At 33.6% G+C, this 72089-nt stretch overlaps 2 protein-coding genes and 1 long non-coding RNA gene across 4 annotated transcripts; 2 read left to right on the top strand and 1 right to left on the bottom strand.

Moving 5' to 3' along the window:
* The first annotated feature begins 31428 nt into the window (after positions 1-31428).
* LOC126702575 (probable LRR receptor-like serine/threonine-protein kinase At1g53430) lies at positions 31429-48473 on the top strand. The gene is made up of 24 exons (XM_050401320.1): positions 31429-31694; positions 34167-34347; positions 38900-38971; positions 39557-39625; positions 39736-39807; positions 39891-39962; positions 40627-40698; positions 40782-40853; positions 40962-41033; positions 41132-41203; positions 41307-41378; positions 42556-42624; positions 42763-42831; positions 43008-43070; positions 43237-43275; positions 43365-43414; positions 43529-43890; positions 44053-44251; positions 44329-44463; positions 46026-46144; positions 46275-46485; positions 46593-46830; positions 47485-47635; positions 47866-48473. The coding sequence occupies exons 1-24, from the start codon at positions 31568-31570 to the stop codon at positions 48298-48300; spliced, it is 3093 nt and encodes a 1030-aa protein (XP_050257277.1). The 5' UTR covers positions 31429-31567; the 3' UTR covers positions 48301-48473.
* A 3011-nt stretch (positions 48474-51484) lies between these two features.
* Positions 51485-54556, bottom strand: LOC126703282 (uncharacterized). Of its 2 annotated transcripts, none has more exons than XR_007647996.1 (3): positions 54317-54556; positions 53738-54114; positions 51485-52036 (listed from the first exon to the last, which is right to left on the bottom strand). It is a non-coding gene; the product is annotated as an uncharacterized LOC126703282 (long non-coding RNA). The 2 variants fall into 2 exon arrangements; XR_007647997.1 differs by having other exon boundaries at positions 53738-54060; positions 54317-54539.
* A 9428-nt stretch (positions 54557-63984) lies between these two features.
* Positions 63985-64549, top strand: LOC126704058 (uncharacterized). Its single transcript, XM_050403096.1, has 3 exons — positions 63985-64008; positions 64087-64230; positions 64319-64549. Exons 1-3 carry the CDS (start codon positions 63985-63987, stop codon positions 64547-64549), a joined length of 399 nt encoding a protein of 132 aa, XP_050259053.1.
* Positions 64550-72089: the final 7540 nt, after the last annotated feature.

The raw sequence follows: 72089 nt of genomic DNA, 5'->3' as shown, positions 1-72089 counted from the left end.
ACCTCACTAGATCATTGTCGTTTCGTTGTATTATGTTATATTCGTAAATTACTTGTCTATGGATGCGCTTACCAAGATCATAACTTTTGGTTTTACATCAATAGATTAATTGACTAATGCTTATGATTAATATTCAAATCCATACAAGGTGAGATATTTTATGATATGTGAAGTCAATTGGTCTAAGTGTTCAAAAAGATGATAAAACTAATTTTGCAACATCTCAAAGATGAGTTTTTGCAAAAGATCTCTGTCGGTCGGCTTGGTTGCGTTGGATATATTCCAGTCTAAGAAACCAACTCTCAAACTGAAAGGGTCAGTATTTGGAGACTTCAATCCGCTGCCAACTGTTGAAACCACTGAATTCCCAACGAATCGATTTGAACGGGTCTTTGGACAATCCTAGTCTACATATTGGTTTGCCAATATGAAAGATAGAAATAAATACCCCATTATCTTACATTTCATTCTGATACATGATACTAATTTAATGATGCATTGTATTATATTAATATTTATTCAATTTAAAAATGAATTAGCAAAACCTTCTTATTTATTTTAAGGTCAAACTTAAAAAAAAAAAAAAAAAAAAAAAAAAAAAAAATTAAGACTAGAAATAGACCATACTTTGTGTATGGTATTGTCTATGCATGGAAATTTAAAGTCTAATAGTTTAGGATTAGAAGCTTATATCTACGGACTTTGCTCAAAAAAAAGGGAAAAAAGAAAAAAGAAAAAAGAAAAAAAGAAAAAAAAAAGCTTATATCTACATGGTTGTGCTCTGCCTATAAAAAATTTGCTTAGAATTAACAGTTACCTCTTTTTTTTCTTTTTTCTTTTTTTCTTTTTTTTGATAACTAACAGTTACCTTTATTGATCTTATACTAAAGTTACTATTGCTAATTTTCAAATTATCAAACAATAGAATTTACACCCATGTTAATGATGGTAACTAATTGGTGCCCATTTAGGAACAACTTATTTAGCTTTTTTTTGAAAATTTTTTGCTAAAAGTATGTGAAAGTATATTTGCACTTTAAAAGATGAGAAAAAAAAATGAAGTTTTAAAAAAATGTATATAAATTTAATTGTATCCGTTTAGAAATAACTTATCTAGCTTTTTGTTCAAAGTACTATAGATAAAAGGTAAAAACTAAATAAAATAAGTAAGTAACTCACGTGAAATTCACAAATAGTATTAAAAAAAATTAGCAATAAATTGGCTTATAAGAGCATTCATAGCAGTAGAGCTAAATAGCTATATAGCTATTTTAGCTCCACCAAAACACCAAAAACCACCATCCAGCAGTGGAGCTATATCTATATTTTTTAGCTTAATTGCTATAGTGCACATCTATCTATAGATGTGCACTGTAACTGAAAGCTAAAAATATAATATATTTTTATTCCAACCGGCATTAAAATAATACCACTTGCTCCTTTTTTTTTTTTTTTCATTCTTTTATCACACCGTGCCTCTCTCTCTCTCATTCACTCTCATCTCATCTCTCTCAAGCTCACTCTCTCAACTCCAGTCTCTCAAGCTCACTCTATTTACTGCTGCTGGTCCGACCATCGTCAACGTCGCCGCCATTGAAGCTCGACGTCATCGACCCACCAGCCGCCGATCAGCCTCAGACCCACACCACCATCCGCCTCAGACCCACACCGCCTATCTACCTCAAACCCACTTCTCTTCCGACAATCCACTTCAAGTCAGTTGTCTCTGTCTTCTTCATGTGGATGCTTGGGGTTTTTGATTTAGGTATAACATCAAAGAATGGGTATAACATCAAAGAATGTGGGATTTTTTATATATGATATTTTATTGTTGTTCTGGATTATTGGTATTTGCCATGAATTTGAGGTCAGATTTCTTGTTAGGATGAATTGAAATTGGAATAGTGGGTCACAATTTCCACGAATTGGTAGGCTTTAGGAATACTGTATGCCTTTTTTTTCAAGGCGCATAGTAGGGGAAAAGAATGTTTGTTTGGTAATGTTTGATGTTTACACTTTATTTTCTTTTTGTGTTTAATTTGCTTGTTGGGTCCATGAGAGGTTAAAATGTTGATAACTTAGTTTAAGAGGAATGTTTGGAAAGTTTCCTTTGTCTCGCTCTCTTTAGAATGAATAACACCCTTTTTTTATGCTTTTTTTTTTTTTTTTTAATAATGGTTGTATATTTTATCATTAAAAACCATAATTATTTATGGAAAAGATCTTTATGTTTTCTTTATTAGAACAATTCTTATATGCTACTGCATTTCATATTCCTAAGATTCCTACAAGTTCCTATTGGAATGTTCATTGATCTTTCGTTGATTTACTTCTGTGAACATGGAATTTAATGCATCTTGGCATTAGGTGTGTTTTAATTGTTTACTATTTTTATGTTTCACACAATTGTGTGTTTTAGAAGTGTTGTGCTACATTTTTTGTTAGAATGATGGATTTATGAAATTGCATGTAGTATTTATGCATAATCATGTTCTATTGTTATAATTCTAAGTATTTTAAGTTTTGATATAAATGTTAGTTTGGGAATTTTCTGTGTGCAGGGGAGTTTACATTTTTTTTTTCTAATTTTATGGAGTCACTTAGAGACACGGAGTTACGTAGAGACCTACCATATTTCACGGGTATTATGAATGAGGATATAGAAATTGACTCACAATTTTTGGGAACATCTCAAAATACTCCGATGTTAGTTTTTGATTCTCCACCTCCACCTCAACCTCAAGTTGAAAATGCCTCTTCTACAAAAGGAAAAAGGGGCTCTAACTTTAGTGTAGAGGAAGATCAACTCCCAGTGTCAGCATGGCTCAATACTAGTGTTATGCCATAAACAGTAATGAACAAACACTAAATACATTTTGTCAAAAAGTTTGGGAATACTTCATGCAGTACAATACATCTGGTACCATAAGTACTATTATCTCCTTGCTAAGTCATTGGGAAACAATTAATGAAAAGACAAATAAGTTTGTCACGCATATGGCTAAAGTTAACGCACATCATTAAAGTGGTATAACTGAAGAAGATAAGGTATAAATTATATTGCTGTAAGGTTGAATTTATTCAACCATCTAATTGGCTTTATTCCGTGCCAAATTTGCTTGTAATTCAGCATTTAGTAACCCTGTATTTAGGTGGGTTTGTTGTAAGGGTAGTGAGTGAGATAGAGTGAAGTTTGCTCAAGAGTGTGCAAGAAAACAGAGACTCGCGGCTGGGACTCGCGGGTGGACTCGCAGCTGCAAGCCGTCAGAAGCTGCACACGTGCCAAGCATGCTGGAAGATGAACAGTCATGCTAGCTGGAGCACTACAGGACAAAACAGGACAACTGGCCATACGGTTAACTCGCGACTGGATCTCGCGACTTGGTCAAGCCGCGAGGTCAAGCCGCGAGCCACCCCTGTTTTGTAAAACCTGACGTTTCACATTCCTCTCCCACTCCAGTATAAATACCCCTTTAACCCACGATTGAAAGAGAGCTTCCAGAGAGAATTTTGAGAGAGAAACCCTAAAGAAAAACAAGATTGTTTCACCCACAATCTATACCTTAGAGTCTCTTCAAATTCCCCTACTCTCTTCCTCTCCATTGTCAAATCCTTGAGAGGCATTATACCAAACCTGGTTCTCACCATCATCTTCACTGTGAGACAGTTGTTTGGATTTCTGGGAAGCAGTTAGGAAGGAGCCAATCTTCATTGGTTGATGCTACGGTCTAGTAGCGGAATCCGGGAAGCTAGAAAAGAAAAAGGTTCGGCGCAACCTCGTTGGAGCAAGAAGCTTGGAGGGCTTAGGTGCATTGGGTAGATTAGGCTTGGAGGGTCTATTGCTGTCCTTGTATCCCAACTGTATTTTCTAGTGGATTGATTATCGTTTGGAGGGCGGCGGAGAGGTTTTTCGCCGAGGACTTCGGTTTCCTCTTCGATAACACATCGCATGTTGTCTTTGTGTTTGCATCTTCCTTCCTCTCTATCTTTGCCTTTACATTATCTGCTGTGGTTTTATTTTGTTATGGCTTAGATAGTTTATAACCAATTTCATATTATAGCATGTGTTAAGATTCCGCACACTAGTTGTTTGACATATTGCTTGAGTTGGTTAAGTTGTTTTTTTGGGGTCTAAACGTTCAAAGGTGTTTTGTACACGTTTTTGAACTTTCAATTGGTATCAGAGCGGGTACACTGCTGTTGGTTTCATTACCATTGTGTGATCCTTGAATCCCTTTTGAGATGGATAGGTCTCAATCCCTAAATGCACCTCCATATTTTGATGGTAGTAATTATGCTTTTTGGAAGGTTCGTATGAGAGCTTTTCTCTGTTCTATTGATGAATCCGTTTGGGATGCTGTTGAGATTGGTTGGACCAAACCTGAGGCAGCCAAATCCACATGGGATAAGGCAGCACTTGCTGCATCTAATGCTAACAGTAAAGCACTCAATGCTATTTTCTGTGGTGTGTCTCCAGATGAATTTCACAGGATTTCTCACATTACCATTGCCAAAGAAGCATGGGAGATTCTGGAAACAACTTATGAAGGCACGAAGAAAGTGAAAGACACCAAGTTACAAATGCTGACCACTCGGTTTGAAGAGCTTAAAATGAGTGAGGATGAGTCTTTTGACTCTTTCTATGGGAAACTAAATGAGGTGGTTGTCAGTAAGTTCAACTTGGGGGAGAAAACGGAGGACTCAAAGATTGTAAGGAAGATCCTTCGATCATTGCCGGAAAGTTTTCGTGCTAAAGTGACAGCCATTGAAGAGAGCAAGGATCTTGACGACATCAAAGTACAGGAGCTGGTTGGTTCTCTGCAGACTTATGAGATGTCGCTGCCCAATCAACGGAAGAGTAAATCCCTTGCTCTAAAGACTATTAATGAGAAGGTGGAAGATCAAGACTCATCGGGAGAAGATGTGGTTGACAGAGATGTAGCCTACCTTGTCAAAAATTTCAGAAAGTTTTTTAAATTCAAAAATAATGGCAAATTTGATGATAAAAGAAAATTCCAAAGTTCTGGAAGGGAGAAGAGGGATTTCAAAAAGAAAGATGGAAAAGAATCCCAACCCACACAAGGTGTCACTTGTTTTGAATGTAACGGGCATGGACACTTTAAGAAGGAATGTCCGAATTATTTGAAATCGAAAGGCAAGGTGTATGCCACGACCTTGAGTGACTCAGATTCGTCTGACTCAGAATCTGAAGAGAGCTGTGATGGAGAAGGGAACTATTCAGCTTTTATGACTATTGCTCATGTTGAGTCTTCGGATGAGTTGAATCTGCTTGTACGAGACCTTGGAGAACATAGTGATGATGAATCACTAGGGATTGTTGAAGAATCAGAAGATGAAGAAGAAGAAAGCACAGCAAATCTTCAAGAGAATTATAACTCACTCTTGGAGAAGTCGGGTGAGTACACAAGGGTGGCCAAGGCTGCCGTGAGAAAAATGAAGAAGGCTGAGGAGGACTACAAAAGTCTCCTAATTCGATATAGGGAGGCCAAATGTGAGATAGAAACACTGAATGGTGAGTTGTCCGAATCTTACACAAAAGTGAGATTTCTTGAGAATGAGGTTGTGCAAGCGAATGTTAAAATAGAGAGGGTCACCACCAAGAAGCTAGACGATGTTATATCATCTCAAAAGAGTTTTTCAGACAAATCCGGATTGGGATATACCGGAGGAAGTAGTTCATCTGGAAATGTCACTAAAGAAGTGAAGTTTGTAAAGGCCAAAGATCCAGTTGTAGCTAACCTTACTAGTGAGAAGCTCGAGGTGGAGGAGAAAAAGAATGTGGTGAATCAACGAATGCTGAATCCCTGTAATCAGTCTGTGGGCAGGTCTGAATCTCGTGCCAAGTCACGTCCACGACCACAAAGAGGTCCTAGAGGAACTTATGTGTGCCATTATTGCGGACTTCAAGGGCATACTCGACCAAATTGCCAAAAGCTGAGAGCAAAGAACAGTGCAACTCCTCAAAGGTCAGGAGGACCCAGAATTGATAGGAGAATTTGGGCAGGAGATCAATCTAGAGATCAGAATGGAGATCCCGGAATGATGAACGTAATGAAGATGATTGGTGCATTCACCAACTGCTTGGAAAGCTTCTCACGAAGGTTTGAAAGCCCTAACTCCCGTACCCAATCCTATAAGGAAATCACCCCAAACGCAAGTGACGTGTGGGTGAAAAAGGGTACTCATGCATAAGCATTACAACATGTCCATGCATTAATACTTCCTATGCTTTGTGACAATATTTGTTTGATTAGTTTACTGTTTTTGATGTTGGTTGTTTGCTTGTCTTCTTGTGAATATTTTTAATTTTGTTTTATCAATCTTTTTGTTTCTTGTGTCAAAAATCCAAAAATCACATAAAAATTAGAAAATCAAAAAGCTTGATTGACTTTGTTGAGTTTTGTCTTAAAACTTGTTTTGCCTTATACCTTTGTGCTAATGGCTTTGTGCATTTTCGAGCATTGCTTGTTTTCATGCACTCATATCACTGTGGGAAAAATCTTAAAATCTATGTGATTGTTGTAAATAGATCTTCAAACTTATCATGAATGATTAGTGAATGGTTATGTTGATCTTGAGACTTGCATAGACTTGTGTCTATATATCTTCCCACTTTTTATTTTTGTTTTGCTAAAAAGAGCTCACCAAATGTAAATCTCCAAATGAAAAGAGATATTGAGCTGCAAAAGCCTGTCGCACATTCTAGTATTTGACTAGGAAAAAGGGTAAGCGACCTTATATTAAAAGTGAATGTTCATTCAAAACGGCCAAAGGCCTGTTCTTCAAAGAGAAATGTTATATATCTCTCTCACAATGAGAGATGATTGCCTCAAAAGATCAAAAAGATCAAATGTTATGATTGAAAGTGGAGTCAAATGAAAAGCTCCAAGTTATGATTATCAAATTGTGTGGGAGGTCATATATACATATTTCTATAATTGAGATGGGTCACATGATCTAGTGCTAATTGTGTATGCCTTGGTTGAATTGATCATTGAAGTTTCACATTAGACGAAGGACTATCTCATTGTTGGTATCCACACACAACACACAAGTTTATGTTCAATAAATGCCATATTCATTTGTGTGATTGTACTTGATAAAATGTGTTTTCACATGCTCAATCTTTGTTAATTCAAGCACAAAAAGATTTTTGAGTGTTTTAGGTGTTTTTGGAAAGTATTTTGTTTGAAAAATCTGAAAATTTCAAAAATACTGTTTTTGCCCTGTTTTGGCGGCTCAGTCGCGGGTATGTCAAGTCGCGGGCCTCAGTCGCATCTTCACTGGTCATTTTTGGCGACTTGTTCGCGAGTGGAAGGTCCAGTCGCGAGGTTCACTCAGAGATTTTCGCGGCTCAGCTCGCGACTCACTCGCGGGTAGACCTTCCAGTCGCGAAAAACACTTAGAAAAATTTTTCAAAATTTTGTTCTTAAGTGCTTTGGCGGCTTGAGCTGGCGACTTTGTGGCGACTTAATCAAGTCGCGAAAATCGTGTGTTTTGCAGAAACAGGAGCAGTTTTTAAACTTTTTCAGTTTTCCCTCGAACTTTTGTGACTGTTCATCTTCTCTCTAAACTATCTCCCTCCCAAACACTCCGTGCTCCCATTTCCAATCTCCATTGTTGCATTCTTGTAGCTCAAAATCGTCAAGTTACAGGTATGGGTTTTCAATTTTACACTCTTTTCTACTTGATTTTGTGCTTTTCCCCTTTGATTTTTCACATATGATTGTGATTTTGAAATGGGTTTATGTTTCGGTTTCTGCTTCTTGTTCATGCTTAGCTTGTGGATGCTGTTGCTATAGTTTGTGTTGATGATAGTCATATCCTTATTGCTCTTCATCTTGTGCTTAGCTAAGTGTTTCTTTTATTTTAATCTGAACTTTGAGCTGTTAAGTTGTTTCTATTTGTTCATTTTGAGGTTGTGAGTTTTTACTGTGCTAAATTTTCATGTTTTATTGTGTTAATCTGTTGGGAGCTTCTGTTTGGCTCAAAATACTGTTTGTGTGTCATATCATTTTTCCATTATCTGTCTCAATGTCATTTATCTGCCTTTAGGATAGTTTCTCCATGTTGTTCATGTGTTTCCTATCCTAGGCTTGGTTTATCCATGTGATTGAACTAAGTAGCTTATTGTTTAAGTTTTCAAAGTTCATTTGTATGGTTGATATCTCTTTGTTAATTACATGGTACTGACTGGTTCTGCACATATATTGTTCTATGTTGTTGTGGCCTTTTCTGATTGTTCACAGATGGCTCCCTCACCTCAGAAGAAGAAATCTACTGCAAAGAAGGTTGACAAAAGATTAAAGATGGATTCTAAACTGCTTAGGTCAGTTCACCACTTTGAGAGATACAAGGATAACTTCTTGAATGCAGGAATCATTCAAGAAAGATTTGTAGATTTGGAGGACTTAAGACAAACCTTTATTCCCAGCTGTTTTGAAGGAAGAGGATGAGAAAAGCTTCTGAGTGGTTTTCCTGTTGTATGTGAACCCCTAATTAGGGAATTTTACTCAAATGCTGTGATAAAGGAGAATGAATTAAGTTGCTGGGTGAGGGGTAAAGAATTTGTCTTGGATGCTCATGTCATAGATGATGCATTAGGGCTTGAAGGATTAGATGATGAAGAATTTGTCAATTACAAGGATAGGAGTGTTTCTATTGAAACAGTTCAACAAAGGATAGGTGAACAGAGAGAAGGGAAATGTTTGAATACCACTGCCTTTCCAGTGGACATGAGGTGCCTTACAATAATCATGATGTTTAACCTCTATCCCATTAAGAAATTGACTACAATCAATTGTGCTAGAGCAGTTTTTCTGATGGATCTCAAAGAAAAGAATTTCATAGACATAAGTTCCCACATTTATGACACTATTGTGGATGAGACTAGAACAACCTCTACGCCTAAATTGATCTTTCCCAGTTTGCTAATGAGGATTTTTGGAAGGAAGGGTGTTCTAATCCCTCAAGACATCAGTCCCATGTCCACACCCTCTGCAATCAACAAGCTTACCTGCAAAATGATAAGTGTTAGGCTTCCAGGAGAAGAAGATGAAGGTGATGAAGGAGAGGCTGTCCCAATGGAGACTGAAGCAGAGGCAGCAGGGCTTGCATCAACCTCAACACCTAGGAGGAGTGGCAAAAGACACAGAGCTTTAACTTCTGCAGATACACCTCCAGATGCTTTCCAGATCATTCTGGACAGTCTTGATGGGATCAGGGCAGTCCAAACTGAGCACTCTGACAGGATGAGAGCCATGCAAGACCAGATTGATGTCTTGGCTGCTAAACTTGACAGCTTCACAACTCAGCATGACCAGTGACCCTTTGGCCATTCCAGTCAAAAAGGGGGAGAAATTATGTCATTGATGATGAAAAGCAGAAAAGCAAATCTTAAGGGGGAGTAATGTGTTGAGGGGGAGCTGTCATAGTTGTCAAATTCAGAAACTTTGTTTATATTTGCTTATTTTTTTGGGAATTTTGTGTATAGCTGTTTCTAACTCATTTCATATACTCTTGGTTTAAACTTTAATATATTTTGATGATGTTATTCAGGATGTTTTTGCTTTGTACCCATGTGCTTTTGTAAGCTTTTAGGGTTATTGTTTTATGCATAGTTTGTAGGCTTTATGGTATGTACCTTGCTTAGTGCAGCCTTTATGCTATGTTGAATTCAGTACTTTAATCTAAATGTTCTGCATTTTGGTTTATGTACTGTCACTCTTGTGCCCTTGTAGGATTGTTCCTAGATGCATATGCCTTGTGTGTTATGCATTGGTTGAGTGTTGAGCATACAAGTGTCTTGCCTTGTGCTTGTTAACTTGTATGTTCTTGTGTTCATTCCAAGTGTGAATGAGCACTGTGATCACTACCTTGTGGTGTTCACTTGGTTGATCAAGCCATGGTTTGTTTATTAACCCCATCTTTGCTTGATCACATATTGCCTGTTTCATATGCATTTATAATTTTCTGCTTACAATGATCATGGTGTATTGTTTTATTTCAGGAGTATTATGTTCATATGATTCAAGTGCTTCACAGCTTCTAGAGTTAGGTGTGAGTGAGTTTTGTTCAACTGTTCCCAACTCACATGTTAAGTCTAGAGTCTATTTTAGGGTTTTGTCACGGAATAGCCAAAGGGGGAGATTGTAAGGTTGAATTTATTCAACCATCTAATTGGCTTTATTCTGTGCCAAATTTGCTTGTAATTCAGCATTTAGTAACCCTGTATTTAGGTGGGTTTGTTGTAAGGGTAGTGAGTGAGATAGAGTGAAGTTTGCTCAAGAGTGTGCAAGAAAACAGAGACTCGCGGCTGGGACTCGCGGGTGGACTCGCGGGTGGACTCGCGGCTACAAGCCGCTAGAAGCTGCACACGTGCCAAGCATGCTGGAAGATGAACAGTCGTGCTAGCTGGAGCACTACAGGACAAAACAGGACAACTGGCCATACGGTTAACTCGCGACTGGATCTCGCGACTTGGTCAAGCCGCGAGGTCAAGCCGTGAGCCACCCCTGTTTTGTAAAACCTGACGTTTCACATTCCTCTCCCACTCCAGTATAAATACCCCTTTAACCCACGATTGAAAGAGAGCTTCCAGAGAGAATTTTGAGAGAGAAACCCTAAAGAAAAACAAGATTGTTTCACCCACAATCTATACCTTAGAGTCTCTTCAAATTCCCCTACTCTCTTCCTCTCTATTGTCAAATCCTTGAGAGGCATTATACCAAACCTGGTTCTCACCATCATCTTCACTGTGAGACAGTTGTTTGGATTTCTGGGAAGCAGTTAGGAAGGAGCCAATCTTCATTGGTTGATGCTACGGTCTAGTAGCGGAATCCGGGAAGCTAGAAAAGAAAAAGGTTCGGCGCAACCTCGTTGGAGTAAGAAGCTTGGAGGGCTTAGGTGCACTGGGTAGATTAGGCTTGGAGGGTCTATTGCTGTCCTTGTATCCCAACTGTATTTTCTAGTGGATTGATTACCGCTTGGAGGGCGGCGGAGAGGTTTTTCGCCGAGGACTTCGGTTTCCTCTTCGATAACACATCGCGTGTTGTCTTTGTGTTTGCATCTTCCTTCCTCTCTATCTTTGCCTTTACATTATCTGCTGTGGTTTTATTTTGTTATGGCTTAGATAGTTTATAACCAATTTCATATTATAGCATGTGTTAAGATTCCGCACACTAGTTGTTTGACATATTACTTGAGTTGGTTAAGTTGTTTTTTGGGGGTCTAAACGTTCAAAGGTGTTTTGTACACGTTTTTGAACTTTCAATTGCAATAGTGTTAATATACCCATTCACTAATAGTTTGAAGATATTAATCATGTTATATTTCTTTTAATTTGTTTAGCTTACCAATGCGAAAGCTTTGTATAAAGAGACGCACAAGAAATCATTTCTTCGTGATCATTGTTGGCTCATGTTAAAGGACGAACCAAAGTTTGCTGATCCTAATGGAGAATCGAGAGCATCCGTGCCTCAAACTCCAAAGTCAACATCTATTGGCGATGGGGATTGTGGGTCTGAACTTGGTGACACTTCCCATTTTGAGAGGCCAATTGGTAGGAAGGTTGAAAAGGTCATCCGAAAGAACAAAGCCACCGAAAAATATGTAGTGGAATATTTGACCAAGAAATTGAAATTTATTGAGGATGTAACTCGATTGGAAGAGGAAAAAATGTTTATTGAGAGGGAAGAACTTGCGATTGAGAAGGAAAGAAGTGAAGAAAAACTTGAAATTGAGAAGGAAAGAATCATGATTGAGAAGAAAAAAATTGATATGGAATATATGTTAGAGGAGGAGAGAATCGTGATGAAAGATACAAGTGGCTTGATCAGAGCACAAAAAGCTTTTTATGAACAACTCCAAGAGGAAATCATGGCAAAACGAAATTCACGTAATTAATGGGTTTGATTGCATTTTGGATGCAGCTTAGGTTTTTATGTATTTTGTAGTGGCTTATGTAGGCCTTTATGTATTTTGGTAGTAACTTATGTATTTTGTAGTGGCTTATGTCACTTGACTTTAATCTTAAACTAGATGTATGTGTTTGTGTTGTGACTACATTGTATGAATTGGTTATATTCATTTTGTAGTGGCTTTTGTCACTTGATTTTAATTTTAAACTAGATGTATGCGTTTGTGTTGTGACTACAATGTATGAATTGGTTATATTCATTTTGTAGTGGCTTGTGTCACTTGACTTTAATCTTAAACTAGATGTATGTGTTTGTATTGTGACTACATTGTATGAATTGGTTATATTCATTTTGTTGTGGCTTATGTCACTTGACTTTAATCTTGCATCTATAGTAATAATTGTTTTCCAATTGTCTTGAATCATCCATGAATCGCTCTTTGTTGTGCAAGTTGCTATTTAATGACTCAGATTAGGATGAGATAATCAAAGAACTTGTTATGAAAACATCACAACCTAAACGTTGTCACTCTATCCGACATAATCATTTGGTAGGCCATGAGAGGTTTTTTCTTGATTATTTTGCTCCTGCACTAATATATCCATCCGCTTTATTTCGTAGGAGATTTCAGATGAAGCATTCTCTTTTTCTCTGTATTCAATCAAAGGTAGAAGCTCATGACTCTTACTTTGTCCAAAAAAGAAATAGTGCCAACAAACTTGGTTTATCTTCATTACAAAAGATAACTGCTGCACTTAGAATGCTTGCGTATGAAGTATTGGGTGATTTGATAGATGAACATGTACGAATTGGAGAAACTACTTCATTAGAAAGTTTGAAAAAATTTGTTACTGCGGAAATTGATGTTTCCTCTGAGGAATACTTGAGAAAGCCAAACAATGAAGACATTGCTAGACTATTAGCTCATGGCAAACGTCGAGGTTTCCAAGTATGTTAAGTTCAATTGATTGCATGCATTGAAAGTGGAAAAATTGTCCATCTGCATGGACAGGTTAATATTGTGGCCATATTCGTGAGCCTATTATTATTTTAGAGGTAGTAGCATCGTATGATCTTTAGATATGACATGCATTTTTTGGGTTACTTGAGTCAAATAATGATATTAATGTGTTAGAGCGGTTTCATGTATTTAATGAATTTGCTAAAGGACGTACTCCTGCAGTACATTACTCAATCAATGGTCATGACTACACAATGAGATATTACCTTGTTGATGGTTATATCCAAAGTGGGCAACATTTGTGAAAGTAATCCCATCTCCTCAAGGACATAAGCGAAAATTATTTGTAGCAGCCCAAGAGGCGTGTAGGAAGGATGTTGAGCGTGCATCTGGAGTGCTTCAAGCACGTTTCGCAATTGTCCGTGGACCTACATGATTTTTCCATCTTAAAACACTCCAAAAGATCATGAAAGCGTGCGTAATTCTCCATAACATGATTGTTGAAGATGAGCGGGATGATAATGAAGTGGTAGACTTGGATTATGAACAAATTGATGGAGTGGATAATCCTCCTATGCAAGTGGTACGTGAACAAAGTGATGGATTTATGTCATACATTGAGAGGTATGGACGCATTAGAGACCGAGAAATTCATTTTCAACTCCAGGAGGACCTCATTGAACATTTATGGCCATTGCAAGGCTAGTCATAGGAACTTCCTTTTTTATATGTTGAGAATCATGAGTCATAGGAACTTGTGCGAGCGTGTGAGTTTTATTGTAATTTGGTTTGAGTTATGTATGTGAGTAATCTATGGACTACATTGTTCTAGCTATAATATGTGTTCTATTTTATATGTTTTCTTATAAAGTTTCTCCATTTCATAGTTCACATTGTTCCAAGATTGCTTTCGGACAATTGAGACGATAATAGGCTATCATAACGATTGAGAAATTTTTTTTAGTCAAAAGATAAATTTGTATATATATAATTTGGGGTTAAACCAAAATATTATTGTTACTCTAGTTTCTTATTTGCTATCATGATGATTGAGAAATTGTTTTAGTAAAAAAAATAAAAAATGTATAAGTATAATTTAGGGTAAAAAAAATCATGTGTTAACACTAGATGATTATTTGCTATCATGTGGTGGCGGCGGTGGAAGAGTTGGTGATGGCGGCGGTGGAAGAGTCGATGGTGGCGGCGGTAGTGATTGCGGTGGCAGTGGGAGAGTCGATGGCGGCGGCGGTAGTGGTAGCGGTAGCGGTTGCGAGTGATTGTGATTGTTGTTTATTGTAGTGAATATATTATTTTATTGTAGTAGATATATTATTTTATTGTGATGTTTATATTATTTTATTGTGTTGAAAGTTAAAATAGATCCACTGTTGCAGCATGTGTGTAGGTAAAATAGATAAATGAACTTTTGGTAGAGCTAAATAGCTAAATTTTTAGCTCCACTGCTGTGAATGCTCTAAGAGCATCTTAAACTAACACTGCTAAAGAGCAAAAAGTTAGCTTTCTTTTTTTTAGATTCAAAATGAAAAGAGAAGTTAGCTTATTAGCTAATCCAAAACTAATAAGCAAAAACCTAGCTTATTAGTTTTATTTTTCGAGTTAATAAATCAAAGATATACACTTGTCAGCCTAAAAATTATTGACTAAGTAAGATTTTAGCTTTTATTGAAGATGTTTTGTTGGGAAAAAGAAGTAGTACTGCTATGGGGCCATCTTGCTCTACCTTATAAGAGCATCTCCAACAAGCTCCTTAAAGTCATTTGTGGAGAGCAAACCCACAAAAAACATCCTCAAACAGCCGCTCTACCTCCAATAATTTTTTTAGAGTTGCCACAATAGCTCTCTTGACATAGAGAGCATTGTAGCAATTTCAAATGAATTTTTCTCCTTAAGAGCATCTCCAATAGTCTTTCTAAATTTTTGTACTATTTGGACAGTGAACTGTTTCTTTTACCTTTTAGCTACTTACTTTTTTTTTTTTTTTAAACGGAATATTCATTCATTCATTCATAAAATAAGAGAATCTTGGTATAAAACTTCCATAGCTGGCGGAGGTGAATTCTCCATCCAATACATATCATCAAAGATGTTCCTAGCGTGTTGTGCGAGAACATGTGCTACCCTATTCCCACCTCTCCTTGCACAGCAAATGTTGATCCAATGCAGATCGAGAATCAATTGATTATCATCCTCCACCACGTTCCCCAGCAATGACAGGTCAGCCATAGAAGAGGATATAGCTTTCATAACATTAACATTTATCCCCTTCCTCAACAAGTTCTAAAAATCCAGCAACAGTTGCAAACTCCATTGCTTTTCTGCAGGCCAGCATCTCGGCTTCCTCACTACTGCTCAAAGATGGAACTTTGGCAGACATGGCTGCCATCACCTCATCCTTATCATTTCGAATAATTGCTCCAAACCAAGAACTGTTACTCTCCGAGAAAATGGCCGCATTGAAGTTCAATTTGAAATTAGATTGAAGAGGCGGTTTCCATATATCACTGCTTGATTGCACAAAGGGAGCTGCATTCAACTGATACTCCAAGTATTCTGCAGCCCTCTTATTCAACCAATTTGGATCTTGAAACATTCCCCCATGTGGCATTCTGTGCCGTTGATTCTAGATGAACCAAGATTAGACCAAAAATAGTTCCAAATCCTGCAGCGAAAGTTGATTGAGCAAATACTCAATAGGCTGGATCATGTCAGATTATCCATGTGAGCACTTTTGCAGCTTCAATATGCTCCCATCCCACACATCCTGAGCAACATCACAATCCCACAAGACATGTATGACCGGTTCTGGAAAGCTAGTGCAGTTCACGCAAATATTGTCATCAACCACTCGTTGCTTAGTAAGGTTCAGACGTGTTGGCAGAATCTCATGGCATGCTCTCCATCCAAAGACCTTGATCTTGTTAGGAATTTGAAGTTTCCACAAAGCAGCCCATACTTGTTTTCCTACACAGCCACTGGAATTTTTAGTCCAACTTCACTCCTCAAAACTTGTGTAGCTACCCCGTATGCAGATTTTACAGAGAACAGTCCATTCTTATTGTGGAGTCAAATAATTGCATCAGGAACATATCTTTGGCTCAAGGGAATCCTACAAATCGCTTCAGCATCTTCTCTGTGAAACATGGACATGATAAAATCTCATCCCCACCAATGCAAATTCGGATCAATAAGATCTAAAACTAACAAATCCTCTGTTTCTTCATTAGTAAGATAGAAGATTTTGTGTGTTGGATGATTTGGGATCCATCTATCCCACTGAACTCTTATGGAAGAGTCATTTCCAACTCTCCAACAGCAACTAGATTTAAGAATAGGAAGTGTTGCCATTATACTTCTACAAACAAAGGAGCAATTTGATGACTCAACAGCCTGAAGAATAGGCTGTGGGAAATATCTAGCTTTATAACACTTATATAATAAGGAGTCATCTTCTTGTAACATTCTCCACCCTTGCATAGCTAGCTAGATTGAATGCTCTCAAGTCTCGAAACCTCATTCCACCCTCTTTCTTTGAAATCGATAATTTATCCCAACTTTTCCAATGGATTTTCCTTTCATTCCCAACTTGTCCCCACCAAAATCTTGCACACATTGCATCTAATTCATCACATAATTTAATTGGAAATTGAAACACACTCATTGTGTAAGTGGGGATGGATTATGCCACTGCCTTGATGAGAACCTCTTTCTTAGCCCTAGATAGCAGCATGCCTTTCCAACTTTGCAATTTCTTCCTTACTTTATCCTTTAGATAGGAAAAATGTAATAATAATAATAATAATAATAATAATAATAATAACAACTAGTCACTAACCCGTATGATACACAGGATAGTTAAATAAAAATTAAAAGTACTTATTTTGCTTAAAGGTTTATGACTTAACTTTAAAAAATGTATAACTTGAAAATGAATGAAAATAAGTAATTTTTTGTTCAATATAATGGTTTAGAAAATTTTTTTTTCTTTCATATCATTGGTTTCACATAAACACATCCTAAGATGGGCTATTCTATGGTGATGACTTCACATAATACTCAACTGCAATTAAATCTACTATCCACCACCAATCTAATCTACGTTATCTTGATAGTAGATCTACAAATTGCATTCCCATATCCTTAGAGCTTGCCACATCATTATTAATATCTATATATAATATAAAACTGAAATTTTTGACTTTTTAAGAGACTTACATTAGAATTAGGATTAAAAACATAATTATAATTTTTTTTAATTAGACCTCACTTTAGGTTTCAAAAAAAAAAAAAAAAAAAAGACTCATGTAAAAAAAAACTTTAGCATTAAGGAAAAAAGAGAAAGAGACTCATGTTAGGACTCTCTTACTATTTAGTTTTAAAAAAGACCACATGTTAGATTTTTATTTTTTATTTTTTATTTTTAAAAGGACTCACTTTAGGATTCAAAAAAAGAAAAAAGAAAGACTCACATATAAAAAAATTAAAAAAAAAAAAAACTTTAGGATTAAGGAAAAGAGAGGGAGTGACTCCTATTAGGACTCTCTCACTATTTAGTTTTAAAAATTAAAATTTTTTATAAATTAAAATGATGATGTGAAAAATTGTATTTTTTTTTTTTTAAAAAGGACTCACTTTAGGTTTCAAAAAAAGAAAAAAAGAAAAAAGAAAGACTCATGTAAAAAAAAAACCTTTAGGATTAAGGAAAAAAAAAAAAAGAGACTCATGTTAGGACTCTCTCACTATTTAGTTAAAAAAAAAGACCACAGGTTAGAATTTTTTTTTTTAAAAGAATGACTCACTTTAGGTTTCAAAAAAAGAAAAAGAAAAACGAAAGACTCATGCAAAAAAAAAAAAAAAAAAAAAAAAAGGATTAAGGAAAAGAGAGAGAGAGAGTCCTTTTAGGACTCTCTCACTATTTAGTTCTAAAAATTAAAAAAAAAAAATATATATATATATATATAAATTAAAATGATGATGTGGAAAATTGTTTTTTTTTTTTAAAAGGACTCACTTTAGGTTTCCAAAAAAAAGAAGAAGAAGAAGAAGAAGAAGAAGAAGAAGAAGAAAGACTCACCCCAAAAAAAAAAAAAGAGAGTCCTATTATTTAGTTTAAAAAAAATTTATAAATTTATAAATTAAAATGCTGATGTGGAAATTTTTTTTTAAATGACTCACTTTAGGTTTCAAAAAAAAGAAAAGAAAGACTCACGTAAAAATAAAAAAATAAAAAATAAAAAACTTTAGGATTAAGGAAAAAAGAGAGAGAAACTCCTGATAGGACTCTCTCACTATTTAGTTTAAAAAATTAAAATTTTTTATAAATTAAAATGATGATGTGAAAAATTATGAGAGATTCAGAGGTTTCGGTTTATATATATACTAGTCGCTAACCCGTGCGATGCACAGGAAAACTATTGGAAAATAATAAAGTATGCATATATTAAAAGACAATTTAAGTTCATGTATGCTTGCAAGGGATGCATACCTGAATAGTTCTTGCGGTAGAAATAGAAGCCTTATCTTTAAGATAAAGAACCAATGTAATGCTAGTGAGATCCACTATATGGCCAAACCTGTAATCCAAAACAAAGAAATGGCTAAATTTGAGACCAAAAGTTCATATTAAAAAAAAAAAAAAAAAGTTGAGACAAATCCCAATTCTTTCAAAAGCGATTTAAAATCTACTATTGAGTATATAGAATATTATTGAAGATGTGATCTCATAACTCATAGTGTTAGTAGCAATAAGCTCTTGATTATTTATTATCTATGAGTTTTATTGTTGAATTTTAATTGTTTAGTACTTGATAATTGATATCCAAACCTCAAGAATAAATAACAAAGAAGTAATTGAAACATACAATAGTCGCTAACCCGTGCTATGCACAGGAACCTACCTATTTGTGAGGTAAATTAAAATAATTTTATAAAATCTTAAATTGAGTAAGAAACTATACCATTGCATGATTTGCTTTTGTATGACTTCAATTTGTGTTACAATTTGATGAAGAAGCCATTGCTTGAACTTGCAATGGCTTACAAAAAATTTGTTTGTCAGACAGTTTCAAATACTGCAAAAAAATAACTCAAAAATTTAGATATTAAAACTTTTGAAAGACCAAAAAATATTAAAGAATTAGATGATTCACTGCTTAGAAATTATTGAAACAAAACAAAATATGTATGACTAAATAATGGAGAAATATAAGAGAAAGATGGATTACATTAAAAAGAATAATCCATGACTATAACTATTAAAAGGAATCAAAAGATTCAGAGTCTACACACACACACACAACAAAGAAATATAAGAGAAAGATGTGTTACCATCAAAAGAATAATTCAAATGTTAAAACTTTTAAAAGACTAAAAAATATTAAAGAATCATAAGATTTACTTCCTATAAATTTAAAAAAAAAAAAAAAAGTATATGATTACACAATAGAGAAATATAAAAGAAAAATTGATTACCTTCAAAAGAATAATACATGGTATAGTCATTGAAATCTGTTAAACATGTTCAAATATTGCAAAAACTAACACAAATTCAAATGTTAAAACTTCCAAAATGTCAAAAAAGATATATAATTAAAGAATAAGTTATTGAAACAATTCAAAAGAGAAATATAAGAAAAAGAAAAAAGTATATAAACCCATAAAACAATAAGTTTTAAATTTTAACGGGTCTAAACTTTAAACGATGAAAAACCATAAAATAATTTTTTTAAAACAAAGTAGAGGAGAAGAAAATAAAAGAAAAAGAGCTCATACCTATACTCAGCTTTAAAAAAAAAAATATATATATATATATATATATTGGGGTTTGCACTGCTTTTATAGTGTTCATGATTAATCTTGCAAATTTGGAGATAAATGATCAACTTTTGAGTTTGAATTTAAGTTTGACTCTCTCTCTCTCTCTCTTATGTATTTGTGTATAAAAGAATACACAAATTTGTATGATTCAAGGAAAAGATGTAGATTACAAAGAAAGTATCAAAATATTCTCACAAAACCCAAACTCTAAAAAGCTCTCTCACCAGAAGGAGAAACCTTCATTACATTACAAAACCAATGTTGAGGCACAAAACATGTGTTTGTGTGTGTGTGTATCCGTGGAGCATAATTATGGAATCCAAGTAGGACTTTTTTGATAAGCATCCAATTAGGACTTGGATTGCTTAAGTCGGCAAAAGTATTTTATATGGATTTCTAATCTATATATATATATATAAAACCGAAGTCGTGCGATGCACCATATAGTTAACAAATGTTAAATATTTTCACTTTATTCAATGTTACAATGAGTTAAAAAAAAAAAAAAAAAAAAAAAAAAAAAAATCAAAAGATCCAGAGTTAGAAATTAATGAAACAAAACAAAAAAAAAAAAAAAAAATATATATATATATATATATATAACCATACAATAGAAATATATAAAAGAAAGATGGGCTACCCTAAAAAGAAAGTTACATGGCTATACTCTATAGTTGTTGAAATCTGCCAAATAGTTTTAGATATTGCAAAAAATAATCCAAAAATTTAAAAGTTAAAACTTTTGAAAGGCCAAAAAATTTAAAGATTCATAAGCAAATCTAAATATCGCCCAAAAGAATGTATTAATTCTCAAAAAGATGCCAACACCAGCAAAAAAAGGACATAAACTTCAATTCGAAAAGGAATTTTAATTGGAAGAAATTTTGAATGATATGGGAGGAAAATATGGAAAAATAAATAAAAGCCATATGCTAACCTCCATGACTATCATAGACACCAAAGAAAGGTGAACTATCCAAATTTGGATAAGCTACATGCTATAAAAGAAAAGAAAACACAGTAAAATAACATAATCTATAGAAAATCATTGAGATTATGAGTCCACTCAATAGACCCATTGAAAAGGCGATCCAAAGAAGTCATTGAAAAATACAAAACAGATTTTGGCTGGTAGTGTTTACAAAATAGAAGCAAAACAAACAAAATATAAAAAATTTCAAACTCAAGCACTTAACAATTGATCACAGTTATTTAGAAATTAGAACACCCAAAGTCCTTTTCACATAATCACAAAAATCAATATCTTTGTGAAGAGAGGCCAACCCCATCACCATGAATCTAAAAAACACTAATTAAAAAGAGAAAATTACAAAGACATTGATTATCATTGTTGACTTATAAAAAAATAAAAATAAATAATAAAAAAAACATAAAAATTGATGCACGGGAAATTCAGCCACTAAGTAGTAATATATAAATCTCTTAAAAGCTAAACCTAAACCTGAACGTAAGGACTAAATGGTTGAGAAACATTGTTTAACTTACCAATTCATAAAATATATACCTTTGAACTTCTCTCCCCAATCAATTTTGTCAACATTCTGTGACCTTAATCATGCTTTGCAAATGTTCCATAAACCAAATACATCAGGAAAGCAAGAGAAGTCACATAAAACTGTGAATTTTAACAATGTTTCTCAACCGTTTAGTCCTTACGTTCAGGTTTAGGTTTTAAGAGATTTATATATTACTACTTAGTGGCTAAATTTCCCGCGCATCAGTTTTTATGTTTTTTTTTTTTTTTTTTTTTTAAATTTTTTTATATTATATTTAAAAATTGTGCTGCCATAGAAAATTGTGGAAGCTTCAAAAATTTTGGTTTTATATATATATATATAGATAAGAATGGGTTTTATCTTTAAAAAGAAAAGAAAAGAAGGAGACTAGGGTTGTTTACTTTGTGGAAAAAGACTACGAATAAAAGGAAATATAGTTACTTCCGTCATAGTTGTAAAAAGATGGACAAAGAAAGATATTCCTCTTCAGCGGCTTCCATTTCCATGAATTGGGATTGAATTTTACAAGTTTATTAAAGTTGTAAACGCAAAAGTACCAATACCACCTTTTCTATTACTACTTTTGATTTTTCCTTAGTACTTTTTCATAAATGCTTTTGATTTTTCCTTAGTCCAACTTTTCCACATATTTTTTTTGGCGAAAATACACTTTTGGTACTTACATTTTAGCCCGATTCTCATTTCGATCTCAATTTTGATTTTGTTACTATTCTAGTCCCTAAAAATAGAAAATTAATTCTATTTTGGTCTCTGCCGTCAACCCACTAACAGAAAACTGTTATGTGGCATACAAAAACCCAATTGGCACAGAAAATGTTGACGTGGCTATTAAAATAATATTTAAAAATACCACATCAACATCACATCAACATCCACGTCAGCATTTTATTTTAAAAAATTAATTTATCAATTTAAAAAAAAAATTAAGAAACACAAAAACAAAATTAAAGACGTAAAAACACATAAATTCAAATCATGTTGAAGAACATGAATAAACAAGAACTTAAACCCATATTACAAGAACACAAACCCAGATCACAAGAACATAGTATTCAAAGAATTTCTTTTCCAACATTTCTTATATACAAATTCAACTAAATACATAGAATTTCATCCCAAACATATCTTTAAAACTAGTAGATCAAAACCCAACCAAATCAACAACAAAACAACATATCACCGATCAGACCAACAAAATCCAACCTCTATGCTTCCATAAATTCCATCCAAAATCATCAAACCACAAACCACAAATCTCAACAAACCCCAGAGGTAGATCTAAATTTGAAATTAATTTAAAAAAAAAAAATCCAAAAACCCAAATATTGCTCATCATTTTCTTTGCATCAGGACCCCATGGCTTCCATGATCAAAACCTCAAATATAACCCACGAATGAGGTAGAAATGTGGCTTCCATGATCAAAATCTCAAATATCAAGAGCCCCACAGATGCTGATATGCTCATCGTTGGTCAAGGGAGAAGCCTTAGAGGTAGACCCACAACCCAAATCACCCTATCAATTGCCTATCTATGGCTGGGATCAGGCTTGAGAGAGGAAAAGAGCAAGGGTGAGGTAGAGAGAGGTTTGAGAGCCACTGCCTGAGGCTTCACCGTAAGGACCGACCACCACCTTAACTGATCTGGGCTTCACAACATTACAGCACACCCACCGATCTAGGCTTCACCACAACACAACACCACCAAATCCTTATTCCCATTGTTGCCGAACCGCTGCCACGACAACATGCTCAACTGATCTAAACCCGAAGTCACTGTTGCGATCTAAATGTTGGATATATTTCAACAATTTACTTTTTTGATTAACCAAAAGAACAACATACAGATCTAAATATAAGTAATAACATAAAAAAGCTTTGATAGCAAAACAATAAATAAATACTGTACATATATATAAAAAGAAATCTACAAATAATTAACAACTTACAGACCAAATGTGTGAAGGAGGAATGATTCAGATCAAGTCTTATGTTTGACACAATTTCCTTAAAGCAGATTTCGCCCCTCACATGATCTGTGGTGCTTTGAGACTCACGGACGTTTGCCTCCAGGATAAAATGATCTACATCACGGAGAAGAAGCACACAAGGTCCATGCTCTGTGAGCTACTATATGTCTTTTTCTCTCTCTTTGACTCAAATGAATGCACAAAATTTGTTTTCTTTGGGAAATTTTTTCTAGAAAAGTTAGTTTTCATGATTGAGAGACCACGAATTTATATACATTAGTGAACAGACACCTTGTTCAAAGAAAAACTGCTATGCACAGACTGACTGACTCAAAAAAAATATTATTATTATTTGGACAAGAGGTCCTAGTCCACATATGCCAAAGCCTAACCCAATTTCCGACCCATGAGCATATAAACTCATATATTATCTCTTTCCTTTTCTATGTGGTACTCAGGATTTTCATCACTTTAAATAACATTTTCAAGTGAACAAATTAAACGTAAATTTCTTATTCACTCAATACTATTTTTCCAACATCCCCCACATGAATGGAAATTGATAAAAACACAATGCAAATGTGAATGCGGACACAAAGAGAGTAGAAGAAAATTTACTGTATCGGGAGAGGTGGCTTTTGGCTTTGAACCTTCCTTTGTGAAAGACTATCGGATATATTAGCTAATCAATGAATACGATGTTTTTGAATTTTCAGCCGCTTGTGTATACCAAGACAATAGAATTCACACAACTCCTTTTCAAACATATTTCATTCTTATAGTTGTGTTCATTTCGGCCCTAGACATATTCTGGTAAATTCATGAAGTGCTTTAGAGAATTCAGCCTTAAAACTCTCATGGAAGCGGCCCACTTCACACTCATATAGGTGACTCTTATTAAGAGTATCCTGCTATATTTCACTTGGAATTCCAAGATATAAGAATCATTAAAATTAAAGCTTACCCTAAACATCGCTTACAGACATCACTATTTCATCATAGGAATTGGTGAGAGATTTTATCTCCATAGTGATAAAAACTAGTCTCCACGATTCAATTATCCATTTGAATCTAGATCTTGGGATCTCCAATCAGTTAGGTTGGGTTGTCATCTCGAAAACTTTTAGGTTATAGGTTTTGTGAGAGTGCCTTTTTCGGGATACTCAAGCCTAAGGATCCCGGGCCTGAGTGAAAAGGAAGGATTTGGTGGATCGGGCCTTGACTCACCGCAGCTAACGAGCTGTTTAAGAATCAAGTGAATGCAGAGAATACTTCTGACAATATACAGAAAAATGACAAACAAGGATATCGAAGAGTGCCAAAAATTAACAACGTAAGTTCAGAAGGAAAGAAAAACAGGATTAGCAAGACGATAAAAAAAAAAAAGAAGTGCTGTGGGGATCCTGGGAATTATGAAACAGTATTTTATTAATACATTATCTGTTTGATTACAGAAAGCTCACTAGGACGTGATACAAGGTCCAATCAAGCTCAAAAATTGCAGTCTTGAATGGCTATTTCAGCCTTCAAAACTTGCAAAGTTTGATTCTCATTGAATCCGAGTATGTGCAATATTGGCCTTTACAGGATATCGGGAAGCAGTATTTGTTTTTCCCTTAGTATTTTCTTTTTGCACAGATTTTTCTGATAGTTTTTCCTAGAGAATTTCTTCTTTCTTGCGTTTCTTTCTTTTTTTTCTCGCTGCCTTCTTCACAACCCATCCCCTCCTTTTATAATGGAGTTTTCTGGGCGTCCCGGGGAACCGTTGGTTCCCCTGTTTTGTTCTTTTGCAAACAGAGCATGTTCTATCCCCATCGTCTCGGTAAGTCCCTTTTCCGTTTTCTCTCATTCTTTCCTTCGAAAGCTTCTGGTTGGCCATCCTCTTTGGGACGTGCTGAGGTATGCCCTTCTCGGCATCCCCACTTCTGGCGCCTTCTACTTTTCCGTTTCTTTCCTATTTGGGCGGAATCCTGTTCTGCCTTTTTAAAAATCGTTTTGTTATCATTCTTCTTCCCTGTCTTGGTTCCCCGAGGCCTCTTCTGTCTGTGCCATGAGAGGTCGCTTGCGTTCTTTTGTTTTCTTGTTTTCTTTTTTTTCTGTCTTCTTTCTATCGATCTGTCCCAGTCTTCCTTTTTATTTGTGCTTGAAGGGATCTGCGCTTATTGAGGATCCTTGCTTCTTTATACTTTGCCGTGGTCTCTTTTTTGGATGCTCTTCTTTCTTTTCTGGGCTTCAGGATCCTCTGGGCCTTCCTTTTATTCCCCCATGGGTCATCCGTATCTATTGCTTTGGGCTTAGCCTGAATTTTTCCTTTTGGGCTTGACTTGTTCTTCTGTTTTGGGCTTATTTTATTATGACCTTTTTTTAGACCTCAACAGGTTTTAACCCAATTCCCCTCGATGAGCAGTTTACTTACTCTCCACTCAAACATCTGATTACGAATCCGTTTTATAATTTGGAACTACTTCCATTAGAGAGCAATTGTCGCGTGGTAATATGTCTCTGACGAATATGTCAAGACCTACCATAATTCTGTGTACTACCAAAATACTTAATTGGTAATTACATATTTAGAAATAAGTAGCATATTTCTCATGTTATTATTTTGTATCTCAATCAAAAACCTTTTTTTTTTTTTTTTTGAAGAGACATACTGCCTTATATTTCATTAAGTGAAAGTGGAATCCACGTACAAAGCCTCAACTGCTGGTGGAGGGGAGTCCTCCATCCAAATAATCTCATTAGATACATTTTTTGCATGCCGAGCTAATGCATGGGCTGCTGTATTTGCACTTCTTCGAATAAATTGAACTTGTGACCAATGAAGGTTCTTTAACAGACAAGACACGTCCTGAAAGATGTGGCCAACCCGAGACGATGAGTTCTTTTCCAACTTCAGTGCAGTCATGACCGGCAGGTTATCACCTTCAACCACCAACTCCGAGAATCCACACTCTATAGCAAACTCAACGGCGCGACGACAAGCGAGAATCTCAGCTTCCTCGCTACATGTCACCGGCGGCCCTTTGGCTGAGTTTTGGTCCTACCGCATTCCTTTTTAAGAAGACACTCCTACCTTTAAAGAATTATAAAAAGATATTTGACCTTTCCATAATTCATAGTGTCTTGCATATTTTCTTTGACGCAACTAGTTTGAGAATATAATTTTAACAAATGAACTCTTCCTTTCACACGTGAGAATGTCTTTCCCCACATCTGAAACCCCTTTTTACAAATTATATTCAACTTCATTTTGTGTGAAAAAAACTTTTAAAGCCTCACCTTCGACAAGTACACATGGCTTACTTAGACACGTTAAATGATCTGACAAGTCTAGCATGTCAACTTAGACATCTAGGCCAATTAAGTAATTTTCTTTTTCTTTTCCATCGGTAATGTGCCAACACAACTTCTCCAAAAAGCAGTCAAAAAGAAAGGTGCAAAGAATCATACGCACAGTTAAAGAGAAGCTGAAATTAATAATCCATAAACTAATTCTATATTATATAACATTAAAAACATATAGGCCTCCTGAGGTATTATATATACCAAAAAAAAAAAAAAACTTTTACAATACAAACGTACATAAACTACAAGCTATATATATAAAAGTCACCTCTATATCACACAACTACAGTATCACACCACTACAGTATCAAGCTTAAATTATTATAAACCAAATCCGCACTTGCAATAATACAGAATCACTCAATATTAATTTTGAATAGCCCATTACTCATATAACCCTTTTCCACGTACATGCCATTCTTTGTGAGTACAAACTTATCAGATTCAATGACCAGTTTGAAACCATTTTTACTCAACAGTGTGCAAGAAATAAGATTTTTAAGAATATCTGGCACATATAGCACATCATTCAAAGTAAGTTCCTTGCCTGAAATCATCTTCAATATTACCTTTCCTTTTCTTAAAACCTTGGAGGTTGAGGAATTATCCATGAATATTTCTTCTCCATTGTCCACGGGATAGTATGAAGAAAACAAATTCTGATCTAAATATATATGGTGAGTAGACCCAGTATCCATCCACCATTCCTTGGTATCTTCTCCTACCAAGTTCACTTCAGAAATCACTGCAGAAAGGTCTATATCATTAACATCTTTAGAAAGTTTTTCCACTCCAGTAATGTTAGCTTGAGAGCCTTTCTTGGTCCCTTGATCTTTATGTTTATGGCAATCCTTAGCACAATGCCCCATCTTGCTACACACATAGCATTTTCTGTTGAACTTTGTAAAGTTACCCCCATTGGTTCCTTGATTCGAGCTTTCACCGGAGTACTTCCTCTTATTTTTATTATGCTCCACAATGTTTGCTTTAGATTCCATGTAGTGATTCCTTACAGCATTTTCTAAAGAACGATTGTCCTTCTCAATTCTCAATCTTACGATCAAGTCTTCTAGCCGCATCTCCTTGCTCTTATGCTTCAAGTAATTTTTGAAATCTTTCGAAGATGAAGGCAGTTTGTCAGTGATAGTAGCCACTTGAAAAGATTCACTTACAGACATACCTTCAGCATGAATTTCATGTAGGATTACTTGTAGCTCTTGCACTTGACTAAGCACAGTTTAGGAATCCACCATTTTGTAATCCAGAAGTTTGCCCACAATGAACTTTTTAGTTCCAGCATCTTTTGTCTTGTATTTCTTGTCCAAGGAATCCCACAATTTTTTTGCTGTCTTGATTGAACTATACACATTATACAATGTGTTGTCCAATCCATTTAGAATATAGTTTTTGTATAGGAAGTCAGTATGTTTCCATGCTTCTGTTAGGAATATGAAATAATTGTTGTAATAATTGTTGCAATCCCTTTAGTTAGTTAGTTAGTTGAGATTAGGATGAGTTTGGATTTGAGCACATGTAGCTCATTTAACACATGGTTTAATTCATAGAGCACATGTTGAATTAACTAGCCAATTATCTTAAGCCATGTGGGCCAATGAGATTAGAGCTAGTCTCCTATAAATACATAATTGTAATTCAACATTAGATATGAATTAAAGAATAAACCATTGCTTAGTGCATCTTTCTCTCTTAATCTCTTTCTTTCTCTATGGAGGGTGACTACCTCGAATTAAGTTAATTTCTCTACAATTTCTATCAATCCCCCTACAATTCCTATCCATCCCCATTAGGAACCTCTAGGTTCCTAACATTTGGTATTAGAGCCGTTGATCTCAAGAGGGGTGAATATGACTGACAAGAGAAGGTCAAGGTCTTGGTTGAATCTAACATGGCCATGAAAGAAGAACTTTCAAGGATGCAGGAGGATCTTGAAAACATGTCCGAAGAAGAGTTTCAACTTCTTGGTGCAATGGAAGCTGGAGTACAAATGACAAAGACCGAAGAAAAGTTGGAGGAAAATCAACTTGTTGAGATTAACCCAAGCCTTCTTGTTGAGGTCACATGCATCTCCATCAACAAGTCTATATTGCAGAAGTATGCTAGTGAAGATGTGTCACTTGGTTCACGGTTTACTAGTCTTAAAGTTGAGCACATTGATTAACATGTCTTAATGCAGGTGGGTTTCATCGGAGAAGTAGTTCTGAAGGATTATCCTGGTTTCTTAAAGAAATGGGGCTTGATGCTATTAAGTGGGGCTCAGGTTGATCTTGGACTGGGCTATGGTGACCAAGTCTCTCTCTTACGGGGCAATCACCAAGGCAAGAAACTTGGTAGTCCATTGGTTTTGATCAGATGGAATTTCGTCTCTGAATTATGATTTGAAAGTGTAGAAGAAATCACATTTCCTTCTTGGTTTGAAAATTTCTCTCATATGTGGCTACTTCTTTGTGGCAAGCCCAAGTTAATGTACCAAGAAGGGCTCTTGGCTACAATCTGGAAAGCCGCCACTTATGACTCTCCTTCTGAAGCCCTTACAATGACATATGGTGTCCTAAATGCACAAGGACACGTTCAAGTTCTTGGTGGCAACAGTGGGAAGTGCCAAGGTTCCAATGCTAGCATTGCTTTTCCATGTAATGGAATGTATCTTGCTAATGGTGGAAGTCTTGGTTTCCTTAGGTTGGAACACATGGAAGGGCATCAAGAATTGTCTTTAGAAACAATATTATTCACAACATTATTAACACAAGGAAAGCAAAAGTGGCAATGCAATGAAACTTTTATAGAGTCAACGCGGCAATATTATTACTATGAATCTACATGTGCAGTTAGCGCTACCGTTCGCATTGGTTGTTGCTACAACTCATTGTTTAATGCGAAGGACAACACTGAAACACGATGTTGATTTTCAATGAGTGCTGGTATCAAAACTGCTATCTTTTCAGATTATGCTACTCTATTTTAGGTTGTGGTTAAATGCTTGGAAATATTTGATGAGTTCGATGGTCAAGATGCTTTGATGTATTGGATTAGTGGTCGGTTCCCCCTCATGAAGGTGTCACTCAATAACAACACCTTGTGGGCAAGGTGTTTTCAAGGGGAGGAAAATGTTAGGAATATGAAATAATTGTTGCAATCCTTTTAGTTAGTTGAGATTATGATGAATTAATTAGGGTTTGAGCACATATATCTCATTTAACACATGGTTTAATTCATAGAGAACATGTTGAATTAACTAGCCAATTATCTTAAGGTATGTGGGTCAATGAGATTAGAGCTAGTCTCCTATAAATACATAATTGTAATTCAACATTAGATATGAATTGAAGAATAAACCATTGCTTAGTGCATCTTTCTGTCTTAATTTCTTTTTTTCTCTATGGAGGGTGACTATCTCGAATTAAGTCAATTTCCCTATAATTCATATCAATCTCCTTACAATTCCTATCCATCCCCATTAGGAACCTCTAGGTTCCTAACAGCTTCCACAACAACAACCACTTGCTTATCCTTCTCATTTTTCTTGAGATTTGGAGCGTTCTCATACAAGAATTTTGCCAAATTCAATGTTGTGAGATAGAACAACATTTTTTTGTTGCCATCTCTTAAACTCAATACCATTGAATTTTTTTGACTTTTCTCCATGATTAATCAGAACAATAATAGGGGCAGCAACCGGCACAGTTTCATTTGACATTTCTGTCAAAACAAAACTCCATCAAATTGAATTCTCAAAATTCAACCGAAGTATTTTTTATATTACTCAACAATCTAGAAAAAAATTAACACGGCACTGCAATTCAAAAAAAGTATAACTTTAAGGCAAAAAACATATATTATATAAGAAGCCAACTAAACAAAACTTTTAAACATGTCTGTGTAAACTTCAGAAGACACGCAATTGATAATATATAATATATTACCACACAGAAACAACAAACCATCATCAATAGTCAACTTTCTTCTCAAGAAAAAAAATCAACAGTCAACTTCAAGTACAATAACCAAGCTAAAGTCTGCCAATTGCTTCAATACATAGGAAATTGCATGAAACGATGCTAACACGAAAAAAGAGATAAGAGACTGTAGATACAAGTGAAAGGCAAGAAGATGGTGGGCATTGAAGGATCAAAACCACCAACTGGCAACTGTCATACCCAAATCAACCTTATCAAAAAGTAAAGATCACATTAATTTTATAATATTAAAAGAAGATGGATGGCCTTGAAAAATCAATATCACCGGCACAGTCAAACACGTAATCAACTTTTGAAGATCATAAATTAATTCATAATATAAAGAAGAAGATATTCACGATAGGGACACAATTTTTTCAAGTTTTGCGCTGAGTATATACAATTGCCGATTTAGTATTTAATTACGCAAAGGACACAATTTTTGATATAATTTTATGTCATAATTTACTATATAATGAGTTATAATTTGTAAGAGTGTATTTCTACATGACCCACTAATATATCTTTACCATTCATAACTCACCACATGACGAGTTGTGATATAAAATTGTACCAAAAGTTATGTCCTTAGAATAATTGAGAAATTAAAATTTTAATTCAAATCAAAATTTTAATTTCAGTTTAAATTAAAATTAAGAAATTAAAATTATTAATAATTTATATGCTCACATGGCATTTTTAAATGTCAAATAAATTATTATTATTATTTTAATAATCATGTTCACATTTAATGTGTCAATTGAGCAGTCTGTTTGTCACATATGAGTTTCCCGTTAGTAGATTATCGAGGCTAAAATAGAATTAATTTTCTCTTTTTAGGACGAGAATAGTAGTAAAATCAAAATTGAGACTAAAATGAAAATCAGCCCAAATTACTAATCTTTTTAAACCCAGGCGGTTCCTTTTTCTGTTACTCTTTCCCTCCAACCTCTCTCTCTTCATAGATTTATAGGTGTACTGTGGCAGTTTAAGTAGTATTTTTATATGAGGAAAACGATGGGACTTGGGACTTCAGAATCCAAGGTTGTCTATGTCGTTGTTCTTGTCACTTTCGTTTTGAATTGCTTCACCCAGTTTGGAACGGACGCTCAAATTTTGCCACAAAATGAAGGTATGTACTTTCCCATATAACACTATTAGTCTCTAACTGAACAATTTGTTCTCCTCTGCATAATCTTTCATGTTTTGCTGTTTTCTTTTCCGTGAATACAATTTCTTGGGAATTGTGTTTGATTTTCGACTCTTCTTCTTATGCCAATTACTTGCAAGACTTTTCTGTGTTTTCTACCGGTAAAACCAATTAATCGAGAGAATTGCTCCTCGAATTAAATCGGTTTGGATTTTATATTTCTAGTGACCCAAGAATTCCATAGAAGGAAACTATTACGAAATTTTGGCATAAATGTTTCTGTTCATTTCTTGAATTTATGTTTTGTCTATGCAATCAACCATTGGGTTATTATGGGAATGTTTTCCTCCAAAATTTCGTAATAGTTTCCTTCTATAGAATTCTTGGATCACTAGAAATTTAAAATCCAAATCGATTAGATTCTTCTTCACTTTCAATGGATGGGCTCATCTCTTTCAAAAATTTTATGCCCTGAGAAGTGAGAACCAAAAAATGTTAATTATCAGCAATATGTCTATTGAATGAGATATGATCCTGGTCCCTGTTACCTATTACTGCTGCAACTTTTTTTTTTAATAAATTTTTTTAAGTCATTACGTAACCGTTAATATAACCATTCACATCTACTTTTTGAGTAACTCTACTTGCACAAACGATTTTACAAATTCTTTACAGACTATTATTGTAACTAATTTTTATTGGTTCTCATCTAGTCCTACCATTAATATTATTATTTTTTTTACTTACTAATAACTACTCACCGTATTAATAATTTTTAAAAAAATATTGTAAAATAGGTTGTACCTTTAACAATTTCCTTACTTTTATTGTAAAAATAATGTAAAATATTAAAAATAGTTTGTGTATATAGGATTACTTTTAATTTATTTAAATAAGTAATATTATCATTAAATAAATTATTTCATTTAATGTACACATTGATTTATTAGGAAAATTCAATCTATTTATGTAAGTTGGTTGGAGGAATATTCAATATAATTAATAGAAGTAGGAAATATAATACTTCTACAGACGCACACCTTTTTTTTTTTAATAATTTCATAACTTGTTGACTTGGGTGAAGGTTGAACATTTTTTGCATATATAGACTCACCACTTTTTGTCGGCCACTCACAATCACATAAATTAATAAGTTGTGAAATTGGATTTGGGAATGGTAATGTTATGTAGGTACGTAATCTTGTAGGAAATAAATTGGTTGGTTGGTGATATTAAATGAATTTAATTTTTTTTTTTCTTTTTTTGGCTTGGATCACTTTAGATAACTTGAACTTGGCATCAATTAATTTGATTTTTGTTGACTTGCCTAGATTTTGTTTGACGGGTATTAATTCCTTGTTTTCTCATTTATATTTTTTAATAAATGTAAACTGTTATTAATTTTCTTGCAATAAGAATCTGCTTGACATTATAGCTTGATGTTCCAACCCCTATTTTGACTATCATGTCCAACACGTATATCTTTTGGTCAGACCAGGAATTAAAAAAAATGTTATTCAATTTAGTTTTTGACAACGTGATATACTAATATGTCAAAGATTCGTTTGATTATTAAGCATGTTGGAATTGAAATCTGAAATGACACTAATTATTAGCTTAGTCTATAGAGAAGTTCTAGGACCACAATTTTTTCCACTTCCAATTTATACCGCAGATAATGATAGACCGCTTTACTTTTACATAGACTTGCCATTCACAATTGACCACGTAAGATAGTTGTGAGAAAGGATGTAAGTAAGGGTGTTACTATGTACATTTCATGTGGGTTTATTAAATAAAAAGAAACAATTACAATGTACCCACTCTTGTCTGATTCTATTACAATTTAGCATACAAACTTTTAATTATTACACAAACTTTCTCCTTTTAGAAATTGTAAATTTGGACAGAATCCAAATCAAAATGTAGCAATTCACTATATAAATTAAATTGTCATAGGGTCAAACTATAAATTATGAATTGAAATTTACTCAAATAAAAATATGGTGTTTTTAACTTGGATAAAAAAGACGGATGTGATAATTGAAGTATATGCACAGACGGATGTGATAATTGAAGTATAAATTATGAATTGAAATTTACTCAAATAAAATTTACAAGAGTTGGATAAAAAAGAGGATCATACTTGGATTCTTTCTTTACTTTGGGACCCAGTGATATGCATGCATTCACAAAGACGGATGTGATAATTGAAGTATATGCACAGACGTTAGTTATCTAATTACTCGCATGTCATATTGCTTCTTAGAAAACTGTGCTACATAATATATGTTTTTTTTTTTTTTTTTCAATAAGATGATTATAACAACTTTTTTGGCCTTTTGTTTCCTTTTTCACTTGGATGTTCTCTAATTTGTTTTTTTAATTTTTTTTTCTATAACTTCCTTAATATGTATGTAAATGCATATTACTAATTGACTTTGTATCTAACAGTGAAAGCTCTTGAAGCAATAAACTCAAAATTAAAAAATCTAAATTGGAAGATCAGTGAAAATTTCTGCAGTACTAAGGAAAGTGTCGAAAGATTCATTTCAGAAGACACGCTAAGCAATGTCACATGCAATTGTTCTCTCAGCAAAGGCACTGTTCAGTCTGTTTGCAGCATCACACACATGTATGAGCTTTGATTTTCTTTCACATTCTCCATATTTTTCTTGATAATAATGCACATAAAATGTTTACAAATATTTATTTATGCAGTTCATTTATAGCTAGATCCTAGAAAATAGTTTGCAAATATTTTAGCTTGATGCTTTACTATTGATACAATAATAGTAGTTGCTGACAAAAAATGGTAGGTTACACACAACTTGACCTTTAATTATCAATAATATTGCCTTTGGAATGAGATGATGAGGTCTTCTCTCCCCCTCACCAACTTCTCACCCTCCACCACCACCACCACCACCACCACCACCACCACAAACCTCTATACCATCTCCACAAATATTAGAGAACAAACTGCTGTTTGCTAGAGGGGGAACAACACTAATGTGATCAAGACAGAGCGGATATTGAGAGAATTATGTTGATCGAGGAAATTAGTTGGAGACAAAAATCTCAACTACCATGTTTGAAGGAAAGGGGTAAAAATACAAAGTTCTTTAATAGACTTACAAACTCTCATCGCCACAACAACATCATAGGGCGATTAGTGGTGGATGGGGGGAGATCACTAATTAGGATACTGTTATGATCCTAGTGTCTCACATTGGTTAAATGTAAGCTTAACTATGTGTTTATAAACTCTTGGGCACCCTCCCCTTGTAGGCCGGTTTTTAAGGGTAAGTTCTACCCATGAGTTTGTAACATTTGGTATCAGAGCCAACCATCACCCCGATTAATCGGGTGTAGCTCATTGTATATGGGATCAAATGAGTTACGGCTTTGTAGTCGGATCCTGGAAGGGGTGACCTAGAGGCTAGATTAAAATTACTGATAGTTGAGTGGAGCCACCAAAAAGAGAAAGGGCTACCAACGGGTTAGTGTTGCTAGAGTGAGTCGTCACGGATGTCGGCTGCGGAGCATGGTGGTATGTTATGATCCTAGTGTCTCACATTGGTTAAATGTAAGTTTAACCATGTATTTATAAGCTCTTGGACACCCTCCCTTTGCAAGCCGGTTTTCAAGGGTGAGTTATACCCATGGGTTTGTAATATTTGGTATCAGAGCTAATTATCACCCCAATTAATCGGGTGTAGCTTATTGAGTATGGGATCAAATGAGTTGTAGCTTTGTGGTTGGATCCCAGAAGGGGTGACCTAGAGGTTAGATTAAAATTACTAATAGTTGAGTGGAGCCACCAAAAAGAGAAAGGGCTACCAACGGGTCAGTGTCGCTAGAGTGAGCCGTCGTCACTCTCCCCTTGCAAGCCAGTTTTCAAGGGTGAGTTCTACCCATGGGTTTGTAACAGATACCATCAAAGAGAAGATAGTGGATTTTTATAAGATTATTTATTTGGAGTCTAGAGTTCGTAGGCCTTTGTTGGATGGGATGATTTTTTTTTTTTAATTTTTTTTTCCTATTTTGGAAGACGATGTGTGTAGCTAGCTGGAAAGATGTTTTACAGAGGATGAGGTGTTTGAGGTAGTATCCAATATGAATGGGGATAAAGCTTCAATCCTGCTAGATTCACAATGGCTTTTTTCCAATCCTGTTGGGGTATTTTGAAGGGAGATATTATGAAGGTATTTCATTATCTCCATGCTCATGGTAATTTTGAAAAATGTCTCAATGTTACCTTCATCACTTTCATCCCAAAAAAACCTGTGGCAGTGGAGACAAAGGATTTTTGGTCGATTTGTCTGATTATTGGGTCTATAAGATCCTGACAAAGGTTTTGGCCATTAGGCTTGATAAAGTGGTGCCTGAGCCTCAAAATGCTTTTGTCAAAGAATGACAGATTTTGAACTCAGTGTTGATTGCCAATAAATGCTTAGATAGCCGCCTTAAATCAGGATTATTGGGAGCATTGTGTAGCAGACTTGGAGAAAGTGTATGATCATGTGCATTGGAATTTCTTGTTGTATTTGCTTTGACAGTGTGGGTTTGGTGCCTAATGGAGGTAGTGGATATTCTTGTGTATTTCCACAGTTCCATTTTTGGTGCTTGTGAATGGAGTCAGGGTGGATTCTTCGATAGTTCACGGGGATTGAGATAGGGAGACCCTTTACCCCCTCACTTGTTTGTTATTGTTATGCCCTTGGCCAGATGTTTGAGAGGGCTAGGATTGACAACTTTATTTCAGGTTTCTTGGTGGGCAGAAGTGCTTGGAAATGTTTAGAGATTTCTCATCTCCTCTTTGCAGATAGTACTTCGATTTTTTGTGGAGTGGATCCAGAGCAAATTTGGCATTTGAAACCAGTTTTTGTTTAGTTTCAAATTATTTTAGGTCTGAAGATAAATTTTGGGAAATCTAAATTGGTTCCAGTTGGTGATGCTCTCAATGTAGAAGCATTGGCTGGTGTTTTTAGATGCAAAGTAGCTAAGTTACCTATGACCTATTTGGGTCTTTCCTTAGGTGCTACTTTACGGCAAAAGAACTTTGGATTGGAGTGTTGGAGAAAAATGGAGCAGTGATTGGTTGGGTGGAAAAGATTATATCTTTCTTAGGGGGGCTGTATCACTTTAATAAAGAGCACCTTTTCCAGCCTGCCTACCTTATACTTATCTCTGTTTCCTATCCCGGTGAATATTGCTAGATGTATTGAAAAATTACAAAGGGATTTTGTGTGGATAGGATTAGGAGATGAGTTTAAGTATCACTTGGTAAAGTCGAAGATTATTTGTGTACCGGTTCAAAATGGGGGATTGGGTGTTCAGGATTTGGTTTTATTTAACAAGTCTTTGTTGGGGAAATGATTGTGGAGATAACTATGGAAAGGAATGCCTTGTGGAGAAGGGTAATTGATACTAAATTTGGTAGCATGTTTGGGTTGGTGTTCTCATAGGGTGCAGGGCCCTATAGGGTTGGTTTGAGAAATTATATCAAGAAAGGGTGGGATGATTTTTATCCTTGTATCATCTTTAAGATGGGGGATGGTTCTTCTATTAGATTTTGGCATGACCTTTGGTGTGAGGGACTGACTTTGGAGAATATTTTCTCAGAGCTTTTCAATATTGCTAGTAACAAGGAAGCTTCAATGGCTGAGTTGCTGTTGTCTTCTGCGGCACTTTCTATTGGAATATTAGTTTTATTCAGTCAGTTCAAGATTGGGAGTTAGAATCAGTTGCCTCTTTTGCGGACCTTATATATGCAGGCTCTTTGAGAAGGAATGGGGTGAATAAAATGTGCTGGAAATTTTCTCCTCGATGTGTTTTTAACGTTCTCTCTTATTATAAACCTTTACAACCTCTAATCACCTATTCTTTTGAAACTTCTTGCGAAAACCAAAGGTGCCTACAAAGGTCAGTTTCTTTATTTGGACAGCAGCGTTAGGGAAAATTTTAACCGTTGATAATTTAAGGAGGCGAAAACTGGTGGTGATGGATTGGTATTGCATATGTAAGAGGAACAGGGAGACTAGTGATCACTTACTTCTACATTGCCAGTAGCTCAAGAGTTATGGAAAATGGTGTGATCCCTTTTTGGGGTTCATTGGGTCATGCCGCATAGTGTTGTGGAAATTATAGTGAGTTGGTCAGGCAAGTTTAATAGACTCATAACAGAGGTGCTTTGGAGCATGATCCCTCATTGTCTTATGTAGGTCATATAGAGGGAAAGGAATAAACGTACTTTTGAAGGGGATGAAGATCGATTCATGAGTTGAAGCTCTTTTTCTTTTAGACTTTGTTTGAATGGGCAAATGCTTCGGGTGTTGTTACTTTCATTTCTCTTCCTGATATGCTTGATATTTGTACTTTCATTTCTGTTTAGTGTTTTTTTTTTCTTTTGTTGCCTCATAGCACACTGCCTGTGTGCCTTGTTCTGTCTTTTTTTTTCCTTATACTTTTTTCAATGAAGTTTATTACTTAGCAATATATATATTATGAAATGGAGCCTATGTATTAAGTGATGGAAAGAAATTGGGTCACCTAGTACTTGAGCCTATATATATATATATATATATATACTTGTTGCACATAAAATACACCATCGCTCAACTGGATGGCAAAAACTTTTTTTGATGGGAAATTTCTGGACTGAACTGATGCAGTGCATCCTAGCTACCTGTCTTGTTTATTCTAGTACTTGAGCTTTAGTAACAATTAACAAGCTTGTACTAGTTGTAACAAAGGTTGTTTCGGATAAGCTAGGAGCCTAATTAGTTACATAGGAGCCTAGTTAGTTGCACATGGGCCAGGAGCCTATGGCTTTAAACTAGCTAATAGCATGCATCCTTATCTAACTATAAATAGGCAAGCAAGTGTAATCTGTATTTGGTTTAGATAATCCAATATAAGTGTAAACCTAGAGGTATTTTCCAAGTGTGTCTATTGAAGAGTTGAAACACCCCTGGCCTACTTTAAGCAACTTAATCTTTCCTTTGTCCCTCCAACGAAGTTCCTAATCTCACCCACCATCATAAGGCTTCAATAGATTTAAATCAAATTTGAAAAGTTAATTAAACTGGTAGTCTCTGTATATGCTGATTCTTATTGCATTCAGTTTCTTATTCTCTTTGTCTCAATTTTTTTTCTGCTTTTTTCTTTATTTGCTATGACAGTCAGCTCAAGCGTCTTAATCTAAGCGGAGTTCTACCAGCTGATTTTGGAAATCTTAGTAATCTGCAAGAACTGTAAGAGAAACATTCGTGTTTTTTCTGCATTTAAGAAGTTAATCAACCTCATCATATTATCATTTTTGCCGAATTTTCCATAGATATTTTTTTATTATGAAGAGTAGTTATTGAGGTGTCCGCACATTCTTCATTTATTCTGTACACTACCATATTTCTCATAGGATTTCAGTTGGCTTTCTTAGAACTTGTAAAAATTAAGAGCATTACTTGTTATTAAATTGATGATGATATGACTAACTACCATTAAAACAACAGAAACATTTAATTTCTATTGGATACTCAAAAACCAGCTAAGTGTATATTATTCTACCAGACAGGTTCATATATATCTTCTAGATTTAGTTGCCAAGTCCAAGCACACACTGATGCACCATGCCAACCATATTGTATTAACCCTGAAAAATACTTCTATGTTTTCTGAGTAGATATTCACATTAATACAATCATTAAGGAACTTGGTAAGCCTTTTCCAAACAATATGTAGTCCATTTTATATAAATTTTGACTTCATCAAAGATTGGCCTTTTTGTCTTATGACCTCGAAATTGAGAAAGACCAAATGAATTTTCTTTCATTTAACAGTGATCTCAGTTTCAACTACATCAGTGGATCAATTCCATCTAGTTTCTCTCAGCTCCCTCTTGTCATTCTGTAAGTTATTTTTTGCATTTGTATCTTTGAGAGCCTTTATTATTTGCCATATAGGTGTTGACCAAAGGGGTCAACAGGTTGTTCATTTCCTAACAGTTGGTATTCTGCAGGTCCCTTTCAGGAAACCGGTTAAGTGGTGAAATTCCTAAGGGAATTGGTGAGATTGGTTCACTTGAGGAGCTGTAAGTCTTGACTTAGATTTTATTGCTTAATTTAAAGAAGAATGGTGTACAACCTGGGTTATAGTTTAAATTGCATTTTATAGGGTTTTGGAAGCAAATCAGCTTGATGGACATCTTCCTGAAAACCTAGGAAATTTGAGCAACTTGAAGAGACTGTAAGACTTTTGCCTTTATTTTCCATTTTAATTTCTTCTTTGTATTTATTTTTTTTGTTTTTTTTTTTTTTTTTCCCTCTCCCTAGGAAATAATATTTCACTAATTATGCATTCTGGTTTAATAAGTTGCAGTATCTTTTCTGCAAAAAAAGTGTTTTGTAATTCATAATGGGCAATGAAAACACACTGAGTAGAACCATAGAAGATAATTGCTAAATACGATGAACTAATTCATTGATTTTAACAATATCCAGGGGTCTGTAATCTTTCCTTACATTTCTATTAACTCTACCAGTTTTTAACTTTTCTTCAGTTTGATACAGTTGTATGATTTTTAGGATGCAAATGCATTTTTTCAAGATAAATTCCTCAAACGAGCTGTTATTCATGTTCATGCAAAAGTATATCTCATTCAGATACTAGTATGTTTTTGTGTCTTCTCTGAGTTCAATGAAAATGAAGATTGTATTTGTCATTCATTTTGGATATTTCAACTTTGAACTCATATCTGTATGGATGGCTAACTTGCTTTTGATGTCATTTGTGATTATGCCTTACACATAGTATCTATGTTAACCATCAGCACCTTGTTTTATAGGCTTCCACAATATTTTTCTGCCTTGCCTCGTGGAAATGCATGACCAAATATTTCTTTATCTTGCAGTGTTCTTAATGCAAACAATTTTACAAGCACAATACCAGAAACGTTTGGAAAATTAACGAACTTGACTGATTTGTAAGTAATTCAATTTGACATGATTAGTTGGACATATAGCTTTTAGAATACCAAAATTCCTAAACTTGAGATACTGCCTGCAGTAGGATAGATGGGACTGCAATATCAGGGAAGATACCTGGTTTTATTGGGAACTGGAGCAAACTTGATAGACTGTAAGTATTGTACTTAATTAATTTTATCTGCCATTTTTTTCCTCTTGGAGTTTTGACTTCAAAACTTTTTTTTTTTTTGTTATCTAAGGAAATATTAATCACTTGCAGTGATATGCAAGGCACGTTCATGGAGGGCCCCATCCCTGTCACCATATCCCTGTTATCAAATTTAACCGAGCTGTGAGTGCATGCTCCTTAGGCGGTCTTATACATTGGTACAAAATGTGAAATGTATGAAGATGGCACAAATGATTTTTCTAATCTTTCATGTTTGTCAGGAGGATATCTGATTTGAAAGGATTGAGTATTGGATTTCCTAATTTGAAGGATTTGAAAAAGTTAGAATATTTGTAAGTTATATTTTTTACTTGTTTTCTTGCAACAAATAATCCTATGTAATTAACTTTTCAGTTTTGTTAACTTTCTGATTTTTGTCTTATTCCTGTGCCTCAGGGTTCTAAGAAATTGCTTAATCACTGGTTTAATCCCAGATTACATAGGAGAGTTAGAATCTTTGAAGCGATTGTAAGTTTCTTAAAATGGGTGTACTCATAGAGAGGTTTTACTTGGGAATTTCTTTTTCTATATCTAGTTTGATTACTTTTTTATGTTTTGGCTTCTGTCATTATGAGACATCTTATATGGTTTATTCTGACAAGTGTTATGAAGTGACTTGAGATGATCAAAATGGAGTTTCAATTTGTTGTTCAAGTTGTTATTGATTGTCAACACTATTGTTCATTATTTTGAGATGATTGACTGCTACCAACATATAAACTTTGGGATTTTTATTCAATGAAAGAGAGGTCAGACGCGTATGGATATTTGATATAGGTTCAATTCTGTCAATAGGGAATTGAACACTTTTTCAGTACTTATAGGGAAACCAAACACATAAAGGAATAAAGCATCACATTATTTCTAATATCTGCCTACTAATTAATCGACCAAACTTAGTGATATTTATCCTCTTTCCATGATAGAGGTTGGTTTGGGATTAACTTCTTGTTGATGTAATATGAAGGGTTAAGCATGTTAAGATTACTCTTTCTTCTTCTTCAAACACCCCCCCCCCCCTCTCCCCCAACCCCCGGTCCTTTTATTCTTAGAGAAAGGAAAAAGGGTTGATTTATTTGCAATTATTTTGTATGCTATTTTTAGCCAGAAAGTTTCTTATTCTCATAAAAAGGAATCATGTAGCTGAAAATGAAATCGTTCTCTCTTTTAAAACTAGGCTAACTTTACCACAGTTTATCTATTTATTCTTTATTCTCTCTCTCATTGAATTTTTCTTTCCAATATTTTTGCTTCTTGTTTCTCATTATGTTATCCATCGATAGAATATTTTATTCTGAGGACTTCAAGATACTAGACGGACTTGTGGCTATCCAGTAGCAATTGAATCATTTCAATTCAATAAATTTTACTGTTTGTGCATTTTATTTTGAAATATGCCTATTGCCTATATGTCACTGAATGAATGGTAATTTTTCTCAACATTTAATGGGAAAAAAGTGTAATATTTACTACTAAATTTTGTGCTGATGGCTTTATTGCTGCAAGAAACTGCATTTTGGAGCATCAAATTTTGCCTGAATATTATAGTACAACAAAATAAAATATAAATCTTGTTTAATGAATTGAATTCCATTTTCTGTAATTTATATATTTTTGATAATATGAAAATTTTATTTTCTTGTAGAGACTTGAGCTTCAATAATTTGAGTGGTCCAATTCCAGATACATTTTGGAATCAACAGCTAAATGACATGTATGGCACAGAGCAAAAATTAGTTCAATTACGCAATGTTTTATGTTTAATTTATTTCTCAAATTGTCCCTGTTTGGATCCTTCACTGTGACTACTCATTTCGCAGGAAAAGACATGACAATCATTTTATGGATGTAGGTACTTAACCAACAATTCATTAAGTGGAGAAGTGCCGAACTGGGTATTGGAGTACACCAAAAATAATTGGTAGGTCTAATTTAAGTCCAGAATCTTTATTTCATTAGGCTCTAAATTTGTCAATGCACTTGTTTTTAATTGTGAGATCTTGTGTGAGTCATGTGTTTGAACTGTGAGCTTTTTGAATTCTCATTTTTTCCCAGTTAAGAATTTTTTTCATAATGTCATGATGAAATGTGTTGCAGGGATATATCTTACAACAATTTTTCAGGGTCACCTCAGATTAATTGTGAGACACGGTCACATGTGTAAGTTTCTTCTGTATTAATCACTTTTGTAGTCAAAGCTTTTCCTAAAAAGGATGGAAAAAAAATCACTATTAATTCCTCTTATATCAATGCTAAGTAAAATGTAAAAATGACGAGCATATTCATTGTCTTGTATTGCCAACAATGTATCTTTATTATGAAACAGGAATTTGGTTTCCAGTTATTCATCTGTGGAGAGCAACACGTAAGTTTTTTAACTTCCTAAGACACATTTACTCTGCCTGCTCAAAATGCATCAAAACAAAATTATTTGATTGGCTTTTCAAATTCTAGAATTCCTTGGTGCTTGAAGAAGGGCCTTCCCTGTTCAAAAAAACCAAAACGTAAGTAAAGATACATATCAAATTGTGCTTTTATGAACTTTAGTAGTTTACTATTGAAGTTACTTTTGACACTGATGGAACTTATTTATCACACACTTACTCTTATATCTGCAGATTATTCCTTGTTTATTAATTGTGGAGGAGAAAAAATAAACTTTGAGGGGAATGAATATGAACAGGACATAATTCCAGATGGGCGATCACAATTTAGTTCTATTTCTGAAGAATGGGGTTATAGCAGCACAGGGGTCTTCATGGGCAATGACGATACTCCATATCGTGCACAGAATACATTTTCTCTGAATGTGACTGGTATCTATGAGACAGCTCGAGTTGCCCCTTTATCACTTAGGTACTATGGCCTTTGCTTGCGAAAGGGAAGTTACAAAGTAAAGCTCCACTTTGCTGAAATAATGTTCTCTAATGACCAGACATTTAGCAGCCTAGGGAGGCGCATATTTAATGTCTCAATTCAAGTGAGTTGACAGAGGATTTTCATGATTAAAATATAGCTTGTTCTTTGATGCCTTCCAAGATTTTCTTGTTTTGAAAAGAGAAGGGATGTTCATCTTCCCGCTGGAGCTTGCAAAGTTTTAATTTGACATTTCCTTTTCCTTTTTAACTTTTATTTTTTCCAGGGAAAGTTGGAGTTGAAGGACTTCAACATTGTGGAGGAAGCTCGAGGAGTTGGTATACCCATCATTAAGGAATTTGATGATGTTCTTGTAAGTGGTAGCACTCTGGAGATTCATTTTTACTGGGCAGGGAAAGGAACTACTTCCATTCCTGTCAAAGGTGTCTATGGACCTCTTATATCTGCCATTGAAGTGACACCAAGTAAGGTTTCCTTCAATTTAGGATTTCTACCTTTTTTGTCATTAACTTGCATGTACGTGATTCCTCTCCTTTTATAGACTTTGATGTTGGCGAGGGCCTATCAGTTGGAGCTATTGTTGGCATTGTACTTGCATCATGTGTGATCCTTGTATTGATTTTGGTGTTTCTTCGGATGAAGGGTTACCTAGGGAAGAAAGTCCTTGAAGATAAAGGTAAGATCAATCACATTTTTTTAATAAAAAAAAGATGCGGAGAAAATACCGTCTAGGGACTTTTTGATGGTTACAAATTGCAAGTTGGAAATAGAATAAGAAGATGTGTCTATGCTTTTTTTTTTTTTTTTTTTGTCATTAGCAGTTCATGGTCATTAATTACTCTTTCACTCATACATGCACTCACATATACACTATACAGATAAATGCTCTGGGATCTTTTTTTGTAGCTTTGGAATTCAAGCCAATCCACCACCTGCTCTCTCTCTCTCTCTCTCTCTCCACACACACACACCAAAATACTAGATCTAGTGCCATAACAGATTTGACTCCTTAAAACATTGTTTCTATATAAGAATGATAAATCATTTATCAAACTACTGTATTGGAAAAATTGGGTAATATCATATAGCTTTGCTTCAACTAAGTTCATGAGTTGAGGATAAGCAAACTCAAACCAATAACATCCGCCATATGGTAAATTGCTGCCACTCAGGCCTTCGACTAATTCTACCATAGAGGCCAATGATAGACAATAACTACCCCCCAACACAACGTACAACTTTCATCATATTGAGCTCTCCAAAGAGAAACTCTTCTCAAAATCTCAAAAAATGGTGTTGAGTTGGAATACCATTTTAACTAAGGATTCTTGTGGTTCTAGAGGATCCAGTTACAAGAAAAAATCAAAGAACACTTTGCTCCTTAAAGGTAATATTGGCTAATAGAAGGTTTAGCTCTTTTAGCAATGCAGAAGGGCAACACTAGGCATAGGCATTGTACTGTGCAATGATTACTTTATCGTGGGATCCTCATTCTCATTTCAACTTATATTTGGTATTGCCTATTCACAACCATAAGTGTTTTTTGATATGATACATCGAGAAGATGATGCAAAATCAACACTTGGCAAAGATTCATAATCAATTGTATTTTGGTTTAATCGATCTTTAACATTCCAATAGAAAGACATAGTGATCCTTCTTTTTTATGGATGTGTGTTTTTCTATGTTCTTATCATTGTTTACCTTGTAGAAATACATTTTATCATAGCAAAAGTATTGTTTTCATTTAGAAGTTTTCTTCAAGTTTGTTTTTTGTCCCTAATCTATTTAAATCATTACACATTATATCTTTCCATCCACTCTCGTTTTCATCATATTTGTCTAACTAGGTGGTACTATTTTTAGCATTAGAGAATTTGAGATGTTTGACCTTGGCCATTAAATTCAAAAAAAAAAAAAGGAAAAGGACACAAACACAAGGTGAACATGCAGTACGAAACTATCGATTAAACGCATCGTATGAAAGATATTTTTAAAGAGGAAAAGGTAATTTTATTCAATAGTTAAGGGACAAAAAAAAATCATCTTGAAATTTGAGGTCGAAAGTGTAACGTTTCAATAGTTTAGGGACAAAAAAATAACTTATTAAAGTTTATGGGCGAAAAACGAACTTCATGCAAACTTTTGTAATGAAAACAATATGTTTGCCTTTTATCATCTATCCTTTCTATTATTCTCTCTCTTGGAAATTTTCTAACTCTTTTTATCTTCTTACAGAACTACGTGGTCTAGATTTACAAACAGGTTATTTTACTTTAAGACATATTAAAGCTGCCACTGGGAACTTTAACCCTGCAAATAAGATAGGTGAAGGAGGCTTTGGCCCAGTTTACAAGGTAATTATGGATTATTGATATTTATTATTGGCAGGTGTTAATCCTAGCAACATTTTGGCCATGTCACTAGTGTGAGTACTAATGCAAGATAGTAAAAATATGATTATGAAATTGCTTTTCTTGTTCTTAGGGTGTACTATCAGATGGTGCTTTAATTGCTGTTAAGCAGCTATCCTCCAAATCGAAGCAAGGGAACCGTGAATTTGTTACTGAGATAGGCATGATATCTGCATTGCAACATCCAAATCTTGTGAGGCTTTATGGATGTTGTATTGAAGGAAACCAGTTGTTACTAATATATGAATACATGGAAAACAACAGTCTTGCCCGTGCACTTTTTGGTAAGTCCTTCACTAACATCCACCTTATATATATATATATATATATATATATATATCAAGAGTAAGACTTACTGTTGAAAACTCTCTCCCTCGGTTTCCAATTTTAGGTCGTGAGGAGCACCAGCTACATTTGGATTGGCCAACGAGGAGGAAGATATGCTTGGGAATAGCCAGGGGGTTAGCTTATCTTCATGAGGAATCAAGGTTGAAAATTGTTCACAGAGACATAAAGGCAACAAATGTGCTTCTTGATAAGGATCTAAACGCCAAGATATCTGACTTTGGTTTAGCTAAGCTTGATGAAGGAGAGCAGACGCATATTAGTACACGAATAGCCGGAACAATGTGAGTTCTCTTTCTCTCTCTCTCCACCTTTATTTAGCTTCTTGAAACACAACTGGTTTTTGGTATAATAAATTTTAACATAGGTAGTGCAAACAATACAAATAATTTTGTGGACAGAGTGTCTCTAAGTTCCTCCAACCCACTATGTGGCAACATGAAAAACTATCCTTGAGTACTTTTAGTTACATAAATTATTTAATATTCACATGACTTGTTTATATTATTTAATGAATCATGTGATTTAATACACGTAGATAGTCATTTTATACAACCATGTAGCAAGTTGAAAGAGATTTCTCCAACTTGATTTGGAGAGAAATTTTGTCCATTATTTCTTGTTAAAAAAAATCATACCAAATGCTCAAAAACTCACACTTTTGGCGGGGTCAGAGAGAGCACATTGGATTTAATATATAAGTTGTATAATAAGACTTAACCAACAATGACTCGGAACTTTTATTTTGCCATTTAATATTGTAGCGGTGTTGTGATACTATACGTTGCACTTTCATTTTTATACTGTCTAATATTCGAGCAAAAAATCTTACACTTATATTTAGAAAATGTTTTAGATGTTTTTGTAATGGGATATTAGAAAGCCTCTCTTAGCTGGCACACATACTCACTATTCTAGTGCCATCTGTTTTTCTTCAGAGGTTATATGGCTCCTGAGTATGCAATGAGGGGTTACTTGACCGATAAAGCAGATGTTTATAGCTTTGGAGTAGTAGCTTTGGAGATTGTTAGTGGGAAAAGCAACACCAATTACAGGCCAAAGGAGGAGTTTGTTTATCTTCTGGACTGGGTAAATATTTATGCCATTCTTAGAGGATCCTTTTTTGTCAACAATTGTTACTGTTATATTTTCTTTACAGTGAATAAAAGGTTGCTTAATTTGGGAAGATACAGAAATTCTTTTCTATCTTGTATATACATTAATACACTTTCATGCTTATCATCTTCTCTACTTATCAACTTGGCAAGTATGCATGACATCATGAATGTTTATCTTTGCTCTTTTACATGCAATTGAAGGCCTATGTCTTACAAGAGCAAGGAAACCTACTTGAACTTGTGGATCCAAAGCTTGGTTCAAGCTACTCCTCTGAAGAGGCAATGAGGATGCTCAGCTTGGCTCTTTTATGCACCAACCCCTCTCCCACTCTCAGACCATCAATGTCTTCCGTAGTAAGTATGATTGAAGGAAAATGTGCGGTTCAAGCACCAATAATAAAGCGCAGTGAAACAAACCTGGATCCAAGGTTTAAAGCTTTTGAGAAGCTTTCACACGACAGCCAAACACACGTGAGCTCCACTTTTTTGCATGACAGTCAAACGCAGAGAGAAATGTCAATGAATGGGCCATGGATTGATTCCTCTTTTTCTGTCCAAAGTAAGGATGAGACTAGTGGAGACCATTCTTCATCAAGCAAGCTTCTTCAGGATCTTCATGACATAAATTTAGAGTGACTGATGAATAGAGAAAAATATGCAGGATTTTTTTTCCCAATCAAATTGAATTCTTGGATTTGGCTCGACTGGGATTAGATTCTCTCTCTTATTTACATAGGGATGGACATGATACATTATCTAATATATAAACATGTAATATGCTAGTTAGTAATTTGGGCATGTACAAAAAATTATGATTTTTTTCTCTGTTTTAAGAATCTATATCTATATCATATCATATTCTATATATAATAGCAGAAACTAAGAGAAAATTGATTCTTACAATTAAGGAGGTGTTGCCATGTAGGAAAAGTGGCTATCTAAAATTCAGCCACATTTAAGTTAAAAAGCGATATATTATATTGTTTGGTAATGCTACAACACCGTTTAAAAGCGATAAATTATAATGATTCACTATGTTAAAACACTGTTTGGGAGCCCTCTTGGTATAAAAGGAAACTAACCGTTTAAAAAAAAAATAAAAAGAAGAAGAAGATTGCTACACGGAGAAAGGAGAAAGAGAGATTGAGAGAAAAGAGAGACAGATAGAGAGAAGGGCGCCTTCCGTTTCTCCTATTCGGATACTTTTTTTTCACTTCCTTTTCAATTTTCTTAACAACGATACTTGCGATCTAGAGATGGAGGAGGAAAAAATAAACCTTGCGATATAGAGATGAGAAAGAGACAGACATTGAGAGAACTACTACCGGTAAGTTTTTCTTTTTTTCATTCTTTCTTAGATCTGGGTATGGGTATGGGTATGAAATATGAATTAGTTTTGAGAAATTTGGTTGGATTGATTTTTATTTAGGTATTTGGGTAACATTAGGTTTTGATTTGATTTTTTGAAATTTGGGGTTATATATGATTTAGGTTTGGAGAGGGCAAAAACAGAGATAAGAGAGAACGTGAGTTCGTTATTCGGAAAGAGTAGAAACCTTTATCAGTATTTTTTTTAAAAAAAAAATATTGCTTTAAATGTTTGAATTGATTTAGTCTTAGGTTTGGGTATTTAATTGAATTGATTATGATTCAAGATCTGTCTTCCTTTTTTTACTTTTTCCCCCTAAACTACACACAGACTTCTCCTTCCATTAGAGAGCGATAGGGAGATTGAAGAAGTTTGATTTTATTAATTTGATTTTGATTGTCAATTTGCCATATACATACTGCTACAATTATTGTTTCTTCATCTCTTATTGTTATTTTCTTTTATGCATGTTTTGTCTGATGTTGGGTTAAAATTATAGGAAAAATTAATTGTGTTAAGTTCTTAAAATTTTCTAATTGCATAATATTTTGTTTTTGTTTTGGACTTTTAGTTGTGTTATATTGACCCTTGGGTAATTCTACCGTACCCCCCATTTTTTTTTTTTTGGGTACGGTACCCACTAGTAAGCAACCTACCATATCAGGTTACCGAATCCTCACATTTAACGGTTTCATCCTCACATTGTGTAGTTCCAACACCACATGTGACAGTTCTTTTGTCACATTTGGTGGTTCCCTTATTTTTTTCTTACATTTGAAGGTTCCATTTTCACGTTGTGCAACTCTAACATCATATGTGACAGTTTTTTTGTCACATTTAATGGTTCCTTTATTTTTTTTTCTCATATTTGACGGTTCCAATCTCACATTGTGTAGTTCTAACATCATATGTGACAGTTCTTTTGTCACATTTGTTCGCATATTTTTTCTCACATTTGATTGTTCCATCCTCACATTGTGCATTTCCAACATCACATTTAATAGTACTTTTGTCACATTTAGTGGTTCCCCCTTTTTTTTTTCTCACATTTGATAGTTTCATCCTCATATTGTACAGTTTCAATATCACATGTAATAGTTTTTTGGTCACATTTGGTGGTTCTTTTTTTTTTTTTTTTTCACATTTGATGGTTCCATCCTCATATTGTGCAGTTCCAACATCACATTTGACAGTACTTTTGTCACATTTGGCAGTTTTCTTATTTTTTTTCCTCATATTTGATGGTCCAATCCTCATATTGTGCAGTTCTAACATCACATGTGACAGTTTTTTTGTCACATTTGGTAATTCCTTTTTTTTTTTCTCACATTTAACGATTCCATCCTCACATTATGCAGTTTCAACATCAAATTTGATGATACTTTTGTCATATTTGGCGGTTCCCTTATTTTCTTTTTCACATTTGACAGTTCTATCCTCACATTATGCAATACCAATATCACATGTGACTGTACTTTTGTCACATTTAGCGGTTCTTTTATTTTTTCTCACATTTGATGGTTTCATTGTCACATTCGGCAATACCAACATCACATATAACAATACTTTTGTCACATTTAGTAATTCCTTTTTTTTCCTCACATTTGACAATTTCATCGTCACATTGGGTAGTACTAATATCACATTTGACCGTACTTTTACATTTGAGCCCACCACTGAAGTCAATTTTTTACTTATTATGTATATGTTTGTAGCAAAAAATGATGGATGAAGATGACAATCCCACATTGGAATGGTTTAAAAACACATATAGGGGACAATGATAAGTATATGTCAAAATTGATGTTTCGTGAACAGGTACTTTTACTCAACACACTTGTGTATTTTACACTAACACATGCTAATACATTGTTTATTTGTACTTGTCATATTAAGCAGTATCAACATCATTCTTGACTATACTTTTGCCACATTTGGTTGTACCCTTGTTTTTGTCTCACATCCGACATTGTCACAATGGGCAGTACCAACTTCAAATGTGAGCGTACTTTTGTCACATTCGATGGTTCTTTTTTTTTTCCCTCACCAATTACCATAATACCTCTGAAACCTAAAAATGACCATAATGCCTTTAGAACCTAAAAAATGACTGAATCACCCTAAAACTTAAAAAAGAAAAAAGAAAAAAAAAGGACCAAAATTACCATAATACCTTTAAAGTGAATGCATTCACACAAAAATTATGTTTTCAAAATACAATTTTAGCACAAAATGTGATATTATTGAAATCGTTTCCGAGTGTACATTATGTCCCGTTATCTCCCATCACATTGGCAGAATCTTAACTTAAATCATGGTTTCAGACAAGGCAATTCTCATATATTTTTTTTCACAACATTATTTTTAATAAATATTACTTCTTATGTAATAATTGAAGAAATATTACTTCTTATATGCTATTTAAAAAATTAATTTTATGTAAAAGAGGCAAAACAATAAATTCGCACATTATTACATTTACTACATTCTCATTTTTCTTCTCAACTAAAAAAAAGTTTACATGTCATAATACTTCTCTCTTTTTCACTGAGAACATTTTGTTTTCAATTAGATTTCACCCCCCTAGCTACCCCAAAAAAATATAATTCCACATACTTCCAAAAGAGAAAAGAAAGAAGACCCATAAAAAAAAAAAAAAAAAAAAAAAAAAAAAAAAAAAAAAAAAAAAAAAAAAAAAAGAGCTATGACACGTAATTACACATACGTCCAACAAAGAAAAGAAGAAAAGCTATGGCTATTCGACTACAGTAATGGGGCAGGCTCCAGCTGCTATCTTGGCTGAAGCATTGACACCAGCAGTAATAGAGTGAGAGAAAAATTGAAGGAAAATTGTCTCAACTTGCTCCTTTTCTCTATTTAGGTATACACAGTCTTGTCAGTCACTTTCACTATGTGAAAAGTATCTTTGAGCATCAAATGGTTGCCTTCAGGAGTTTGTATCTGGTAACTCAAAAGCAGTTCCTCCATTCATGGGTGCAAATGCTGCAATAAAAAGAACATGAACATCATACCAAAAACATCACAATTCCTAAAGATTAATTCAAAAAGAAAATGTGCAAAATGAGCAAAGGCCCATTCATCTCTAATGCTTTTAATCAACACATTTTAACAAATTCATTCCTCTTCATTTTACAAACCATTTGAATCCATATTGTCTTTAATGGCAGCTATTATGGGTCTATATCTTGAAAGTTAGGAGACGTGTTAAAGCAATGTCAAGATTTCATGAACATGGAGTTTCAACATTTAGTAATTCACCAACTTTTTTAAGTGGCAATGAGCCTTATTGCAGCAATTTTGCCAAATGAAATCATGACTATCCTATTTTTTTGTTCTTTTAAATGAATTAAGAGCTATTTGTTTCTTTCTTCTCATACAGGAGTGTTTCAAACCAATAGCAAACCACTAACCAAAAAAAAAAAATGCATGCTTCTCAATTATTTTTTGATAAATAAAAATTTATTAAAAAGAGACTACATCATGCAAAGGAAGGCAAGAAGTAGCCTAAGGAATTAGAAAAAATACAAAAGATTATGTATAAAAAGATAGACTCAATAGCATTAGAATTGAATCTCTATTTGTGAGTCCCAAACAAAATAAGCTAGAAGCTAGTTCCTTGTACTCTCCATATCCTCAAACGTTAGCCTATTTCACTCTCGCCAAATAACATCAAACATAATGGAACCAAATTCCAAATATCCAATGAATATGATAAGAGATTTTTTTTTTTTGGGGTGGGGGGGGGGGGGGGTTGTGTTCAATGCTAGGCAGGGGATCCTATGTTTGTGGCCCACAAACGAAAACAGAAATAGAAAATAAAGACAAATCTATATATCTAAAAGCCATAAAAATAGTCTCCTATTGGACCCATTCACTAGAGGTAAAAAAGCCAACTTTTTTCCAATACTTCAGAGAGATTGGGAATCAAATTCAATTACTATAGGCAAGTAGGACCAAGGCTAGATGGACTGCTCTAAAAGCACATATCCATAACTATTCACACAAAATAAAACTAGCTAGCAACTTGATTGCCCAGCAGAATAAAATGATGGTTATGGAAAAACCAAACTGCAATGTTTAAGCCATTTTTCCCATCAACCTTCATTAGGACCCCAATCCCTCACTAGATAATAGTACTAGAAAATGCAATAGACATAAAATTTCACAATAATATTTTAGTTGCTCAAAATCTCAGATAAAAAAACTCATGCATTAAAATACACAACTCACACAGACATCTCATCAAACAATTTCTTAACAAAGCTAAATTGACTCAGTTCACCAAACCTCACATATAATTCAAGTTAATGGAAAGAACTCAGAAGCCTAATCCAAACCCAAATTGTTTAATATAAAAACTATATGTTCTCTACCATTAAATATAGAATTCTTAACATAGCAACCAAAGACCTTTAGTTTCAGCTTTCAGGCAGGTTCGCAAGACGACAAGTTCATGTTTCACATTTCAAGTCCTATTCAGTGCACAAATTTTCTTTTTGCAAATGACATAGATACTATTTTCAAGATTTATTAAAAATACCTAGTGTACATTTCTTCTACATTTACAATTTAACATACACATTCATAACCAGAGGCACATCAATGAACTTCTAAATAGTGATAATTATACCAAGGCCATGGTTCTTGTAGTGCAAAATTGAAGTATGAATTTTAACAACTTACCCTATTCTCAGAAAAGGATTTTGAGAAGCAAAATACTCTCCTCTTGAACACACTTGATGGCTTCCCATTTTTAACACTTGAATCATGTTGTGTCTTCTTCGACCCTTTCTTTTTATACATCAATTGACCATTACCTTTACCATTTATAACAGGAAGTTGACTTTGCTCAGAAAATTTTGAAGTTGCTTTAAGAGAACTGTCTCTATTCATGTTGATTTCTGACCTCTCTTCTTTGTTTTTCTTCAATGGGAAATTTTCACATGGGTTTCCATTGGGGAAAAATCGAAGCAAGTGGCTTGATTTGCAATTTGAATTTTCCTATTCTGAAATTTCAATTCAGATTTCACAACATTACTAACGCTTGTTTTCCAAAATTCCTAAAAAAAAAAAAAAAAAAAAAAAAAAAAAAACCCAATCAAATAGGCCCAAATCTTGACGATAAATTTAGGGAAAAGGGAGAAGGGATGAAGAAAAAACCTATCCTACTCTCACTTTCACTTGAAATAAATCATTAAACCCATCATTCAAAAACCCAAATCTTGCCGATAAATTCAAGAAAAATGTATGAAGAATAGTTACCTGAGATTTGTATGAAGACGAGGTGAAGATCAGCCAAGAACGATGAGAAGGAGCAGAATTAAAAGAACGCAGCAGAGAAGTAAAGAGAGAGAAAACAAACGTCTTTTTTTTTTTTTTTGTGATTGATTTTATATGTTACCTGCTTGACTGGTAACTAGTAATTCATTAAAATCACATAAACGGCTAGGATCAAAACAAGTGAAATCAATGGTTAGATTTATAAGTGGATACCGTACCCACCCAAAAAAAAAAAAAAAAGGTGGGTATGGCAGAATGACCCTTCTCGTTTCCAATGGAGAGATGGAACTGCTGAAGAGAATAGACAGCGCACAATTATAAAGTAATGTGTTTCCCTTTAGTGCTTCTTTTAGGTACTATATATCTATTTCATCATGTTATTTACCTCATTTGATGCCTTTTTTGCTATACCATATGATAAAAAATATTCGAAGGTTATTACAGTTGTATGTATTTTTGTAATTCTTTTTAGCAAGTCAATGTAGTTAAGTTTTGTGATAGCTAATATGCAAGAATAGAAAACACGCAATCCTATTATGTAATTCTCAACTTAAATTACAAAAGGTATCCATCCATGACTAGAGTAACCAACAAAAGCGCAATTGGAATTTGATTTGGCACACCAACTTAGAGTCCCATCGAGAATCTCATTTAGAACCTGTAGTTTATCATTATAGCATTACAAAAAAAGTATAGACACATACTCTCTTAGAGAGAGAACATCACGGTCAGAATCATTAGAACATTTCTCCCTGCATTCTCTCAATTTTGCTTTTGCTTTTTTTTTTTTTTTTTTTTCCAGATCATTAAACCCATTGGTCAAGAAAAGTAATGCTTATTTAAGTTCTGGAGAATAAATCCATTGAAATGGTTCATGGTCATCATGGATGGTTTTTTTTGGATAATTTCATTCACAATTGAGAAGTTGTTACTAATGCATATTTGTATAGTGCAGTTGGTTAGGTAGATTAGGTAATAATCATCATGAATTAACTAAAAATTTCCATAATGATCATTATTGCTTAAAAGCTAATCATATTTAATATACATTTCAGTTGATTTAAGGATTATCAAAATCTATTATTGTTTAAATTATATGAAATTTTTATGCTTTTTTAGACAGTGCAATTGGTATGGATGCTTGACTTTTATACCCAACTTTAATGGATACATAATAATGATTTTTAGCTATTTAAGCTGAATACCTCTATTTATCCTAGCTAGGGACAAATGATTTATTATTTGGATAGAGAGCAAAAGGCGGATTCAAAGAGCTACAAAGATAGGGTAGCAACAAATCAGCAATTGACTTAAAAATTGGCATGCATAATTATATTAGAAAATCGTTAGACTTAACAAATGGTTTGGTCAATTAGGAATCACACCAAAGCTCTAGATGGAGCTAAATATATGTGTGAGTTATATTGGTGTTTTAACATTTGATAGCAGTACGATGCTTAAAGTAGAGTTGTTTTTGGGTTTGATTTACTTAGAGATATGTAACTATAAATATCTTTCTTAAAAGTCCAGTGATTGATGTCCAAATCAATTACAAAGAATTAGGTAGAGTGGGAAGCATTAATCACCCCGCAGTCTGCATTGCTTTATTCTAAAAAAGGGGTTTCAATTGGTTTAATATGCATGTTGCTGAAAGGGCAAGGATACAATGAGGAAAGCTTTAAGACACATACCTCAAACTCAACAACAAAAATAAGATGGAATCTAAAATTTCTCTCTGATGTTTTCTTTTGGAATGTATGGAATTATTATGCTGTACATTGAGGGTTTTTTTTTTTTTTTTTTTTTTTTTTTTTTTTTAAATTGAATTATGAAGTAACTATTTAATTTATTTGTTTTTATTTTCTGCAAAAAAAATTGTCTATAGTATATGGACTTATGGTATTTTTTGCGGTGTTAAAGGGATAGAATGACTTCATATATATGACAGTAGAGACTTCGTCTTGACATGGTCTAAAATTTTTCCAATAGGTGCATTTCTTGCAATATTCTTTTGTTTTTAATTAATTTTTTAAAGTTTATTTTCAATACCCATATCTCCATATGTACTCTAAAATGCCAATAAACCTTCACATCTCCATTTTTTTTGTTGCTAACTTCACTATGGTAACAGTACTATCTAGAAGTAATCTTTAGGCTATGATATCATTCTTTCTATCTCTACCCTATTTGTTTTCTTCTGTATCTTAATTCTAAAAATTTGTTTCTTTAGGTTTTTGTTGATGCAACGATGACTCTCCATCTCCTTGAAGTTGAAATTGAATAAAAAAAAGAAGTTGTACAATCCAAGGTTATATTACCCTGGAGATGAAGAAGATTAGATGAGTATTTTGGTTCATTTCACTTCAATTCTTGATTTGTTTTGGGTGACAGGGTTGCAACATTGATTGTGTGTTGGGTTAATATCTGTGTTTGTGTATGTTTTTCAACCATGGCATCTTTGTTGGATGAAGTTAAATGAGAATTCAAGAAATTCCAATATAGTTGCTAGATAAAATAGAAAAATTTATTATTGAAATCCATGACAGTTTGGCTGTGTAATCCATAGAAGGTTTGGTGGTAAATCCCTATTTCTATCTCCTCATAATCATTTTTTCCCTTCTTGGAAGAATATGAAACTTAATCATGCTTTCTGTCTCTACCCTATTTGTTTTCTTCTGTATCTTAATTCTAAAAATTTGTTTCTTTAGGTTTTGTTGATGCAACTGTTAGGGCATATGTGATTCACTTATTAGGAACATATGTCACTATTTTATGTAATTGACTAATCCTTTGACAAAATGCACTTTATTTGTATTTAGGTAGATCTAGGATGTGTTTAATACTTCAAGAAACCTTGTTTCAAGTTCAAGTGTTAAAGTCGTGTAAGTCTGTCCAAGAATCAACTGAGAAAGTGCTGAATTTTAAAGCTCGGTAGCTACTCGACACTTGGCTTATTTGTCAAGCTCTTCACTTGCTTCTTATTGCAATCTCGACACCTCTCGATAGCTAGGTCGATTGATCGAGCAAATTTTTGTCCCTTCGACACCTCCTCGATTGATCGACCTTTACGAAATTCAGATTTCCAGATCTAATTTTTGGTCCATGCTAACATGTATGTGTAGGGTTTCTCTTCTCACAACCCTAGACATATATAAGACTTATTTCAGAGGCCGTCACATAGGAGAATACAAGGACAACAAATGCAAAAGGTGACTGAAGCCTTATTCTCTCTGAAAGAAACTACTGCGTCTTTGCGCCTTAGGGTTTTGTAACCAAGTACTTCTTGATCTTCATTGTTGATGAAGTGAAGAACTTTGCAGCCAACATCTTCTTCTAGTTGGTGTGTTAGTCACGTATTGGGAGACGTGCATCATTGGTTAGTCACGTACTGAGATCCGTGCATCATTGGTTAGTCACGTACTGGGATTTGTGCAAAAAGGGTGGCATTCATATATTGAAGAGTTCAGAGGTTCTGAAGTGGTAAAAGGTTTCTGCTATGAGTTCATCTACGGGGATTGTAGAGTCTAGAGACAAAGGTTTTGTACTAGATCTAAAACTTTTCTTTACTATAGTTAATTGCTTTTCGGGAAGGTTTTCCCCTAGGTTTTTTACTGTGAAACTAGTTTGTTTCATTGGTTTTCCTAGGTCATCATATCTTGTCTTATTTATTTTTTCCGCTCCATGATTTTGACATGATATTGATGTTTGTTTGTTTTAACAAGTTTTATTCATAATAAATCTAATTAACAACTTGGGTTTAAAACTTGTTAATTCTATCAACCGGGGTCTAAATTTCCCAACAGCAATGATGACTCTCCATCTCCTTGAAATTGAAATTGAATAAAAAAAGAAGTACAATCCAAGGTTATATTACCCTGGAGATGAGGAAGATTAGATGAGTATTTTGGTTCATTTCACTTCAATTTTTGATTTGTTTTGGGTGACAGAGTTGCAACATTGACTGTGTGTTAAGTTAATATATGTGTTTGTGTATGTTTTTCAATCATGGCATCTCTACTGGATGAAGTTAAATGAGAATTCCAAAAATCCCAATATAGTTTCTTAGTAGATAAAATAGAAAAATTTATTATTGAAATCCATAACAATTTGGTTGTATAATCCATAGAAAGTTTGGTGGTAAATCCTTATTTCTATCTCCTCATAATCATTTTTTCTCTTCTTGGAAGAATATGAAACTTAATCTTAAAATGACTCTAATTCTTATAGGGCTCCCAAGTTGGAACCCTTCTATATTTTTCTCTTTAAGATTATGTACTTGAAAATTAGGGAAAACTGATAAGTAGGTTTGGTTTGTTTGTGATTTATTTCTTGGTGGCTTTGTGCATTGAGATTAGAGTTTGGATTTTCTCTACAAATTTTTTAATTTGTCAATGAGAATGAATTGTTAGTTCAGTGAATTTGGGTTTGATTTAGAGGTGGCTCGGTGTTTTTGAAAGTATATTTGTAAAAAAATTGTGGGTCTGTGAGTGTGATCTTACATTGGAGATTTTTACTAATTTGGTGGTGGCAGTGGTATTGAACTTGGACTTGGTTTTTGCATACAGGTTTGCATAAGTGAATTAAACTTATCTTCTAATTAGATTAGATTTTATACTCCAATATTTGTTTCTATGATTGATTACAGACCACAGTTTGATATTTTGGTTTTCTGATCCTCCTTTTCTCATCAACACATATTCTTTTATCTTACTCTCATCTCTCTTACAAATTTTACTATATATAAAAAATAAGTACCCAAAATGCACATAATATATTCCTTCTTTCATTTATTTATGTGCCCTATTTAGGGGCTGTCTTATTGTTTGATTTGTTTTTCGCTTGATATATCAAAATTTTGTAGATGCAACAACCATTTTTTTGGTTACTAATATTACAATTTGTCTAGATTGTAATAAAGCTTTGGCATTTTTTTAAAAGCATGTTGAGTATGTTACTTTTGAGAAAACTAGTAGTAATAATGCATTTATTTGTTTAATGACAGGCATATATTAATTTTGAAATATCAAAGGGTGAGGTTGAACAGATCAGAGAGCTTGATAAGAGACTTATAGACACATTAAAGCATTTGAAGGTCTAGATAAGCTATAAAAAGTTGGAGGTTACTTTTAACTTTGTGCCTAGATAGAATAAACCACTCAAATTTCTTATATTGGTGTACTGTTTTAAGAGATTTGAGCTTTTATAGGGCTTTGAACTTCTGTTTTAAGAGATTTGTTTTGAGCATTTTGTATTAGATTTAGGTTAAATTAGTTTTTGGTATCTGCCTATGGTGTTTGTAATTAGATTTGTAAATGGAGATATGTGTTGGGTGTTTAGTACGTGGTAAAAGTGTATTTAAATATTATTAAAAATAAATTCTTTCTAATAAATATAAATAAAAAGGTTCCGCACATAGTGCAGGTTAAAAAGCTAGTCTATATATATATATATATATATATATATAAAACCGAAACTTTTGAAGCTCCCATAATTTTCCATGTCAACACAATATTTAGATTAATTTTCCACGTTAGCACAATATTTAAATTAAATTAAATTTTCCACCTCATCACTGTTTTCTTTTTCCAATGCAAATTAGACTTCTAGCCAAATAAGGACACTCTCCCACCGCCTCTACTCTCTCCTATTTAAGAATTACTTGCGTAGAAAACCTAAGGCCCAAAAACTATTCGCGGAGAAGATGATGTTTGAGAACCCTCACCACAAAGTGAATATTGAAACTGACATCTTTTTATAAAGGTTGGTCAATATCTTATATTTATATGTATGGCCGTTGGTCACCACTATTTTATTATTATTTTTATTTTAAATTCTTTTTATTTTAAATTTTATGATTAGATCTGCTATTATCTTCTTTTGCCGCAACGCAATTTTCTCCTTAAAACTTATTTTTCTTCAAGATTTTTTTTGAGGGCGGCTCATGCTTCACAATTCACATATTCCACTTATGTATTGGACTCCTCTCCTTCTTCGGTCAATGCATCAAGGTTAGGATTATTTGATTTGTTCAATAAAAATTATAGATTTGTTGCTTTTTCTTATAAGTTTGTCAATTGTTGTTTTGTTTATTTAATTGTTGGGCCTGAATCTTTTAATTAAATCTTCAAATTTTTTTAACCTTTTAAAAGTTTTAATATTTTGAATTTTAACATTTAAAAGGTAACTCATATTTCTCTAATATTTCTATGTTGTATAGACATATTTTTTTTGTTTATTATATTTCTCCATTGTGTAGTCACATAATTTTTGTTTTGTTTTAATAAATTCTTGGCTCAAAATCTTCTAATTGTTTGGTTTACATATGAATTTTTAAGTTCATTTTTTGCAATACATTTAATTGTCTGGCCAATTTCAATAGTAGAAAAGCTATAATCATGGATTCCCTTCTTTCTATTGTATTTCTCTATTGCATAATTATATATATATATATATATATATATTGTTTTATTTCAATACTTTTGAAGCTTTGAATCTTCTGATTTAAAAAAAAAAAAAAAAATTTTGGCCTTTTGGAAGTTTTAACATCATAACTTTTGGGTTTTATTTTTTCTATTATCAGAAATTATCTAGAAGATTTCAATGAATATCCATGGATTATTCTTTTTGAGGGTAACTCATCTTTATCTTATATTTCTATTCCTAACTTTTTTTTCCTATATTTTTCTTTAATTGTCCGTGTTTACGTCTCTTTTGTTTTTCTTATTTTTACTTTCATAGCATATGTACATGTTGTGTATGTTCTTTGATTCTTTCTTTAATGATTTTTGTGTGAGTATGTGTCATCGTATTTGGGTACTTAGGCAAAATCTATAAAGACTAAAGATGTTTTTTTTTTTTTTTTTTTTTTTTGTAATGAATCCTGTGTTTTTCATGACTTTAGTGAGTCATATTCTTAATGATCGAAATGGTTTTGTTTGACGTGGATTTTGTTCATATTGGTTTCAAAGTTTATTTCTTGGCTTATATTATAGATTGTAATATATTTATTCATCAAACTGTTTAGTTGAGTTTGTTTTCGAAATTGTTTTTAGTGTTGGACATTTTCTTGAAGCATGTTGGTATCATATATTAAAATACTGTTAAGTTGATAATAATAATAATAATAATATAGTTTAATAAATTTCTGAAACGTATAGCTGTTAACAAATGTTTTAGCTATATGATTTTATTTTACAAATTCAATTTTGGTGTTGTAGTAAAATAAACAAAGATTAAATTATATATTGTACTCAATACATTTCCCGTGCATCGCACGGGTTAGCGACTAGTATTACTAAAAGCTGAAGCATAGTGTTTAATGCTGCTTCTCTCACGTTGCGCCACATCAACTGCCACGTCATCTTTTTAATATAATTTGTCCTACAATTTTAAAATGGTTTTTACAATTTTTAGCCCTATAAATCCCAGCCTTATAAATGCAGTCCACTACTTATTTATTTACTTTTACTATCATCATATAATAAATTCATATAATTAATCCAGCCCACCTCTTATTTATTTAGTTCCACTATCAAGCCCAACCTAAAGCCTTTTCAGTTCAGTTTAAAGGAAAAATAAATAAATAAAAAACGTTGAAGCCTTCAAGGTTTTGTGTGAGCCTTTTCAGCTTAAAGAAAGCAAAAAAAAAAAAAAAAAAAAGGTTGAAGCCTTCAGGGTTTTGCGTGACCAAATAGAGACGTGAGGAGACAGAGAGTTTGAAGATTGTAATGTGGAGGGAAGCTTAAAGGGAAAAAAAAAAAAAAAAAATCCTTTAAGCCTTCAGGTATTGCATGAGAAAATAGGGAGTTTGAAAGCTACCCACCTTCTTGCTCTACCATTTCGCAATAACAGCTGCCTATTTGATTTCCTTCCTTCCTGTCTTCCTTTCTACATGGTGTATAAATACTGACAGAACTTGCTTGCTTCGGTTGAGGCATCTCTACATCTCAATTCTTTTTTGCCCCATTATTTTGCTTTATGGTTTCTGTTTCCCTTATTAGATTCTTTTTATAATTTCTATGTGATTCCAACTACTTAGTGTGACTATGATTTCTTAGCATAGTGCTGTGGTGTTTGCTTCCACTATCTACTTCAATATCATGATTGTATAACATGGATTGGGTTTTAGAATCAAAGCAAATTGTTTTTCTAGTGTTTCAATTTTCTGCAGTAATTTTTCTACATAATTGTGTTTATTGTGGTCTTTGGTTTAGACTTGGTTTGATATTCATGGTTTTAATTTTAAGTCACTGTGCAAGTGTTTTTATTTTGTGCTAAGATTGTGTTTGTTAATCAAGATTTATAAGGCTACTATGGTGTGGCTGATTGTTTACTGCATCTTTTTTAGGGTGTTGAATTTTTGATTGCTGGGTGTTTTAATTAGATCTCTACCTCTTTTGGGTCTGTTCTTTTTGAGTTTTTTGATTGTTGGGTTTTTAATTCTATTTGCTTCTGCTGTTTTTCAACAATTGATATCAGAACGTACTTCAATATCATGATTGTATAACATGGATTGGGTTTTAGAATCAAAGCAAATTGTTTTCCTGGTGTTTCAATTTTTGCAGTATTTTTTTCTGCATAATTGTGTTTATCATGATCTTTGGTTTAGACATGGTTTGATATTCATGGTTTCAATTTTAAGTCACTGTGCATTTGTTTTATTTTGTGCTAAGATTGTGTTTTTTAGTCAAGATTTATAAGGCCTAAATCTCTCTCCCCACCTAGGATGTATCAGTTTCAACTTCCCATTAAATATGTAATTAACTTGAAATATGTATGGAAAATTGATGCATCCCATTAAAATACGTCTTTCAAGAAGAGCAAAACATTATAGTAAACATTTTATGCATCCTATTAATCTGGGTGGGTCTTACTTGCAAGTTTCAACTAACCATTAAATATGTAATTAACTTGAAAGACGTATTGTAAAATGTTTTGCTCTTATTTAGTTAATTAGTTAATTACATACTTCAAAAAATTAGTTCTTTAGTTCAAATTAGTTAAAAAAAATTTGTTCTTTAGTTCAAATTAGTTAAAAAAGAAAAAAAAAGAAAGAAAGAAAGAAAGAAAGCAAAGCAAATTAGTTCTTTAGTTCAAACATTATATAAATTACGTCTTTAGTTCTTTTTTGAGCAATACGTCTTCCACATATTTTCAATACGTCTTCCCAATTAATATATGAAGTTGAAAGTATGTAATTAATTTATGAAAAAATATTTTTAATTAATTTTATAGATCTATTTCATGTGAGAATGATATATATTTAATGACAAATTTTAAATGAAATTGGAAGGAAGACCTAAATTGCAGGCAATTTTTTATTTGCAGTATCTCGATAGGGGATATGTAACTTTTATATTTGATAACTTTTAGACTACTATTGCTACTGTTCAATTAGAGGCATTTGTAAAAATGTTCATGCCCAAGCCAGTGATAATTGAATGATTACTCTTTACGTTACTCTGATCAAATAAGTTGCATTTACTCTAGAACTTCTCCACTATTAGATTTGGTCACATGTATTTATGGTTTCTGTTTCCCTCATTGGGTTTCCATAGTATTTTTTCTATGTCTTTTTATTTTTATACTTTTCTTAGGAATTATATACAATTGAAAAGTTGTTTGACAACATTTCAAATGATTAAACGGCAATGAAACTTGATCATAGCACAACAGTAAGCTGTCAACAATTACAAACTTACCGTTATTTGCAAAATCAAACATTGTGTTTTAATCCACAGACTGTGTTTTAGGAACCACCGCAAAAGGATGAAATCAAGAAAAGTCCTAAACAGGCTTCTGACAACAAAACATTTGAAGTTATTGATACAAAACCATCTCCACACACAAATAATGATCCAAGTGATCCACCCACAAATAATGCTAATACCACAAAAGTAAACTTTCTACTGCTATATTTATTTGCAAATTCATTCAAAAAAAAATATATCTACAATATAATTTAATAAACATACTTTGGTGTAGGAAACATTGGAGAATTGTGAAATCAAGAAAAAAGCAGATCAAACTTCAGACAAAAACACATTTCAAGTTCTTGATACAAAACCATTAACAAACGCAAATAATGATGCAAGTGGATCAAAACAAGAAGACAATGATGATGCCATCCCATCAATGAGTTCTGCCTCTAATGTTGAAGATGCGGAACCAAATGACGATAACTGGTTCCATCAAGATCTGATCAATCATCGATAAGCTACAAAACAAAAGTCATCAAAGAAGAAGCTTCAAAGACAAATGATATTGGAATTTTATATTTTCCTACCTATATGAACTTATTTCAGAGTTGTATTATTTCTTCATATTTTGTCAAAAAAATCAAATCAAATACTTTCCTTCATTAATAATAAAAGTTTTTTGGAGCAATAATTGCCAATAACAACCTTCCACATAAGATTTATTATGAAAATATTGTGAAAATATTATAGTAGCATTTCTCAATTTTAATTTCTTATTCTTTATTTTATTTTTCCATTCCTCTCTTTATTTTATTTTTCATCCATACGATTTTTTTTTCCTACCTCTTCTCCTTTAGGACCTCCACACCAGAAGGACAAAGCCGGCGGAGTCACCATTCAGCGCCACCTTCTCTGCCTCCCCACCGCCAAATTGAGTCAGATCAGCCTATCTCTTTTTTCTTTTTCTTTTTTTCTTATTTTCTTGTTCTGATTCAACTTTGTTGTTATAATAAGAATTGGATTTTGTTTCGTATTTTCTGTTTGGGTTATGTGAGACATTTGACTCTTTGAGAGAGAAGCAAGGAGACTAAAACAAAGTGATGAGAGGAGAGAGAAAGAACTATTTTTTATTCAGTTGTTTGATTTTTTTAAGCTAGTTTCCAACAACTAGCATATTCCATTTTATTTTTCTTTTTTCCTAAGCATCAGCAACTAGAATTTTCATCAGAATTTGATTGGCATTTAAATAAACTACACTTTCTTATTCCTAATTGATAATGAGAACAAAATTTCTCATTAAAAATATTTTTTTCACAATTTTTTTTTAATAATTTGTTAAGTTGTCAAGTTATGATTGAAGCAATTAATATTAATATTACTATCATGTAGGTCACATATCATTTTCAGCTATGTCAATAATTGTGATAAAAAATTATGAAAAATGTTATATATATATATATATATAAACTAATTAAATTGAATTAGGAACAATGGAATATTTTGTACCAGAAAAGGTTTCTCTTCAAAATAATTTGGAGAGAAACCTTCAAACTCCTCTTATATATATATTTTTAATGGATTTGAATTTTTAAAATCTAACCGTTGAATTGTATGTTCAAATTATATCTTCTAATCTTGCAAAATTTCAAGAAAATCAAATATCAATAGTTATGTCATCAATCAAATGTTTAAATTTTAATACATTTGATTTGAATGAAATTTGACATGTATGTGAAGAACATAAATAATATGTAATGTAACGGTTAGATTTTCAAAATTTACATACATTAAAAATATATAAGAGAAGTTTGAATGATTTCTCTCCAAACTAATTTGGAGAGAAACCTTGTTCATTTTGTACCCACTTTTCTCAATTGAATTAAAAGTGTTAGGGCCTGTTTGAATTGAAGGGGGAAGGTGGGGAAGTGGAGGGGAGTAGAGTAGAGTAGAGTTCGCTAAAAGTAGGCTAATTTTGGACTAAATCTACTCTACTCTATTCTACTCAACTCCTCATCTCTCTCCCCCAATCCAAATGGACTATTAAAGATTCAACATTTAGTCCATGACCACTCTTTTTAGTCCCATAAAGTAAAGTAAAAGGCAAAAGGAAAAGAATATGAGGAAGCAAAGGAGGAGCATAGATTAGTGGAACTTTATCCTAATTGAGTTTGGATGGTCCATACTTGTCCTAGAACAAAACGGGAAGGGGAGAAAATAACAAAAAGAAAAACAAAAGGTTAAAGAGGACAATAAGTTCAGGCCCTGCCCGTAGAAATATCAAATATTGTGTAGGTAGATTGGTCCCTATCTGATTATACAAGTTTCTGGTAATTTCAAGTTGGTGATGTAACATATAGTAATGGTTCAATTTGGACTGACTTAATTCAATCCATTCCACCTCATGAATGTAGAAAAAATATGTAAAAATATCTCTTCATGTCCGTTTGTGCATTGGAAATTTGGCTGCAAGTAGCCCAATATTGTCAAAAATAATATATTCTTGCGGAAAAGAACAAAGATTTTGAGCTTGACCATCTAGCTCCATTTTTTATCTATGAAATTGTAATTGTCACTCAATCAAATCAATTTACACTTATGAATCATTTAAATTATTAATGCTTGGGAGCTTAAGTCAGGGAAAATTATACTTTACCATCTTAAACTATTCCACTGATTATACTTTATATCCTTGTAAGGTTGAATTTAATTAACCATCTTGTTGGCTTTATTCCGTGCCAAATTTGCTTGTATTTCAGCATTTAGTAACCCTGTATTTAGGTGGGATTATTGTAAGGGTAGTGAGTGAGATAGAGTATTGAAATGCTCAAGAGTGTGCAAGAAAACAGAGACTCGTGACTTGATCTCGCGGGTGACTGACGGCTTCAAGCCGCCAGAAGCAACACACATGCCAAGCATGCCAAAAGTTGAAGCGTCATGCTAGCTGGAGCACTACAGGACAAAATAGGACAATTGGCCGTTCTGTTATCACGCAGCTGGATCTCGCGACTCAGTCAAGCCGCGAGGCCAAGCCGCGAGCCACCCCTGTTTTGTAAAACCTGACTCTTCACATTCCATTCTCACCCCAGTATAAATACCCCTTATACCCACATAAGAAAGAGAGCTTCCAGAGAGAATTTTGAAAGAGAAACCCTAGAGTAAAATAAGATTGATTCATCTACAATCTTTACATAAGAGTCTCTTCAAATTTTTCAACTCTCTTCCTCTCCATTGTTAAACCCTTGAGAGGTCTTTTACCAAAACCTGTTCTCACCATATCCATTACTGTGAGAAGGCTGTTTGGTGTTCTGGGAAGCAGTTAGGAAGGAACCAATCTACATTGGTTGATGCTATGGTCAAGTAGCGGAATCCAGGAAGCTAGAAAAGAAATAGGTTCGGCACAACCTCGTTGGATCAAGAAGTTTGGAGGACTTAGGTACACTAGGTAGATTAGGCTTGGAGGGTCTATTACTGTTCATGTATCCCAACTATATTTTCTAGTGGATTACTTACCGCTTGGAGGGCGGCGGAGAGGTTTTACGCCGAGGGCTTCGGTTTCCTCTTCGATAACACATCGTGTGTTGTTCGTGTTTTTGCATCTTCCTTCCCTTTTATCTTTGCCTTTTATTATCCACTGTGAGTTGTGATTTTAATTGGCTTAGATTGTTTACCAATTCTGTTTATAGCTTTTGTTTATTTTCCGCACACTAGTTGTTTGTCATAAAGCTTGAATTGGTTAATTTGTAATTGGGGGTTTAAACGTTCAAGGGTGTTATATACACTATTTGAACTTTCAATCCTAAACTTTTCAAATACACATTTTGCACCCTAAACTATGATTCTTGTTACACTTTGCACCCCAAATCAAGTTTGCCATTTAACTGTGATAGAAAAATAAGGTACCATGTAAAAATACCTAATTGCCCATTTTCTCAATCTTTTAAAAACAAAAGATAAATTATAATTTATTAGCCTAAACTATACTCGTAATTCCACTTTGCACCCTAAACTTTGAATTTCCATCCAAGGTAATAGCAAACTTAGTGTTGGGGTGCAAAGTGTAATAAAGTTCATAATTTAGGGTGCAAAATGTGCATTTGAAAAGTTTAAGGTGCAAAGTCTAATGTGAGGTATAGTTTAAGATAGTAAAATGTAATTTCCCCCTTAAGTTATTAAGGGAATCTTGCTCCCAACTTTTTTTTAAGGAAAAACTGTGCTACCAACTAGTTGTATTATACTAGTTTATTTCCTCACAAACCTAATGTTCCACATTCAGTTTTGAAGTATTTGTTATCTTTAGAATTTTTTGTTAAAAAAAGACTCTGATTTTTTGAAGCATTTATTTGAGGCAGAATTTTTACTTTTATTCTTTGAAAGTAAGAATATATATATATATATATATATGTATATATATAAACTATAAATTAAAGGATCCAATAACAAATTTTTTTGGAAAAAAAAAATCAATTTCCATAGTTCTTTTATGTGAGAAAATGAAAATAAAGAAATAAACTAAAGATTTACCATTCTTCTATTAAAAAAAAAAAAAAAAAAAAAAAAAAAAAAAAAAAAAAAAAAAAACCTAAAGATTTACCTCTAGTCATGATTGTTCAAGTATAATTTGGAGATAACCCACTTGAAAATTTATTTATTCAGAGAAAATTCTTCTAGCTTATGCCTAAACCCTTTGATGGAAATACAAGCAATTTCAAAAGTTCGTGTAGTGGGCAGAAGCATGTCAATAGATTATAAGTTGGTTTTTTTTGTTAATTTTATATATTGTTTGTGGGTCCTACACTATTTTTTGTCTCAACTTTCTTTCAAATAATCTAACTTTTAGTTTTTTTAAAAATAAGATAATTTTGAACTTTTTATCTCAAATTATGAAAAGAATATATTAGAAATAAACAATTCACAAACAAACACACATGAATCCATGAATTACAGTCTTGATGCGTCCATCTAGGATCGACTTAATTTGGTTTTTGTTAAAAAACTTTTACTGAAAGTAGTATAAAAGCTAAATAAAATAAGTTGATTGATTTTTTTTCTTAAAGTATTATGGTAAAAATAATAATAATAATATGGAACCGCAATAAGCAAAAAAAAAAAAAACAACTAACATCGTGCAAAAAAATCTTGTGGGATTGCAATAAGTTACTGTATTTAACTTTTTGACCAAAAATAGTACTGACACTTTAAGCAAGTTGAAGAAAAACATAAGCTCTTTTTTTATGGGACCCATGTTGGACCCACGACAGGACATGATCGATAAGCTAGCTTCTAAGCATATGATTCAAAAAGAATACTTCAAGAAGCTCTCATTCCTCAGTGTATGGAGGGTTTAATTATGAAAGATGATAACAATAAATCTATTATTAAGAATCTAAAACTAACAAATATATAAAGGAAGGGCACTCCATCCAAATACAAGGCTCAGTTTGAGAAAAAGCATATTTGGCCAAGAATATATAAATATTGCTATTGTAAGGACATATGTGATTCAATGTTAGGAACATATGTCAACATTTTATGTAATTGGCTAATCCTTTGACAAAACACACTTTACTTATAATTGGGCAGATTTAGGATGTGTTTAATGCTTCAAGAAACAAGGTTTCAAGTTTAAGTGTTAAAACCATGCAAGTTTGTCCAAGAATCAAGACAGAAAGTGCAAGATTTTAAAACTCGATAGCTAGCATCTATCGAGATTTAAAAGCTACTGAAGCTCGTGGCTCGACAGCTAGCTCAATAGATAGCTATCTATCGAGGTTTATGAAACTTAGTTTTTCAGGACTGTTTTTCATCCAATCCATAAATGTATATTTGGACTTTCTTTTCTCACAACCCTAAACATATATAATGATTATTTTAAGGGCCGTAAAAGGTGACACAAATTGCATAAGAGCACAATTCCACAAATGTGAAGAAGAGTGTGACCGAAAACCTAGTTTGCCCTAGTTCTTGAAAAAGTTGCTGTGTTTGTGCACCATAGGGTTTTATGACCAAGCAACTTCATGATCTTCATTGTGTGATGAATTGAAGAACTTTGCAGCCAACATCCTTCTCAAGTTGGTAATCAAGTCGCATACTGGGATCTGCGCAATTAGTTAGTCACATACTAGGAGCTGTGCATTGAAAGGAGAGATTGTCACTACAGAACAAGTTCAATTGGGTATTGGGGTAAGGGTTCAACTATAGGTTGGTATAAGGTACTGAGATTCTTTTATTTGTAACCGCTTGTTTTGATAATAGTGGATTCTCGGGAGTGGTGACCTTAAAATCACCCGGTGGGGTTTTTGCCTTGTAGGTTTTCCTTGTTCGTAAAGAAATCACCTTGTCAATTTATTTTCCATTGCATACTTTAGTTAATTGGTGATTTGTTTGTGTTGCCACGTACAATTGCATGTTAATTTTATTAATTAATAAACTTGGCTAATTAATCAATTAATTTATACAAGTGGTCAATACGTTTTTGACCTATCAGCTATTTAGTGTGCGTTTGGCATTAACTTAAAAAATTAACTTTTTTTTTACTATTTAGCTTATTTTTGCTACTATTCATGGGTCACATTGCACTTTTTGGTACTATTTATGGGTCCTATTGCATCTACCTTTTAGCTTTATTTATAGTACTTTCAGTAAAAAAGTTATCAATTTCAGCTAAATAAGCCGTTCCCAATTGGATACTTACTAAACAAAAGCATTCTTGTCATGTACTACAAAATTGCTTAGTGAACAATAACTAAATAGGAACAATTTGCAAGCTGTTTTATAGATTCTCATTTATGCTGCTCTTGTTAGTCGACTAAAGAGAATCATTGGGCTTTGATTTCATAAATGTACATATTTGAGATATCAAAAGTAGCTATAACAAGCCTCCTCCACATTCTCTACGAGTTTGTTTGGGAATAGCTTATTTAGCCTAATTGAATTTTTTTTACGAAAAGTACTATAAATAAAACTAAAAAGTAACTGAAATAGTATAGTATTACTCATGAATAGTACCAAAAAATGCAATAGGACCCATAAATAGTAGTAAAAATAAGTTGAATAGTAAAAAAAAAAAAGGTTGGCTTTTTAAGCCAATGCTAATCGCATCCTACATCTAAATAATGTTTTTAGGAGAACCAAATGGTGACTAAGGATAGCATGTGTAACCTATAGTATGTAGAGAGAATTTATATATTGCTAATTACAAGAAAAATGGATGATATGACATTCGTCCGATCTAGCATCCTTAATGCGCATTGCAAAATCAAGTGGTTTCCTATTACTAATCATAGTGGATACAACTTCCTCTGCAACTAGCCCTTTAGACTTTAGTAATCCCCTGCAATGTTGATGCAATATTAGGCCCTCTGAACAACAAGAACAGTCATCACCTGTGGAAGGGTTTTAGGCTTCTTGGAGTTTAAACATGTCCCCAAATGCCAATTCCAAAAACATGAGATAGTAGAAGAAACTAGGAAGGATGAAGCAAATCAACTTTCAAACTTATGAAATCAGTGGCCATCATCACCTGTTGCCCTATCTCAATTGTTGCCACATACAATTGTACTTTGTTTCCACTGAAAGGCTGAAAGAGGGATTTTAGATGCTCAAGTACTTTGTTCCCATTTATAACCCTCCACTGCCACAGCCTCAATAACATAAATTCTTCTTTGTGGACTACTTGCACTAGTAGGCATTGTATGTCAATTTTAGGTGATGACTGAAATTCATAATGCAATTTTAGTTTTCTTTGAAGAGCAAATGAGATAAGCATCCTATAAAGCCACTATCAATCATGAGTCAGCTTCTACAACAATCTTAGCCCTTCATGGTTGGAAATGTTTTCAATATTTGACAAGAGGATGTGAGTGCAATGTCACCATTCATCAGCCAATTTAAATGCCACTAGGTTTCACAGCTTGAATTGACGTGGAAGACGGTCGTATCTACTTTGCAATCTCAAAATCTCTTTAGCGAAAGCTCATTCAAAACCCGATTGAAAGTGAACTTCCAAGGCAAAAATCCTCTCTCAACCATCTCAATCAACAACTTCCTAGCCACCAACA

Source organism: Quercus robur, chromosome 10, assembly GCF_932294415.1.
Source record: "Quercus robur chromosome 10, dhQueRobu3.1, whole genome shotgun sequence".
NCBI classification, from domain to species: domain Eukaryota; kingdom Viridiplantae; phylum Streptophyta; class Magnoliopsida; order Fagales; family Fagaceae; genus Quercus; species Quercus robur.
Note: the sequence above shows the minus strand (reverse complement) of the source record. Positions and strands in the feature narration are given on the sequence as shown.

What these genes read in the sequence shown, in the direction of transcription:
- LOC126702575 (XM_050401320.1), top strand. Translation starts at nt 31,568, where the DNA reads ATGAGGAAAACGATGGGACTTGGGACTTCAGAATCCAAGGTTGTCTAT. An exon ending in TTAACGAACTTGACTGATTT is followed by an intron (nt 40,699 to 40,781) that starts GTAAGTAATTCA and finishes TACTGCCTGCAG; the next exon opens with TAGGATAGATGGGACTGCAA. An exon ending in CTGTTCAAAAAAACCAAAAC is followed by an intron (nt 43,415 to 43,528) that starts GTAAGTAAAGAT and finishes TTATATCTGCAG; the next exon opens with ATTATTCCTTGTTTATTAAT.
- LOC126704058 (XM_050403096.1), top strand. Translation starts at nt 63,985, where the DNA reads ATGAAACTTGATCATAGCACAACA. An exon ending in AACTTGATCATAGCACAACA is followed by an intron (nt 64,009 to 64,086) that starts GTAAGCTGTCAA and finishes ACTGTGTTTTAG; the next exon opens with GAACCACCGCAAAAGGATGA. An exon ending in ATAATGCTAATACCACAAAA is followed by an intron (nt 64,231 to 64,318) that starts GTAAACTTTCTA and finishes ACTTTGGTGTAG; the next exon opens with GAAACATTGGAGAATTGTGA.